The 72,089-nt window shown below is 42.5% G+C and overlaps 1 protein-coding gene across 1 annotated transcript; it reads right to left on the bottom strand.

The window, feature by feature from the left end:
- Positions 1–36,183: 36,183 nt before the first annotated feature.
- SLC38A4 (solute carrier family 38 member 4) lies at positions 36,184–53,624 on the bottom strand. Its single transcript, XM_084264440.1, has 15 exons — positions 53,490–53,624; positions 52,536–52,626; positions 51,170–51,285; positions 48,195–48,268; positions 47,979–48,071; positions 46,266–46,347; positions 46,091–46,173; positions 45,934–45,992; positions 45,276–45,554; positions 45,079–45,158; positions 43,826–43,926; positions 42,706–42,830; positions 39,888–40,032; positions 38,897–38,994; positions 36,184–37,494 (listed from the first exon to the last, which is right to left on the bottom strand). Exons 1-15 carry the CDS (start codon positions 53,606–53,608, stop codon positions 37,393–37,395), a joined length of 1,647 nt encoding a protein of 548 aa, XP_084120566.1. The 5' UTR covers positions 53,609–53,624; the 3' UTR covers positions 36,184–37,392.
- Between the last annotated feature and the right edge of the window lie 18,465 nt (positions 53,625–72,089).

Here is a 72,089-nt window from a genome sequence, read left to right as displayed (position 1 = left end):
AAAGACTCCAGGTTTAGACAATTTCCTTAGTTCAGTGCTTCTGTGACTTTGGTACCCTGGATGCCTACACTGTGCACAGGGGGGACATCTCCTGTAGGGCTGGGGAGCCTGCTGAGCCTTGAGACAGTGCCTGGCCCTGTGTGGGATGTCCCTGAGCTGCTGCTTGGATCTGTGGGAGGGCATCACCTTGTGAGCCACTCAGTCTGCTGAGATACCACTTCAGCTGCTACAAGCACTGGAAGAAGTGATCGACAGTTGCTGGATTTCCCATTTTTTGTTATTTTTCTTTTTTTGTCTTCATGTGAAATACCTACAGTTGGTCACATCCAGGTGCTTACCCACTTGTCAACTTGTAGTGACATATCTCAAGCCATGTTTTACCAGGATGCTAATATTCACCCTGAAGTTTTCCTTATCATGCTTTTCTTTAGTAGGCTGCAGATGGTGGCTTTTGCTCATGTGTGAGGCATGCTGTGCCAGAGCCAGGGAGAACGCTCCCTAGCTCCCCAGACAGAGGTGGCTGCGGTCTATGTCCACCAGCCAGCTGCAGGGCTGGGCAGTGAGGAACCTCCCAGTCCCCAGCATGGTTTCTGGGAAGCAGGCTCTCACTTTGCAGGACCCAGCCTGTGCCTTCAGTTTGTGCAGTGACAGGAAAACCCAACATGGAGATGAGGAAAAGCAACAACAAACTGTGTGACTGAAAACATGCCTGAGTGTTGGAAATATATTTTAATAAACACGATGGTGTTTTTTCAACACATCCCCCCCCTCTCCCCCTGCTACCCCAGGACACTTTTAAAGCCTGTGGTGAGATGTCAAATTATTGCAGTTTATGCATTTCAGGGACCTAACTGAAAACAGATGCTGTGTTCCGGCGAGCCGCCTCCCTGTGCTGGCCACAGCAGCCCTGCTGTCGCAGGGGCTGCCAGCATGTGGGGTATGCTGGGGGGACACGGTCCCCTGTGCAGGGTCCTGCTGAGGATATCACCCTGTCCTTTGTATCCCCAGGGCCCTGATACTATTTTTTTGTTGTTGTTTTAGTCCCCAAAAGGGAAACTGAGATCAGGTGCCAAATTTTTTTTGGTTTTTTTTCTTCCCTCCCCCCTTTGAGTGTTCAGGGAAAACAGAACTCAAACAAACTGTAATATTTGGAGCCAGCTAAAATTAGTGTTCCTCATGAATGATGACATTCCCACCAGAGAGGCAAAATTAATTTTTTTTTTTCTCCTCATGAGGCCTGCTTCTTCCTTGTGGTGCAGAGCCCTTTGCTGTGCAGCTGGAAAAAAGGTGTCCCAATCCCCTGCTTCCACCCACAGCAGAGAGCTAGCTTATGCTTCATTACAGGAATTAAAAAGGGAGTCAGTAGCACAATAAACATCTTAATCAAGAGAGTTTACTTTCTACTCCTCTGGATTTTTTCTGTGAATGCTGTGCTGGCATGAGATCCTGATGAGGCCATGGGAATCTGCATCACGGTCCCTGCAGTACTTAGCTGGAGGGACTGGAGCTGTAGTGGTTCCCCCATGGGCTTGCCAGCAGCAGATCTGTGAGGACAAGCCCATCCCTCTGATGGCAAATAATATCTCAGCTGGAGACGGCTGCTTGTGCAAGCTGTGGTGTTGTTTCAAAGTTTCATGAGCCTAAAGAAAAAGGGTGGTTGAAGGGAGAGGGGTGCCCTTTATGTATCTATTAAATAAATTAAGTTTGAGGGAGTTCTCCTATTGTGTCCTGAAGAAAAGAGGGCTGTTACGGAGCAAAGGAGCTGAAGTGTCTGCCAAAGTGTCTAATGCGATGCAAAGTCTTTAGACTTTACATAAAGGACCTGTGAGGCTCAACTAAGTAGACTGGTAAAAGCCAAGCAGCCTCTTAGACTTTAAACAAAAACTAGATAAAAGCTTCTCCCCGCCACGTGGATGGGAATAATGGTGCTGCCTCTGAACTCCTTGAATCTGACCTGGGATGGACTGAATTGTCTGCCTGCCCTGGGCTGAACAGAAGAACCTTTCCTGACTTCAAAGAGGCTGTAAATATGCACATTGTGAAAAATGCAGCTCTTGATTGTGCTACAGTAGAAAATGAAAACTTGCTTAAAGAATACCTGGCTCTGAGTTGACAAGTTTTGGAAAGTGTCAATGCCAATCAAATCCTACAAATCACTAAAAATGTGCTGTGAAAATAAAACCTCCAGCGTGTAAGATCTCTGTGTGTTTTTAAAGTGGTGACTACTATCCTGTCAGTGGAAGAATCATAGAATTATAGAATGGTGTGGGTTGGAAGGGACCCCAAGGATCGTAGAGCTCCAACCCCCCTGCCACAGGCAGGGCCACCAACCTCCAGGCCTGGACCTACACAAGGTTGCCCAGGGCCCCATCCAACCTGGCCTTGAGCACCTTCATGGATGGGGCATCCACCACCTCTCTGGGCAGCCAAGAAATGGTGATACAGGCTGTATTGCTCCCTTTTAGCACATTTTAACAACAGAATAAATATTTTAAGATCTGGAATTTGGATGTTGAAGTGAGTCTGTGTGGCCAGGGCCTGCTTCCCTGGAAGTGAATCCAGCCAGGGCATGGAGGCCCATTGTGTGGCTTTGTAAAACAGCCTTCAGAAGCTCTTTTTCATGATATTATTAGAAATGAAAAACCCATTCCCTCAAAATAGGCCTCTCATTTCACAGGTGAGAAGTCGCGTGTGGGGAGGCCCAAGCATGTAATTTCCTCCGGTGTGTTGGGGAAAGTTGAGATGTTGAAAACATGCTCCCTACACATGGTGAAGCCCAGCTGAAGCAATGGATGAATGGAGAATGTCTCTTCCTTATACAGTTGCTGGCATTAAAGCTGCCCTTTGCATTTACATCAGATGTTATCCTGGACAGAATTATTGATGGGCTGAAAAAATACTTATGTGCTGCTTTCATGACTCCACTTCTATGTATGTACCCTGCTTATTCTATTTACTTTTCTCTTTTTTCTTTTCTTTCTATTTATTTATTTAATTATTTCCCAGGATGTTTTCCAAGCAATGACTCCTGTTTCTATTGCAAGATGATACATCTACTGAGGATGGGATGATTTCCCATTGAAGTTTGTCAAATTAATGTGAAATTTCACTTGAAGCACACATTTGTTTAGTACAGTTACAGAGTCTTATTTTAAAACATGTCTGGTTTTGTTTTGGTAAGCGTAGCAAGCAGTGGTTAGGAAGTAATGCTCATTACTGCTACTATTATTGTTAGTTAAGCCAGGGCTTTTTGGATATAAGTGGGTGGAAATAGAAAAAAGTCATGGCCTAGCATGTCTTCATCCCACGACAGGGATTTTTCTAAGTAAGTCGTGCTTGGAAAGCATGTGTTTCTTTGTGTGTCCTGCATTGGTGTATATGTAAGAAGCTGGATTTATTGCCCTTGTTATTGGCTTTGTCTCAGACATGAATGTCATGGGTGTGAGCAAAATATGCGTGTGTGTGTGCTCTAGATACAGCCTTTTGGGGTGCAGGCATTTTTGCAACGGTCTGTAGACATTTTTCCATCATTCCAACTACACAAATCCATGAGCCTGAGAGTAGAGGACCTGGTGTGGGAAGTGCAGTGGGGCAGCATCCTGCAGACCTGTCTGCTCGTGTGATAGGGACCTGATCCTGCCTGGGTGAGGGGTTTGGACCTCACAGGCAACATACACCAGGACTGAGACCCCTTTGCTCTGCTTGTCTTGTTTTCCCACTGGGTCTAGACCTTGGTGCCCCCAGTGTGTGGAGATGCATGTGTGTAAAATTAGACAGAGGTTTCCTGTCTCTGCTGAGGACAGGGAAAGAAGGAAGTTCCTGGGTTGAGATCAGTGGGGATTTTGTAACTGGGAGTCTAGGAGTCTGGTTACTGTGAATTTATAAAATGAAGCATATTTTTGGAAAGCTTTTTCCAAAGTAATTACAGGATTTATTAAAAAAATTTACAAGACTATGTGATATGAAGCAAATCTCATATATAGTAGGGGAAAAAACGGGAGAGGTTCGTTGGCAGGAGTCATTAACAAGCTCAAAGGGGAAGAGACTGTCAGAAAAAGGAAATTCTCTGGCACAGCAGAATGGCAGGTAATTAATAATTACTGCAATTATAGTAGGTAATAACTAGCATACATTCTGACTGTTCATCAGTGGCTTGCCAGGCTTCATTATTTGCAGATTCTTTCTGGTAAAAAAACCCCAAACCCAAACCAATCAGCAAATTTCATCATGTTTTTGTGCGAGTTCAGCTCTTCATGAAACCTAGAAGATGATGTTTGGTAGTGAGCCAGATCAACTCTGTTTTCTTAATTAAGGGAGAGGAGTCCTGAAGGCTTCCACACAGCTTCAGAGGGCTGTCATCAGGATTGCCAAAACCAGGGCTCCTATCCTATCACTGAGCATGCAGGCAGCACTTCCAGGGGTGAGGGAGAGTGACTTGCCCTTGGAACCACCAAGCCTGGAAGTGCTGAACGCATTTTCTTTCCTAAAAGACTATGTGGCTGAGTTCTTTGAAGTCCAACAAAACACAATAGCCTCAGAAGATGAAGCCTGAAAGGTATTAGTTTGCAATTCCAAAACATTAGGAGAACAAAGAATGAAGCTGAAGTCTGCTGTTGGAGGAGAGTCCTGTCTTGCAGCAAAAAGTAAATGCCTCATGGTGTAATGAGGCATTGTATCAGTACTGCTGTTGAAAATGACTAGGCTTTCAGGAAGATTTGCATGATGAAATGGTGGAGTTCAAGATCCTCAGGGCAGTGAAGAGGGTGCACAGCAAGCTCAGTACCCTGGACTTCAGGAAAGCAGACTTTGGCCTCTTCAATGATCTGCTTGGTATAGTACCATGAGAAAAAGTTCTGGAGGCAAGAGGCACCCAAGAGAGCTGGTTAGTATTCAAGGATCACCTCCTCCAAGCTCAGGAACAATGCATCCCAACAAAGAAAAAGTCAGGCACAAACACCAGGAGGACTGCATGGATAAACAAGGAGCTCCTGGGAAAACACAAAAAGAAAGCCTACAGAGGGTGGAAGCAAGGACAAGTAGCCTGGGAGGAATACAGAGAAATTGTCCAAGCAGACAGGGATCATGTTAGGAAAGCCAGGTTACCTGGGATACAGAGGGGGCTGAGGTACTCAGTGAATTTTTTTACCTTGGTCTTCACCAGCAAGGGCTCTAACCACATTGCCCAAGTCACAGAAGGCAAAGGAAGGGACTGGCAGAATGAAGAACCATCCACTGTAGTAGAAGACCAAGTTCAACACCACCTAAGGAATATGAAGGTGCACAAGTCCATGGGACCTGAGAAGCTGTATCCATGGGTCCTGAGGGAACTGACAGGTGAAGTTGCTAAGCCACTCTACATCATATGTGAGGAGTTGTGGCAGTTTGGTGAAGTTCCCATTGACTAGAAAAGGGAAAATATAACCCCCATTTTTAAAACGTGGAAAAAGGAAGACCTGGTCAGTCTCACCTCTGTACATGGTAGGATCTGGAGCAGATCCTTCTGGTATATATGCTAAAGCACATGGAAAATAAAGAGGGGACCAGTGATAGCCAACATGGATTTCTTAAGGCTAAATCATGCCTGAAAAATTTGGTGGCACTCTATGATGAGATTACATAATTGGTGGATAGGGAAAAAGTAATTGATGTCATCTACTTGGAGTTGTGTAAAACATTTGACATTGTCCCACATGACATTCTTATCTCAAAGTTTGAGATGTGGATTTTATAGATGGACTACTTGGTGGGTAAGGAATTGGCTGGATGGTCACACTCAGAGTTGTGGTCTGTGCCTCAATGTCTAAATTGAGACCAGTAACAAGTGGTATTCCTCAGGGGTTGGTATTTGGGTTGGTGCTGTTTAACATCTTTGTCAGAGATGTGGACAAAGGGATCAAGGGCATCTTCAACAAGCTTACCTACGATACCAACCTGTGTGGTGCAGTTGACACACTGGAGGGAGGGAGGGAGGGGATGCCCTCCAGAGGTACCTTGGCAGGCTTGAGAGGTGGGCCCATGAGAACTGCATGAAGTTCAACAAAGCCAAGTGCAAGGTCCTGCACATGAATTGGAGCAATCCCAAGAACAACTACAGGCTTGGTGGCGAATGGATTGAGAGTAGCCTTGATGATAAAGAGTGGCTTCTGAATACATGAAGAAATGTGGCATGTCTAGTGGACAATTCAAGGCTGAAAAAGTCCTTTAGACTATCAGACCAGCATAACTACATTTAGTTCATAGTACACACAGTAGTGATGCAAATATTATTCACTAATGAGTATTGGAAAGGAAGAGGAGGATACAGAATTCGCAGGTGAGGAGGATGTGAAGCCTCAAGCAGAACTTGTTGCCTTGCTCAGCATTTGCTCTGGCGATGAGCAGACCTGAGGGAGTACAGTAGTACTCCAGGCTCCTAGGTAAGGAGTTTCAAGAGTGATGCTATTTTGTAAAGGATTATACAGCTGTTGATAAACCCAGGAATGCTGGTCCCATGAGTTTGGCTGGGTGCACAGACCCATTGAAAATCATCTGGTCATTGTTGTTACCAGATACTTTTTCAGAAAAGACAACTCTATAATTATACCAGTGTGAGGTTATGAATATGGCAAAGCAGATGAAGATCCCCAAACTTGCATCAAAGGAAACCTGACTCAGCGAAGATGTCAAATACTCCTTTAGGACTCTTCCACTTGAGCAAGTGAAGGCAGAAGAAGAGAGTGGCTCCCCATTCCAAAGCTGTACATAACCAGCACCCTTGAATGTGTTCCTGGCTTCCCCAAATCCATCATGGTGCTTCTGGATGTGCTCTGGGCATGTGAACATGTGGAAGGTTAGAGCTTCCTTCAGAGAAGGCTGTCTGACAGCTCATCAGTGCTCTGTGTATTCAAAATCACAACCACCCTGTTGTGTGAGCCAACAAGAAGAGGTGTGATGCTGGCATTTGGCCCATGGAAAACTTGTACGTGCCTTTTAAGAAGGGGTCTGTGTTTATCAAAGCTGTGGCATTTGTGTGGCATTCTCAGAAAGCCAGACAAGCCGCCTTCCTTAAATTACCCATTTGGCCCAAGCAAGTGGTGTCAGGGTTGTTGTTGTGCTGGTTTGAAATGGGGAGAGTAAGTGTAGCAGATGAGACATCTGAGAGGTTCAGGTGGACACTGAGCCCTTGCCAGGGCTGGAGAAACAAAACTGAAGGGTGCAATCAAGCTGGCATAGGAACTGAAAAAACACAGTGAGAAGCAAAGATCATCTTTGGATGGTGTACCAGAGAGTTAGACTGTGACAAACATATCTTGTGACAGTGTTTATAAGCTCTGTGGAAAATTTTAAAACATCATCCTACCGGTTTTAACCTGGATAGTCTCCAAAGTTTTCAGTTGTTCTCATGAGATTAGGGGTCACAGGAGAAGGGTCTGCTGATGAGACATGAGCTAGAGGATATTTTGTACATAATGGAGCAGGATGTCTCTTCTCTGACTCCTCTCTTGAATCTTATCAGATTTCCCCACATACTCTTGACTTTTAAAACCCTTGGAAAACATACTGTCTCTCTTAGGTTCCTGGTCCTAACCAGTGACCTGAGGGTTGCTGAAGTCCTTATCAGGAGACTCTAAAATGATACCTAGCTCCAAGAGCAGCTTCTAAAGCCTCTACAGGAACTTACCAGGTGCCCAGTGGCAAGTAGTTGATGTTTGAAGTTGAAAGCACTGCTAAAAACATTGCTTGTGAGGGCACTGAGTACATTTTTCACATTTCATTCTTGGAATATTTTGCTTTGGTGGCTACCATGTGCCCAATGCAGGTTTGTCCCTCCTGCCCATCTTTTAAATAGGTATTGGTGTGGGGAGCTGTCTGTTTGCAGATGTTCTCTTTCAAATACAGCCAAACTTCTCATGAAATCAGCACTCGTGGATGTGCCTCATGTCTCCTGCAGTCCTTCCTCACAGACCAGCCTGTGAACTGTGAGATGCAACCTCCATCAGAGAGAAGCAACAAAGATAGAGTTGAGATACTCTGGGTCCATCTTCTTCCACCTCAACTGCCAGCACAATAAAAACTTGTCATATTTGCCATTACCTTTTTTGACATTAAGTTGGAGGTTTTATTTCTTCTTTTTTTTCCTTCTTTTCCACTTTCTGGTAAATACTCCACAGTAACTCTCTCCCCCATCACCTTTTAAGTTGCATGCATGCCTCTGCATCTTGATGGTGGTTATATCCAGGGGGTTTATACTATTTTAATAAATGGTTTAAAAGCCTGCTTAAAATTCTTTCCTCTGTTTAATCTGTAATTTTTCAAAATAGTTTAAAAGGCCTTAGGGATTTCACTGCCCATCTTGTCTTTTTAGGCTTAAGGCCCGGGGATTTTTTGATAGACTGTCTGTCTCACTGCAGATCTACTTTGAACCACAGTTTTATTTGGAGAGGTGCTGCATACCTTCACCCTGGAATCTCCCAATGTGAATCTGCAGCTGACCCCTCCCATTGTGTCCTATACAACTTAGTTTTGCTGGGAAAATATAAACAGTCTACAGTTAGAAAGCCATGTTTTTACCTGCCTCTGAGTTAAGATTTCTGGCTGCTGCAGAGGGTTTAAGCCCTTTCAAGACCAAAACCTCACTGGGAATACAATAAATCTTGAAGAGATCTTTCAGTGTAGAAGTCTGGCAGTTGCACTGTCACCTACAAAGGTCAAAATGGGGGGACTTGCTCAGACCACAAACATTGACACCCTGATAAAAGCACATTTTTATTAAGCACTTGGTGAAGGATAACATTTCACAACAGTCTCAGAGCAGGAGACACCTGTGCTGTTAGGAAGTCAAAGGTAAAGTCACTTAAAGCCTCACTTACTTAACATGCCCTCTGGAAGAGCTGTGCTGCACACAGGGATAAAAATAGCTGCTAAATGGGGGAAAAAATATATGGATTTGAAACACCTCAATCAAGTTTCACATTCAATGTGAAGAGACTTTTTTTTTTTTTTTAAAAGTGAGCCTGGTGAGCCACAGCATTCTGTTAGGACGTGGCCAGGATCATTTCCCAGCCATCCACATCCACTTCTGGATGCCTTTTTTTCTGAAGAGCCCTTTGGTTCAAACCACATGCTGAGCTGTCCCAGCATGGTCTGCCAGCCTGTCCTTGTTAGCTAACAAGGCACTGCCCTCTACCCTGCCCAGATCCTTGCTGCTGCTGCTCCCTTGCAGCTAAGACCTAGCTCTTCCATCCATGGTGTCCCTGGACAGCTGCCATCTCTCTCACAGCTCAGTGCAGGAGTGTGGGCTTGTGTCCTGATCCAGACCTCTGCAGAAGATCAGCACCAGGAGGCTCTGCTTTCTGCAGCCACCTCTGAACTTACTTCCTGATAGAAAAAGGCTTGTGGCAGAGACCGCAAAGGCAGGATTTTAGAGTACAAGGCCTGTACCATATTACTAGTGCACATGGGTTCACACAAGGTTAGGAGGTGTCTAAGTTACTCAGACATTTGTGGATATCAGATAGCATGCATACTCTGCTACTCCACAGTAAGTTGGGCTCCAGTCTTGTACGCTCAGAACTTCACTGAGCTCAACTGCAAGCCAGTACACATCTGTGGACCCCCGTAATGCTGCTAGGACTGAGCCCATCTCCACGTGGGTGAGGCTGTATCAGAAGGGCTATAACCAAGGAGTTATTGATCCCTGTTAGAAAAATTTGCAAAATGGTTTGAGAAGGGGCAATGAAAGCATCTTCTAAATAGGACATAGTTTAGTTGACATGGTGGTATTGGACAGATGGTTGGACTTGGTGATCTTAGTGGTCTTTTCTAACCTTAAAGTTTCTGTGATTCTATGATTCTGTGAAAAAGTTTTTATGTCTCTCTACAACTATCTGAAAGAAGGTTGCACTGAGATGAGGGTTGGTCTTGGTCTCTTCTTCCAAGTTATAAGTGAGAGGACAAGTAGAAATGGCCTCAAGATGTGTTAGGGGAGGTTTAGATTGGAAAAATTTCTTCATTGAAAGTGCAGTCAGGCATTGTAACAGGCTGCCCAGAGTCACATCCCTGAGGATGTTCAAAGAATGTGTAGACTAAACAGGTGAATTCATGGTGCAGCAAATAGCACAATGGCAAAACCATAGATAGCTTTCATTTCTACATGAGAGTTCTAATTGGAATAATAATTCAAAAATAATGTTTATTTTGTTCATTTAAATCTTTTGGCAAGTTTGAGAAGTTTGAAACACCTAAAGCTCAGTTCTTCCAGGTCACTCTCTGGTTCATTGCTTTTGGAGTATGACAAGCAGCACCAGGCAGAGCCTGTTATGCCCCAGCCCACCAATGTTTCAAATGGTACAACTACTTAGAAAGGTAGCCCATTGCAAGGAGTGTGAAACTAAAAGGTTGGATTATTTATTTGTAACCAGAGCCACTGTTCAACTCTATTCCCCACACCATACTTCCACAAAATACATATAAAGATATTATTTTAGGCTCTTATACTAACTTAACATATTCCCAAATGATATGTCTGATGTTCCTGTTTGAAAGCTTGACTATAAATCAGCTGGGTCAAGGATTTTCACAGCTCTTTTCATTAACATGAATTCTGGAACAAGCAGTGAACGAATAATCCTTGTAATTTCAAGCTGGTGTTTTTGATTACAAAAGCTCATCCTGTAGCTGTATCCTTCTGAATACCTCTTAAAATCTGCTGCTTGTTGCTTCTGAATATGTATGTAACTGAGATCATAATTGTGCTGCAGTGTTCTAAAACTGTTCAATTTGGGAGTCTTTGAAGTCTTGTACATCTCTATCTTCTGCAACAAAAATGAAATCAGAACATAAAATTAACTTTTGTTTCCCCATCAAAATAGCCTATTCCAGTTAGCGTACTTTTAAACAGGAGTTTGAATATGATAGCAAATGCTAGTGCTATTTGAAACTGCCTGTATTTGCTTTTCCATTATGTGCTTGCAACAATTGAAATTAGGTAGAGGGTGAATACCAGCAGGTGTCCTAATTTCAATTCATTTTTTTGGTTTAATAATCCAGAAATGAATACTAAAAAATGTGCACACATGTGCTTCCAGGAAGATATTTGATATATTCGACACAACTGTTACCTTTTGAAGTTGTGAAACTTATTTTTGGCTGTCAATTATCCATATTTCAAGTATGTGAATAGCAGCAGAAAATTAAGAAGTGTTTTGATAGAGCAAGATGTCCTTTATATGTTAATGTGAATTCCAGAAGGTTTGTGCAGGATGAATGTAATGCTTACTGGGCAACTGCTGTTACAGAAAGGGGCTGCAATAACAAGAGCGTGATAGTTAGCTTTGGTACAGGGAGACTTGCAGGAGCCAGGAACTTCCTGAGAGCACAAGTCAAAGGGGCAACTTTTTAGATTTTTCACCTAAATATAGCTCTTTCGGGCAATCCCAGAAGTTAAACAAGCATTAGATGTTGTCATTACAGTTGCTGGAGTGAGACTCAAGGTATGCGAGAGGCTCCACCTTGAGCTCCCCTGGGCGTTTAGGCCAGAGGGCAGAGGTGAGGGGTGGGTGAGGTGGGGGTGCACCCCCATAGAACTGAGTAATGCAGAGTTTGGATAACCTTGCAGGAGCCTGTCTTGATACAATCCTGAGGGATGGTGCTGGAGAGGTGAAAGCATGAGTTACGTCAATATGGGATTTATCTAGACTCCTTCCAGGCTCTTGATTTTGGCTGTGCGTGACAAAGATGTGCAGCCCCTCCTATCTCATGCTGTGATTTAGAGCTGTATTCTTGCCTTTTGCTGGCTGTGATGATTTTGATATGGGCACATTTTCCAGAAACTTACTTATTAAAATTTCCCTCTTTGTCTGTGTTTGAAAAAATAAATCCCTGATGCTTGTTTTAAAACCTATTTTGTTTACTTAATATCTGGATATTAAAATGGTCTGGATTTGTGTGTGTGATCAAATAATTTCTGCTCTGCAAACACAATTTTGGCTTAACAGTGGGTGCATATGGATTGGGAGCAAGCTGGGCAACAATATGGATGAACAAAACAGGGAAGAGCTTCTCAGAATTGTCTGAATGGTTTTGTCTGATGCTTCAGAAATAAACCAAATCCTCTACATAGAAAGATTAAAAAAGGAAGCCAAGGGCTTAGAGGTAACTGCTGGTATCAACCTTTATTTTCCCCCTCTCCTTTCAAATATCCTATGGTCTCCTGGCTGGGATGCTGCCTGAGATTATGGTTTGCAACCCTCATCTGAATTGGACCTGTCCTCCCCTGTGAGCTTGTCTTACCTGCCAAGAAACAGGGAATTTGGAGGAGCTTCTGTAGTGGAAGTGTGTTGTCTAGTGGCATGGAAAATGCAGTAAATGAATAAAAATTAATGTTTGTCAGCAATTAATATTTTCTCCCAATTAATTTCTTCCATTCTCCTGTTCTTAGTGTACCTCGACTCCCAGCTATTGTGAGAGAGGCTTTGGGTAACTGCTGAGAAGAACAGTTCTGTTTCCATGTTTCTGCTGCCCTTCTCTCCCCTACTGCAGGTTTTAGCATCTGGAGATGTTTACTGGTAGCGGTATTTGGTGCAAAGACAGCTGTACTGTGCTTAATGGTGAGGAACAGGAATCAGCTCTGTCCTAATGCAGTTGTTTAAAGAAGCAAAAGGGACAGAAGTGTTTTAAAGGACCTTTTATTTCCAAAATCAGCTCTGAGGCACTGTGGGCCCACCACAGTGTTATGAATCCTCCCACAAACTCAGCAGGGGTTTCCAATTGCTGGGGCATGAATGGAGCCAAGGGAACAACACTCCCTCCCATCAGTAGCACTGCCAGCATAGCTGCACGGTGGTGCTGTGGCTGTCCCCTCCTACACACACGTACTTGTCCCTCTCCCCTGGCACAGTGTCTGTGTTATGTTTTTGATGGAGAAGCTTTTGATTTCCCCCCCTCAGAGGTGATCGTGGTGCCTTGGTGTCCTTCACACAGTGATTTAATTTTAGTGATAAGTCTCAGTGGGCTCCTCTTCAGGTGCTCTGCCAAGCTGCCTTGAAGCTACCCTTGGCAGCACCAATCCCTTGCTGACCAGAGCTAAATTGTGTTGTCACTGGGAAGGGAGGGCTACTGGGAGAGGTGCAACGAGGTGGCAACTTCGTGAAGAGGACCTTGTAAAGCCACAGATCCCCCTTGCAAGGGTTTTTGGGAGAAGTGCAGTGGGGGAAAGCAGGTGTATCTCCTGTGGGAAGGTCATGACTCATCGCCATAGCTAATAACTTACCCAAACTACTTTCAGCTGGCATCGGCAACTGCACTAGCTATCCTGATGCCTCGAAAAGTATTGAATCATTCAGAGAGAGGCTAAATAACAAGTGAGTCTGGTCCATTTTTATTCTCCTCAAGTAGTCTGCTGCCTGTTCTATCAACATCAGGAATCAGCTCAGCTTCTGGTACACCCTAGTGCTGGTGCTGGCATTTGATGTATCCCCTTCCAGCTAGCCATGCCCAAGAAGTTCTCTGGATCCAGCTCCTCACTCATAAAGAAGGGTGATACCCATCCCTTCCCAACATCAGTGTGAGACTGCTAGTCCCTCCTAGGAGTGTGCATGCATAGTTATGAGTTGCTGCCTACCATTAAAGAGCTCCCTCATAATGACTTATGTGTCCCAAGTACTTGGACTTCTGAGACATTCATATAAACCAGCAGAAACATATTGGTACATTGCCATCCTCTACTCATCACTCCCCTCATGCCCGTGAGTAGATGAGACTTTGTACAAGTCGATGAGACTGTTCTCTTGGAGACCAAGTCACAATTTGCCTAGGGCAGACTTCATTCCTCTGTCAGCCTCATGAGCCTAAAAGAGCTTTTGCAGCCCTTTCTCCCCTGCCTCTTCTGCAGGCTTGATCTTTACCCTTTGATCTCTGGATCTACAGCCTTAGAAAAACAACAGTTTCACTGGGGTTGGGGCAGATCCTCACATCTTCCAGGCTGTAAATCTAACTATTGTGTTTGAGCATCGCCTGTGATGCTTTTTATCGAGATCATTGTTCCACCCTTTCCTGTTTGGTTTCTTTCAAAACTCCTTTTGAATGGGCTCCCTAGTAAAAAGCCCACCATAAACAAACACATCGAGCTCTGCACAATGCAGAATAACATTGATTTCCCAGTTTTCCTCCCTCGCGGCATAAAAAATGCACCCCAAATATAAAATGAAAGAATCCCAAAGGGATGGAAAACATCTAAGAAAGTCGTAGCCTCGGGTGATAAACCATTGCTGGTGCAGCTGAGAACCCACCATCCAGTTTCCAGCTTTCCCAGGGTTTCCATAAGTGGGAAAAGGCAGCGATGTGGGCCCACAGACCCCCCTCAGCAGCACCCCCAATGCAGTGCTCCAGGAAGGTCTCATGTTGATTCACTGTCCTCTAGTGGCAAACCAGCGGCACAGGCATGATAGCAGTGGGAAACAGAATCACAGAATGGTTTGGGTTGGAAGGGACATCAAAGACCATCTAGTTCCAATACCCCTGCCATGGGCAGGGACACCCTCAGCTAGACCAGGTAGCTCAAAGCCCCATCCAACCTGGCCTTGAGCACTGACAGGGAGGGGGCATCCACAGCTTCTCAGGGCAACTCGTACCAGTGCCTCACCACCCCCTTTGAGAAGAATATTTTCCTTATATCTAACCTAAATCTGACCTCCTTCAGCACAAAGGCATTATCCCTGGTGCTCCAGCTCTCTGGTCATCTTTGTGGCTCTCCTCTACACTCACTTGAACAACTCCAAGTCTTTCTTGTACTGAGGCCCCCAGAGTTGGATGCAGTGATCCAGGCGGGATCTCCAGAGTGAAGTAGAGGGAGAGAATCATGTCCCTTGATGTTCTTTTGATGCAACCCAGGGTACAGTTGGGTTTATGGGCTGCAAGTGCACATTGCTGTCTCATGTTGAACTTCTTGTCCACCAACACCGCTGAGCCCTTCTCCTCAAGGCTGCTCTCAATCTATTCTCCACAATGCCTGTATTCATGCTTGGGATTGCTCCAACCAACTTGCAGGACTTTGCACTTGGTCTTGTTGCACTTCATATGGTTCTCATGGGCCCACTTCTCAAGCCTGTTAAGGTCTCTCTGGATGGCATGCCTTCCTTCCCTCCAGCATGTTGACCGCACCACACAGCTTGGGAAGTCCTTCTGGCTTCAGAAGACTCAGAAGAATGTGGCCTTGGAGTAAATACCTAGGGGGAAGGGCTATTTCATGTGTCATCCAAGCCATGAGTGTAATGAGTAGCACCTATATGTGTTAGCCAAGTCACAGTGTCACCGCCATCTGCTTTGGCCCTTGGTCTTAGACGTGCCAACAAGACTTCTGGAGAGCGCTGTTATTGTAAGGCTTCAAGATACCCTTACAACTGAGCAAACTGTCAGAATTTTTCAGGGTTGTTCACTGAGAATGACTGAGGTACTTTGTTAAGAGTAAAATTTACAGCTTCACTTGGGTAAAAGATAAAAAAGCTAAGCTGCAATCCTGAGACAGAGCCCTCTCCATCCCTCCAGCTGGCTGTGAGCCAGTTGCATTGCGCAGCAGCAGCAGTGCTCAGAAGGGCTGAAGACCTGGCCCTAAAATCCCTCCCCCATAAGTGCTGGGAATAGCACATTCGTTCTTGATGTTTGCAGCATACTGGCACAATTTCTTCTTGTCACATTCAGTAGCCTTTGATTGCTTAAAGTATCATAACCAAACTGCATTTGAAGTGCTCTCCTTGATCTCCTTTTCTAAGTTTTGTTGCAATTTCTTGCTCTTTTTTTCACCCCTCGCTTCTATTTCCATCCTCCCAAATTCTCCTGAAGGCTGCTGTTGGAGGCTGTTTCCTGACCTATGATTTAGTGATTTCAAATCCCTTCAGACTCTGGGTATGTTTTCTGTCTGGAGATGAACTCTGGCTAAGCTCATTTCTAGCAGTGACATGAAGGCATGACTTGTTATTTTGGCTCGCAGCTCAAAGTCGATAGAGAAATCAGGAGATTAAATGGATCTCTGCATTAGGCTGGCTTCCTGGAAAAGATGATGTGCACTTTTAGTTGTTATCAACACAAGCTCCCAATTAAAAATATGTCATAACACTACTATTGAGGAATAATGATTCAGCTTCTCAGATAATGGAGTGTTTATCCACACCAGATACACATAATTTTTGTGGCTGCAACCACCCCCCACCCCCCTCCCAATATCTTTCTCTGTGACAAGAACACATATCAAACCTTTGGCTGTAATCATTCTCCCACAAACGTGAAGTCATGCACTGTCAAGTGCTTTCCTTAAACAGATGTAGAAAAGCTTTTTTTTTTCCTGCCCTACTTTTGTTTTCCCTGAAGGGGGCAAGGAAACCTCTTCAAAATGTCTGAGGCTTTTCAGATGACACTGGTTGGCTGACTTTATTCACTGTATTGTGAGAAATCAAGACTGCAAAATTACTTTATTTCAACTTCTGTTTGCACAATGTTTTGAACCAGGCAAACTGGTTTTGAACATCTCCATCAGACTTTTTTTCTTCAACAATCCACACTATCTGGATAAAAAGCAGAGCTGATTCTTGGAGGTTGTACAGGAGCCCAGACCTTCCTGCTGCCTTGCTAAGTGTTGAGAAGCTACAAAGTTCACTGAGGACATCCTCCCTTTCTGGCCTCAGTGAGTTTCCTTGCAAAGTGGAACCACTTCAAAAAAATAAGCTTAGGGATGGTATCAAAGTTAAAGGCTGCTCTTGGGATACAGCTAGAAGGGAAGCAGCAGCTGCTGTCTTCTGGGAGAAACCCAGACCTGGCTCTCACCCCAGGTGAGGCAGGAACTGGCTGAGGATGGCAGATCCCTAGGAAGGTAAAACACCCCTGGTCTAATCATCTGCTTGGAACAAGCCACAACCCTGCAAAGCCAGGTTTGCTGCTTTCTGCTGCTTAGGAGTAGATGCTGAGCTCGTGTGGCCATTGCCAGTAGTAGCAATCACCCCATCACCACCCCATCACGGTGGGCTGTAGAACTGTACAGTCTGCCTCTTCTGCCCCACACTACCTTTTCCTCTTCCTCCTGTAGCAGGAACAGCCACATCCTAACCCCTCAAACAGAACATGGCAAACCCCAACTTTGCCCCTTGTGGCTAAAAGCCTGAAGCTAGTTCAGATGGTGTCCACCATATTACTCATGCTCAAGGGACAGGTGGAAAAGGCAGGGCTCATGCTGGAGAAAAGCAGTGAGGTTGGTTTAGGGATCAGATGGAGGTTTTGTCTGATAGGAAGTATTTTGCCTCAGATGCTCCTAGTTCCTGCTGGCCAGAAAAGCCCAGGGGAGCTGGGAGCAGCTGTCTCTGAGCTGGACTTGCTTCTCTATGTCTGCAGAAATAATGTTCCTCATAGCTCTTGGCAATTTCTTCTTTTTCCCACCATGTTCCTTAAAAATATCTATAGCACCCTGCCCTTTCCCCTAACAGCTGGCTGGGCAAGAGGCAAGACATTTTGCGCCTGGCTGGAGCCATGGCCAAAGGGCCAAACAGGCCAGAAGAAGAAGGCTCAATGTGCAATCTTCCATCTGGCAAAAGCCCTGTTTTTTATCTCTTCTCCATCCAGATGCTCATTTTCATGCAACTCTTAGAAACATTAATATCTTGAAGCTTGTGAGGTTCTGTCAGACTGCACCAAAAGGGGCCAAAAATCCATCCAGAAAACAGCAGGAAGAGTTGACAGAAAGAGAGAGAAAGAGAAATTGCATAATCTTCATTTCCATGGGAACCCAGGCTAACATGAAGATCTTTATTCTCTCAGTCCACTCTGAGCAGTGAGAACAGATAAAAGGTAACACGATTTGTAGAACTGCAGTCTGTTACTTCCAGCATGTCTCTATGCCCTCATGCTTCCCCACCATCTGCTGCTTGTTGCCAAACAACCCGACCCTAATCTCCATGCCAGCAAAGCTGTTCCCATGATCTTGCAGGGGACCACCCTATGTAGCAGCAGTTCTTTGGCCAGCTCTTAATCTCACTCACTTTGCGTGTGGCAGGATAGGTGGAAACTCAATAGTGATGTGAAGAAATATGTTGTATGACTGAAGTGTCTAGATTTTATTTTTATGTGCCCAAATCCTTTTGTTGTCAGATCACAGCATCTTGAAATGAGACAAATGCTGCTGAGAAGCTTTCCAATAGATTTCATGTGAAAAATTTATAGACCTATATAGCTTGGACTCAAAGGGACCTTAAAAATCAACCTTCCTGCCATGTGTAGGGACACCTTCCACTAGACCAGGCTGCTCAAAGCCCCATCCAACCTGGCCTTGAACACTGCCAGGGAGGGGACATCCACAACGTCTCTGGGCAACGTATTCCAGTGTCTCACTACTCTTATCAAGAAAAATTTATCTAATCTAAATTTACCATCTTTCATCTTAAAACCATTAACTCTTGTCCTTGGGGAACATGGTCTGTTCTCACTGATATGAGGCACCCTTCCTGGTACCCATAGTAGTGACTGACCATGATTTTCATTTGATATGATTTCTTGCTTCAGACTATCTAAAAAGTTTACATGTTTGTGTTCTATATATTTATGTAAGACAACCTAAATAATCCTCTGCTGTTGTAACGTTCAGATCATCTTTATGTTTCTGCACTGTAGAGGAGGTTAAGAACAATTTGACACACAGGAAGAAATGGGATGTTTCTACACTATTCTACTAGTATGGTGCTACCTTTCTTCCTAGAGTGACAAGGTGATGTAGTGATAATACATATGCCTTCCTCTCAAAAGGGGTTTTGACAAAAGGCCCCAGAATTAGCTATTCAGTAAGCAAGTGGATAAAGGTCAGGTCTGATTGTGTAAAGGGTTAAAAGGCAGTAGGAGATAACTTGGTAACACGTGGATCTGTCCTGACTGATGTTTTAAAAAAAATATACACCTTCTTCTTAAGCTGATGTAAGAGGGATTGAAGAAGATCTGGCATAAATCTTGCAGATGATGGTTCATCTAGGTTAATAAAAGTACTGCGTGACTCATTAGTCAGAGACACCAAACTGAGGCACCCAACACAATGATAAAATAGCATATTAAATACTGCATATGTATGTGGATAGAGTAATTTGAGTTGGAAATGATTTGTAGTCACTCAGGAAATCAGATGTCATTGTGAATAGCTCAGTGAAAACATCTGGTACAGAGGATCAAAGGCAAATGCTATTTTGAGTTGGAGTAGAGTGCTATTCAAAGTAATATGATAACATAATGTTTTAATCAATAGTGTTTGGTAGGTTGCACTCAGTGTCAAATGTAGAGGTACAGCCAAAGCAGCACGGTGGAAAGGGCTACATTTTCAGAGGTGATGGTGTTGAACAGAGAGATGGCTGGGCTGGGGCCTTGAGGTGGCTGGGCTGTCCTCCTGATACTGCTGTTGGATTATGGGATGCTTACGTCAAGGCATCGTTTAATTATCTGCATAAGGCAGGCATTGGAATTGAGTGCTTATGGCAGCGGTAGATACTCCACTAGAAATCTTTACCCTAAGGATTGAATTGTTTTTCCTCACAAGAATTCAGGGAGTCTTCTGGTCTGTACTCTCATGAGGTGAGGGTACATAGCAGTCCCTAACCTTAAAATATATCAGCTAGGATGAAGTAAGAAAGGGAAGAAAACTTAATGCGAAAATAAGAGACACGTCACAGATGACATAAAAATTATAGGAACACATTTGAAATACAGAAAGAAACATGTAGATTGATTTCTTAATGGAGAAGACTAATGAACTGTAACAGGCACAACAGAACACTCATGTTGCTAGTTCATCCACAACAACCTGACCAGATTATTCAGGTTTAAAATCCCCAAATCTAAAATCTTTTGATCATATCTGAAAACTTTTCCTTGCACTAGGATGAAATACTTTCTATGTGCCAAAACAGCACCCAATTTTTTTCCTTGACTAGTTTGCAAAGAGCAAGAAGAGTCTGAAATATTTGTGTTGGTTTTTATCCAGACTTCTGGTTCTGACATGATTTTACCCATGAAGGTCTCAGAGCATGATCTGGGACAGCAAATATTTTAGTAAATTAGTTGTGTTAACAGGGGCTGATGTACTTTATGATGAGGTAGTGGAGAAATGCAAGACCTAAGCCATCTAAGAGGGAGAAAATTACTGTGGAGAACAGGAGAATTAAAAAATCAACCAGTAGGGAAAATGTCATTATTAAACTTAAACTGATTGATTTAATGGCAAGTACAAAGTCCTTGGTCTACAAAGAAAACTTGAATCCAGAATTACTAATCAGGTGGAAGTGTTTATGCAGCAAAGCAAAAAAAGTATCTAGGGGCTACAATGGAGCACAAACCAAATGTCAGTCAGCCATATACAGGGATGGATTAGGAAGCACAGGGAGGCAATGCCTTTCCTCTCTGCATGCTGTAAACTAACTTGAGCATTGAGATAGATGGTTTTCCTGTTCTCCCATTCTGTGGACTTGCTCTATAAACTTATTTTGCTATTTTAATGGCTACACAAGTGATTCTGGAGCATATGAGCAAAATCCAGAATAGAAAATGCAGAGGAATTAGATGAAGACCAGAGGTAAGGAAAAGAGAAATTCCTGAAGGTTTAGAAAGCAGTCCCTATGAAAAAGGCTGTGGAGAGTACATGATTCTTCAGGTATTCTGTTTAAGATAGCAGAGAGAGAAAAAAGTATCATAGAGAGTGGCCATTCTAACGACCTACTCTGAATATTTAGGTTGGGTATCCCTCAGAATTTCCTTTTCCAAAACCTGCTCTGTCTGATGTTACATGGCTGCCTAGGACGTGTTTCAGAAGAGAATGCCACCTTGAAATTAAATCTTGGAAGGACAACAGTTCTGCTGCTGTTGATGATGTGACCTGGGGTTCTAGGTTCCAGACCTTGGATGGCATTGGGCAGGGGAGGTATGTGGGATCTAGTGCTCATGACAAGGAAATAGAGAAGCAGATTTCATAGTGTTGTGCCATATTGTTGCATCAGGAAATGAAGACTCTTTGGCAAGGGGTTCTTCTTGAGGGGGTGTCTTCAAACTTGGGTAACCCGTGGGCTACTATCTTCAAAGGCTCTTCTTTTCTTTGTGCAGTGAAGTCTAATAATTCATAAGGACATATAAAATCTAAAGAGGTTCTCTTGGCCAATCCATGCTGTTTGAAGACTGCTTAGCAGCAGCCTGCTCTGGAGTGGCAAACCTTTCATGGCTTGGCTGCCAGGAAACAGTAAAAATGGATGGCACTAAAAGGCAATGGGTCTTCAAACATTCGATTTATAGTTTCATGGATGTTATGAATATACCACATGCTATTTGTTTGATCTTTGCTTTCTTTGACTCTTTTTTAAAACATGGTTATTGTTTGTATATATCTGCAAAATCCTGTTCTTACAGCAAACTCATCAGTTGAGGTTATCCAGAGGCAGGACAACAAAATGAAGCCATCTAGGATTAGGGTCTCCATAACTGTTCTGTGCTACCTTGCCACACATGTAAGGTACCCCTCACACATACTGTTAAATAACCCCCACATGCTGCAGCTTCTCCTTGAAGTCCTGGGAACCTACCTCTTTGCTTTCAAGTACACAAACAGGAAAATGTTTATTTTAGAAGTTCACAGATGCTGTAATCCATGGTTTCCACTGCTCTCCAGCTTGGAAGAATAACCCCCAGCTGCCTGGCCAGATACAAATGCAGTGGGGAACAGCACATGCTCAGGTGGCTTTCTGTGAGGTGACCACTGCTGAGATGCAGTAGAACTGCAGGGTGAAGAAGAGGCAACAAGAGTTTTGAGGCAGCAGGAACATGCTTTCTCTTAGAACTCTGACAGGGATTTGTGGTTGGAGGGACCAAGTGGCCAAGCAAAATCAGCTCTAAGACTTTATTGCTTCAGATTGTGCCTTTTAGGGGTTAAAACATGGCACCGGGCAGACTAGTCATAGGTGGTACTCTGGAGGGGATGAACAGCTTTCCAGTCACACTAGGGATGTATCAGTCCAGTCATCTGAGGAACATGATTCAACAATTTCAATATGGGACCAAAAGTGACCAAATTTAAAAATGCCCCATGTGATGCAATGGTTGAATTTACAGCCTTGTTACCCACAAAGAGCAAAGGCAGTGTGAGACCAGTGTCACAGATCAGCCTTTTTAAAAGCAGCTGCTGCTGCACTCAGATATATCTCATAAAGCTGGTTGAAATTTCCCCCCCATTCTGCAAATGCCCATGTTTACATGGGGAATGATGGACCCCCTGTACTCAGCAGAAAGGCATGAAGAGTCAGATGTGAAAGTCTGCAGCCACTGAGGTTTTCTATTATTTTTCTCAAATTTGATCCCAATTTCAGAACGGAAGTTGCTGAGCTAGCAGTGACTGTGTTACCTGTAAGGTCAGCACTCACCTGGGAAGGTCTCCTTCTCTGCCCCAGTTTCCTGGCTTAAAGGACCAGCAGATCACCTCTCAGCTGGGTAAAGTATCAGTGATCTAGGGCTTTTGGGCTGCAGGCCGAACTTGAGCCTGAGTTGCAGATAAAGTCATTTGTGTGGCGCTAAGCCTAGTGGAGCCCAAGCTAGCTGGAGCCTTTTAGCACAGCAGCAGCATGAATGTTAATAATAAATCAGTGAATGGCTGAGAGATTTGCCCTAAAAGGAAATCTCTCCAGCTCTATTCTTTCTAGCTATGTTGTTTCTGGGAGGTTGGTGTGCTGTTTCCCTACAAAGAAGGTCCTTTTTTTTCCTGCTAAATGCAAGATCCCTCTGCTCTCAGTAATTAAGAACACAAAGTCCTTTCCTACAGTGTCACCTAGGCCTTGTGATCTGTTATGGTCTTCTCATTTCTGATTCTGACTTCAAATGACCAGATTATGAATTCTATGAGGCTGAATAAGTAGTTACTCATACATGTAACCTGATTTCATTGAATGGGGCTAGCTGAGCATGACTGCTTTTCTGCTGGCGTAAAGAGCTCATGACCTGCCTGAAGTGACGATATGGTCATTTTTAGCAGCAGCACATTTTCCTTCCTTTCCTGACTCGGGGCAAGTATGTTCCTGGATGCAGGGAAAAAACACAGTATCCGGAGTCCCTTGTGAAACAGAGGAACTGACTAACTGAACAAAAAGTGGAGGAAGAGACCTCAGCCAAGCGTGTCAAACCCATGAATCAAGTTGCGTTATTACCTTTTGGTTTTCTTTTCACCAGCCTGCTAACCTGATGATTCAAGTGGACCTTTGAAGTCAGGGGAGGGCAGTCTGACCTCTTTTAGCCCCCAAGGGATACCATGGCACTATTTCCAAAGCAGCAGGTGTTAATTCCAGAGCCCTGGCAAAATGTGAGCCCTGGATTAGAGCCGTTGTCCTTGAACAGCTACTACTGAATTTGTAGAAGTTGTTCTTCAGTATAAGCTGGATGCATACTAAAGATGGTCTTGTGATCCGACCATGGAGATCTCACCTATAACTCTTGTTTTCAGATAAAAAATCTCTTTGGTGGCTGTTTTCCTGCCTATGGTTTTGCTGTTAGGGAGTTCTGTGATTCGGCCCAGAAATGGTAACATTTACTAGCTGCTGAAATACCTCATCTGTTACCTCATCAGTTAAAGAGGTGTTAGCCAATGATACTTTGTCAGTTAAAGAACAATTTGGGACACTCTGGATTTCCTATGAATGTGTACTTATAGATGTTAAGCCTGAATTTGTGGGCCTAATTTGATAATAGAAGTAAGTTATGCATGATTATAAGGTATAGAAGATAATGTAATTATTGTGCAGAACCCCGTGGGAGACCTGGGATACAACCTGACAGAGACAAAACTGGAAACAGAGGTATCTGGGAATTACGCAGTATAAATTTCCCCCATTATCAAATTTCCCTATTGGCCTCAACAACCAGTAGAAATCTCTCTATCTATAGAAAAGCTTATGGACAGCTGCCAGTAGATGATGCCTGGAAACCAGGAACGGGACAGCTGGTGCTTGACCTTGCATTACATGATCCTGATTTATAAAAAAAGCTGGAAATCTCAGGGCTCTCATGGCTCCGGTGGGAATCACCCTTTCCAGCCCTGTGGAACAGCCTTCTTGACAAGATCTATAAGCCACAAGTGAAATTTTCCACATCCCCTGGAGCCTTCCCCTGGCTAGCCATCGATTCACACCCCCAATGGGAGTTTCAAAGATGTTCATTGGTGGTGGTTGATTTTCTTTTTTCCCAAACTTCTCATTGTAGTCTTGGAATAAGCCATGCAATTGCTTCTTGAGGAAAATCTACCTACCAACAGATTCAGAAAATTTCACACACAGTGAGACTTAAAGAACTCAGCATGTAGCCTGAGTGGCATGAGAGTTTTCAGAGGTGCACTGATAATTAAAATAATAAATGTGGCACATTGACTAAAACTCGGAGGAAAAAGAGTGAGTTATAAGGAGTTTACAATGCTTTAATTTAGGGATAACAACAACAAAAACAAATTCTAACTGCCCTCTGTCTTCTTGCTTCTCTGCTATTGTGGTCTGTCTTCTCAATCTAGAAAAGTAGCTCAGAAAAATTTAACACTTCACACTAATTTCCAGAATTCCCGGGTCTTCCAGTAGAGGGAAGTATTGTTTCATTTCCTTTGGCTTTGAAAGGTTTTGCGAGGGAAAAATGGCAAAAATACAAAGACATGATCAATATTATATGGACAAGGAGATGGAAATACTCACTTAGAGCTTAGTCGTGCAGGTGGATGTATGTCGTGCTTTCCTGCAGGATCAGACACTCAGGAGAAGGGAAGCTTCAGGATTAGGCCCTACATCGTTCAACGTGCATGTGAAGGACAAAGAAATTGTACCAAACACAAGTCCTGCCATGGAGACTAAAAGTGCAACTTAAAGTTTTATTTGTGCTTTTCTGGATGACAGACTGTAGCCTAAGCTTTTGGTTATTTCCTTACCCATAGCATGTCAGCTTTGTTAGCCAAGGAAAAGTGGGGCTGGGAGACAGGTACTAAGGCTTCCCACAGTGGCTCCATGTAAAGTCAGCTTGAGTTTCTGCATCACACTGCCAGGTGCACTTGTTCAGGGACAGCTTCCCAGGTCATGTCTGCTGTTGAAGGAAGCCAGCTCAGGTGGGATCAGAAGCACCAGTCCTGAACTCCTAGGGCTGGGAGCGGGAGGGAGCAGAGGTACAGGGCCAGCTCAGGTTTCCCAGTTCCTGATGCTGTACTCCAGGGCTGCAGACGTGCTGCTTTCAGCTGGCTCAGCAGGAGCAGAACCATGCCTGACCCAAATTAACCTAATTCAGGTACCTTGGCTATACTAAAAATATTAGAACCAGAGTATTAACTCAATGACCTCTAATTCTTCACATACTCCTTGGTATGATTTTCCTCTGTGCTAATTAACTCTCTTGCAGACCAAGGTGGACAGGTACAGTTTGGAGAATGTGGGCTGAAGGCAGCATAGACACGGCCACCTTGCTCGGGGCCAGAAGCAAATTTATCCCTGTGGACATGAGCTATACAGTGCTGCTCAGACATTTTTTCTGAGCTAATGTAGCCATAGCCATGCCTCCCTGCGTGGAGCCAGTTTTGGTGTTTCTGTCCTGGGAGGCATTATCTGTGGAGGAGGTAATCTGCCGGCTGGTAATGGAGAAGAGAGAATGTATGGTGTTGCTGAGCATGAACCTGGTCACAGAGTCACTCTGCTCCACAGCATGACTGCAGCTTATTTGGCTTCACCTTTCCAAGTGTTGGCATCAGTGTGAGCCCCATTAGCATGGGCTGCTGCACTGGCCTGATGCCCTGGCTAAGCACTGAAGAGGTGAACTTCTGAGGGATCCCTTCTTCTGTTACCCAATCTACATGGATATTGATATCCCCTCCAAACTTACCCTAGGACACAGCTCGTGGAAGATGTCAGTGGTGCCTGAGCAAATCCTCTCTCCCGTGGGACAAATTGGATGATCCTGCTTTGGTTTCTCCCAGCATTATGATTGCTGAGACAAGCTTAGCCTCAGTTCCTTAGCAATTCAATGCCATTTGCAATGCTTCTTATCCCAGCCAATTCAGCGCTGCCATTTTCCCAGTGAAGGCAAAGACAGGATTTTACTGCAATTGCAAGTGATTGCTTCATGCTCTATCACATTTATTGCTACTTATGGCAGCAGGAATGAAAACTATAATGATAGAAATTTTGAACTTATTGACCATCACATCTATGATTTATTTCTACTTATAAATCCCACCCAAAGGTTTGTTGTTTTTTTTTTTTTGTTTGTTTGTTTGTTTTTGTATCTAGTGTTTTCTGGGTGGGGTATTTTTTGTTTATTTTTTGAAAACAGCCAGACAAAAGCTGTCTTCTACCAGTAGAGTCAAGATAGATGCATCTGCTCCCTCCCAGTTCAATTGTATGTTAACCTAGGGACTGGTCTGGCATTTCCTCAATTATAATTGGGGAAAACTCATTTCTTTCATTCTAACTTCTATTGTGGGAAATTTGTCATTTTAGAGTCAACTTGTTCCTGCTACTCCACCTATTCTGACTGCCTGGTGTCTCAGGAGCTATGTGAAATTATTCAAGATGCAGCAGCTTTTGATGTCTTCCTCAAAACATGAGTCAAAGGGTTGGACAGACAGCACCCACTGCTCTCTGCAAGGTGGCAGGGAGCAGCAGTGACTGTGTGTGATCTGTCACTGTACCAGGCTCTCATTCAGTCTGAAGGTAATGCTTTAAAGGATAGGAGCGGCTGTGGCAGAAATCCCTCCACAGCGTGTCTGTGGTAGTTTTGAGGATTAGTATGTCATGCTGTGCAGGAACTCAAGAACTTGTTACACTCTTTGCATGGCCATGAGTCACCAGGAAACAGGAACGTGGAGATTATTCCAAAATGCTCATTTCTCATCGACACAATGTAGGTTACTCACTGTGGGGCTGTTTGACCTTGCCAGAAACGACAAAGAGAAATTTTCTTTCCTCATACTGTCAGATGCAAGGGGTAGCAGGTCTGACAGTTACAATAGGCAGATTAACTCAGGGAACAGGTATCAGTCAATTTGTTTCAGCCTTGACTTTACTCATCACCTGAAAGTTAAAGGGTATTAGGCAGTGACCCTGTGCATGACGATGGTCAGACACACATTCACTGAAGAAAGGGCTTCAGCATTTAAGTATCACTTGCCCTCTGCAGCATGTTACCGCCCTTTGAAATGCAGTCCCCACAGCAGAGCTGCTACCGGGCACTGCTGGATGCAATGCTGGCATGGATGCTGCCACTGGCCGGCTGTGCCAGCTGTGCCTGCCACGGCGAGGCTCACTTCTCTCCCCTCTTGTGGAAAGATTTAGTGTCTGACTCTTAGCAGTTAGTATATATATATTTATATATATATATATACACGCTATATATATATATTTGCTAATGCTGAAGATCCTTGTTAGAGATATGTGGCTGGATGCTTTCTCCAGGCAGCAGTGCCGGGGGGATCGTCCACAGGCACCGGTTGGGGCAATGTCTGGCTGTTTCTGATTCTTTTGGCTAGACGCTGTTGCTGGGACTTCACATGGAAGCATGCCAGTGAGCAGTGCCAATTAGGAAAGGACACTTATCACAAAAAAAGATGTAATCAGTGACTAATAAACAAAGACATCATGCCTTGTGTCAACAATACACACGGCTACAGCTTCCTCCAACCCTGTGACTTCTATGGTATGTAGCTTTGCCCAACAATGTTTAAAATAACCATCCACATAGGCTTGTCATTTTGAAACATGACATTGTTCTAGGCTGAGGTTCATCAGTACGATAAAAGACACTGAAAAAGAAAATTCAAAATACAATTCCTTATATTGAATAAATCTCAGGACTGGACTAATGAGCTTTCTGCTGCCAGGTTGCATCTCTGCTTTCACAGAATCAGAGAATCACGGAATGTTAGGAGTTGGAAGGGACCTCTGGAGATCATCTGGTCCAACCGTTCTGCCAGAGCAGGATGCCCTAGATTAGGTCACGCAGGAACACATCCAGGCGGGTTTTGAATGTCTCCAGAGAAGGAGACTCCACAGCCTCTCTGGGCAGCCTGTTCCAGTGCTCTGTCACCCTCACAGTGAAAAAAGTTTTTAATTATGTCTGCTTATCTTTTGATAAAGATAAAGCTATGGAGAGATATGACAGAAGGCAGCTGCCAAACAAGACTTCTAAAGATGGGACAACATTTCTACTACTACTACTGCTGCTACTACTACTACTACTACTACTACTACTACTACTACTGCTACTGCTACTGCTAGTACTACTACTTTTTATATGTTTTGTTTCTGATTATGAATTTACCTCACCAAGATTAAAATCTATTTGATCTCTGGATGCAACAGAGCAGAAGGCTTTGTAAAGACAGACGTTACTGGTAGCTTAGTGGAAACTGAATCCAAATGTATCATTTAGTATTCAACTTGTTTCTCTGTGTGCAGTGGCCAGCAGGTCAAAATTCTGCCCCTCTGCTCTTGTGAGACCCCACCTGGAGTACTGTGTCGAGTTCTGGAGTGCCCAACATAAGAAGGACATGGAACTGTTAGAATGGGTCCAGAGGAGGGCCACAAAGATGATTGGAGGGCTGGAGCACCTCTTCTATGAAGACAGGCTGAGACAGCTGGGGTTGTTCAGCCTGGAGAAGAGAAGGCTCTGGGGAGATCTTACAGCAGCCTTCCAGTACCCAAAGGGGGCCTACAGAAAAGCTGGGGAGGGACTTTTTAGAAGGACATGTAGTGATAGCATGACAGAAAATGGTTTTACATTGGAATGGGTTAAATTTAGATTGGATATTAGGAAAAAATTCTTCACTATGGGGGTGGTGAGGCACTGGAACAGGTTGCCCAGGGAGGTGGTGGCTGTTCCCTCCCTGGAGGTGTTCAAGAGTAGGTTGGGTGGGGCCTTGAGCAGCCTGGTCTGGTGACAGGTGTCCCTGTCCATGGCAGGGAGGTTGGAATTTGATGACCATTAAGATCCCTTCCAGCCCTAACCATTCTATGATTCTATAGGATAATTCTAAATATAAGGTGATTGTCATAGTAAAACCAGAATTCTTATGAATACGTTTGTTACTTGGTTAGTTCTGGATGGTTTTAGTCAGACACCGGATGTGTCACAAACTGTTTCCCATCACTTGCTTCAGCCCCAAGTGACCAGCAATTCACGTAATAAATGGTGTCCTGGCCGTCTTCATCTCATGGGATTGTGCCTGCTCTCTCACTGGTGAGCTGAAACTTTTTCTGAAGGCTCAGATGAGTCCCTCAGGGTTTGGACCTTTGTGCAAACATATGAGTGTGAGTGTTGCTATAGTGACATGTGTTTGTGTATTATCCATCACAGACTGCATGTCTCCTCAAAGCTGCAGCAATCATTCTGATGAATTCATTTGCACATTGCCGTCTTCCAGGTCATCTCTGCACGAGAACTGTAATGACCAAAGTATGTTTGTGTTCAGGAATGAGGTGAGCAGAGCACACAGGTGAGATTTAAGCAGATGTTGGAGAAAAGTTAGTATTTTCCTTCTTCCATGCCTTCTGGAACTAAAACTGAAAGAGGGAGGTTTTCATAACTTTAATTTGAAGTGAATGTCTGATGGTGGAACCTGTCATTCTGGTAAACTTCTCTCCCTTCTGTTCACCACCTTCAGCATAGCTCTACAACAACATGATCTGCAGTAAATTTACCAGAGCAAATAAAAAAGTTTTTATTCAAAGAAAATGATGGAGTAGTTTCTAGAGCTCACATGAAATATTAGCACATGGAAACCATGAGCACAAACACAGCAGGTCTTCTTCATGTACTGAATGTTGTGTTGCAGAAGCTAGAAGTTCCTGTATGCTCTGTCCTTCTAAGTCCCTAGCAATAATGTTTAAAAACTCTGGAGTTCTCTCCATTTCATTGTCCTTTGCTCTCTTTCTCCCAGAGCAGGTTTACTAGAAAGCTATTTTTAGCTTTTAGGAGGGGAACCTGGACTACAATGAGTAATTTCTAGTTGTGTTTCCCAGAAAGAGAGCTGTTCCTGGGAGCTGCTGCTGAGGCTGGACCATTTGGCCTTCTGTGACAGGCAGGGTGGGCTTGGACATTTGGGGTGACCTGCTGCTGGTTTCAAATGCTTGCTTGTGCAACTCATTGCTTTTTGTGCTCAGTAGGGAAAGAACTTGCCTGTCTCGTCAGTTGCTGATTAAAGAAGAGAAAATGTGTGTCTGGCTCAGTGCCACTGAAAAAAATCTCCTTTGGCAAGGAAACAATCCAGTTTGAGGCTCATTCTAGTAGGCTGCTTCCTGGTGTTTACCATGATAACTGATCAAAATACTCTATCAGGCTGTACTAAGTATTGTAAAAAACCTTTTCACATGTGCAGACAGCTGTGAGGTCTTTCTCTGATTTGACGCTGAAGCTGGAAGATGCTGGCTAAGAAGTGACTTTGGCACTTAGTTGACTCCAGTGCTCTAGCAGAACTTCTCTATTGAGTAAATAAGCTGACCCTCATGGTTGCTGTTGTGCTTCAAAGGGGCTGCTGCAGAGGCAAGCAGCTATTAACTTCGTGGCTTCTACTTCTGAAGTTAAGGATGTGATGATCCCTTTGCTGCTGGTAGCACAGTGTCTATGGGGAGGGAAACGGTCTTGGTCCCATCCAAAAGATGCCAGCAATATTCTCTTCTTTTAAAGTAATATTGAGCTCATCCTTCTCTCGTCCTGAAGCCAGGTAAGATATTCCCATCTAACTAAAATGTGTATGCATGGCTCTGGTGGTGTGTATGAGTATATGTAAGAAAACAAGTTATCCCTGACTCGGTTGCTTGCTAACCCCACCATGGATGCTGGTAGAATGAATGGAATTTGATGTATTTCACACAGTGGTATGAGATCTTGGGCATTGGAGACAATTTCAGGGAAACTTGCTTTCTGAGTATTCTTGTCTCTGATTTCCCAATAGCTTCTAGGAGCTCAGTTGCTTTAATTGCTTACTGTTGCTTTAGCTGCATGTTGTGCGGATGTTTGCACAGCTTGCTCTGGGTGAAGCTAGTAGCAGGATTTGGAGTCTTGCAGAGTCTTAATGAGCACTATAAGGAACCACATTCTCTGTGACAGCCTGGGGGTTGATTTAATATTTCCTGGAGAAAACAATGGGGAATATAATTTTCTACTGAGCCTGTATCTGCCCAGTTACTTCTAGGTGTAAAAGCGGGGGTAAGTCAAATATTTATCTTCTTTGAGACTGGATTAAAAAACCAAAAGTCTGAACTGCGTTTTGCAGAAGGCTTATAAAAGGAACTGTAGAGTGCAAAAGCATTATTAAGAGCAAAGGGGTGTATTAAGACAGTCCAGGCCCCATCAAAAGATTTATAACAGTTCATTGCAGGTTCCACGTATGTGTAACTTAAATCACTCTATAGCTGAAGGAGGGAAACAGGTGTCTCCTAATGCTTGCAACGTGGGGTCTGTGAGGACATAAGTAAGGTAACTTTTGCTGTCCGCTTGTGATACAGGCTAAAGTGCTGCTGAATGGTGGGGAGGTGGTGTTACAAGCTAAAGGGAGAACACCAAGTGTCCTGTAGGAAACAGTAAATAATGTGAAGTATGTGGAAAGGTGTCTGCCTCAGCAGCTGATTCTTCCTGAGGAAGTTCAGAAATGTTCTGTGATAAGCCCTCTAAGTTTGTTCAGGATTACTGACTGAGTTAAAGTTGGGGATTCAAAGAAGTGTCAATCTTTGTGGGAGCATTTTTATTAACTCATGAGGGTGAAGATGTTTGTTGGGTTAATTTGTCCATAGAAATCTGGAAGCTGGGTCAGTTGCTCTAGCTGCTTGTGTAAAAGTTAAACCCAGTAACCTCGGAAAGAAAGGGTGAGATGAGTTAGGTGCTCTGTGGTGGAAGAGGCAGAAGCTTCACCTTGGTCAGAGTGAAAAGTATGCTGATGTTGATGGCACGCAGCTGTCACTGCCTGCATCAGCAAGCTCAGCCCTAAGAGGAGGTACAAACCCTCCTTTTGGGTATAAACAGATAGGTAATAAATTATGCGTAGACAATCTGTTACTCAGGACAGCATAACTTTCCCAAGCCTGAAGATAAACGTGCCAGGAGAGGCACGTGCTGCATATAAAGATGAATGAATGCTGCAAACACTTTCCATTTTAGCACGTGGAACTTGAAACATGCACTTCAAAGCATCCTGGAGAGCTGTGGCCAAGCAAACGTCCTTTTATATTTAGTTTTGCTTCTGCTGGGAGATAAACACCTTCTGGTTTATTGTTAGCAACAGAACAAGGTCTCCATCTCATTTTACGTAGCAAAATTAGGATAGCACATTGATTTCCAGAGCTATTCATCATTATATGATGCGTTTGGTTTAGAACTTGGCTCACCAAGTGGCCAGGGGCACGTGGGCTCCACACAGCATGACTCCTTTCAGCATCGTGCTCTGCTGATGAAGGCGGCAGCTCTGCACCACCGTGGAGGACACCTGGCTGTCCCAGCTGCAGGAGAGCTTGGGGACACTCCAGCACCTCAGTGACCAGCGGGTACTGGGGTATCGGTGTTGTCCCCCATGCAGCTGGAAGCAGCAGCTCTTCACAGGCATTAGGGGTTGTGCAACCAGTGAGCACAGCAATTTCTTTTTTGTTTTCCATGTAGCTTAATAAATGTCTGAAACGAGCAGCTGGAACCAATGTTGGTGCCTGAAAACACTAACTTAAGACTTTTCTAACCCAGGTGTGGAACGGGATGTTACTTGAGACCCTTTCTAGCTTCCTATCTCCTATGCTCATATGAAAACAGTCTTTACGACCCAGGTTCAGCACAAGCTTTTGTTTGCAGTGAGTGTTGATTTAATTAACTAAAAACATTCTCCAGGTGGTTGGGTTTTTTTGTTTTTTGGGTTTTTTTTGGTCTGTTTGCTTTTTTTGAGCGGGGGGGCGGGGGGGGGAGGGCAGGGGCAGCGTTTGGTTCGGTTTGTTTTGGGGTTTTTGTATTGTTTTGAGGATGCTACTGGACAGCACAATATACCACAGAAACACTGATGGGATTGCCACCACAGCACTGAGAGCAAGGTCCATAGGAAGAAGTTCTGTGACCCTGAGCTCATCCTGGACATCCACCTGGGCTTCCTGGCCTAGGTGTCAGCACGATGGTCCCTGGCCCTGGGGGGAATCAGCTACCAGGTAAGGTGAAGGCCAGGACCTGTAGCCCTCAGGAGCCCCCAGCACCTTGCCAGGCAGCTTGATGGAAAACCCAGCAGGTTTCTACTTGGAGCTGTCTGGGCTCCACCAGAATTTACTCACAAAAGCACATTTTCAGTAAAACTTCCATTGAAATTTAAAGTCAGATGAATGGAAATTTTCCACCTATAGCACCAACTGGACCTCTCAGTGAGTAATTGCTGACTAGCTCTAATTACTGTTATGTCAGCCATTGGGAACTAGCCAAGCATGCCAGGTTTTACTGAAAATTAACACCAGAGCCAGCTGCTTTGTGGCTTATCGAGGACTGCTGCCTTTCTTTCAGATAGATGTTGTTTAACATCATCCTTGATTATTTATGGACTAGAGAGGACTTTGCCCTCTAATGAGTGTCCCTTGTTCTGCCTCTTTCCAAACCTAGGGCCGAAATATCTATTGAATACTGTTGATTTTTTCTATTTAGCTTCTGACATGCATTTAATGACACACCTCTACGACCACTAACATTTCTTTGCTTTCTTTTTTTTCTTCTTTTCCTTCCCTTCAACTCCTTGTTCGCTTGCCACAATTTTAGTTGTTTAGTTAAAACAGCTTCCTGCCACAAGGTGTTTACAGCTGAAGAACCATCAAGACAAAGCAAAGGGCTGCCTAACCTCAAAGGAAGGAGAAAAGCAGGGAGGATGCTCGTGTTGCAGGTGTTGAGCAAGTGCCTCAGTCTGCAGTGCCTCCCTCTTTAGTGGACAGGTTGCAAATGTTGGCAGGCTGAGTCTGCAAGCGTGGTTCTCACATGAGCTCATCGGTGCTGGAGCGGCGCGTAGACCAGTATATTTTGGGCTACGATTATACACCAGACAAATATATAACAGCAGGAAAACCTACAGCTGCAATGATAGGAAGTATTTATACAGAGCAGTACCATCTGGTGTGCGCCCCTAATAGTGACTATACTTAGCAGCTATACTGTGTATCCTGGCTAATCCCATGCCCCAAGAACGAGGCATTCGGTATCTTGCAGATAACCTCACTTTTAATGCCAGCCATTCTCTACCCAGTGATGTCTATGCAGCTCCACAAATAGATACAAAACTGGGTATGTGAAAGGGTTATTATATGTAGAGGCTTCCCTGTTGTCTTGCTCATTTGCACAAACATGGACAGACAAATTTCTCTCTTAAAAAGGAATGTAGTTTTAGTGATGCTCCTGTTTGATTTTAAAAAAAAAAATCTCTTTTCTTGCTGGCCTGAAACAGAAGAAAATTGTTCTGCAGTCTTTGAAAAATTAATTTCTTGTACATCAGTGGATGGTTTTGTAATAAAAATCCTCATGAGGCCTATTGTCAACACTACAAAATGAACAGGTAACTCCAACATCCACCATTCCCACCAGTGCTAAGAAGTTAGCGTGCAGTGCTTCCATCACTCCCAGCACGTGATGCAGCAGCATGTGGCTGTGGCTGACATACTCTAACTTGATAAATGACATTTTTTGGACTCTCTACCTCCATTTTGGACACTGATGGTTTTGTGCCATGAAAAGACAGTGACTTGTGCCATTGTTCTATATTTTTTTGGTTAATTTTCCTGAGGTCATCTATATTTTAGTTGGACTCCACAAGTCTGTAAGTGTCTATGTGTAGCTGCAGTACGAAGCAAAGATGCAGTTACTCTTTAGTTCTTCCCTACATGTAACTCTCGGTTACAACAACAGGAAGAGAGGCGTGTGGGTGTGTTACTATTAACTCCAGTCCATGTTGAAGGACTCTTCAGTAATAATGCAGCATTATTTGTGTTAGGCTGCTTAAAATAGAGCAAAAGATAATTGGCACCTTGCAAAAATGCAAGCCCAGGCTTAACACTCTCAAAGAAGTGTGCCCCAGTGTATTAAGGATGAAGTACTCCGGTGAGCTGAAAATACTGCTCAGGAATATAGAAGTTGGCTTGGGATATATGTTTGATACTCTTTTGCAGTTAACCTGTAAGTAGACACACATTTACATGCACACATTTACACGTGCACATGGAATTCCATCTGGAGCTGACAAGCAAGCTGAGACAATTTTTGTGTGCTTTATGGCTTTCTGAGTTTGCAGGTGGGTACTTAACAGATTTCTAAGCTGGAAAATGAATACTCCAATTGCATGAGCCTGGACTTGTGTAAGTGCATTAGAACCAACAGTCGCACCTTCCCACTCGTTCTCTCTGCTGTGGAGTTGACATGACTTCTCTGACTGGTTTTCCCCAGTATGTACAGAGAGCATATGTAGTGTGTACTCCACAGCACAGACAAAATCACAATCTGGAGGGTACCAAATGCTAATCAAACATCTACATACAGAATCACAGAATCACAGAATTACGAGGTTGGAAAAGACCTTTAAGATCATCAAGTCCAACCATTCCTGTCCTATGCTAAACCATATCCCTAAGTACCTGATCCACACTTTTTTTAAACACATCCAGGGATGGTGACTCAACCACCTCCCTGGGCAGCCTGTTCCAGGCTCTCACAACTCTTTTAGTGAAAATTTTTTTCCTAACATCTAATCTGAACCTGCCCTGGCACAGCTTTGTGCCATTTCCCCTTGTCCTATCACCTGTCACTTGGCTGAAGAGACCATCGGCCACCCCTCTACAACCTCCCTTCAGGTAGTTGTAGGTGGTGGTAAGGTCTCCCCTCAGCCTTCTCTTCTCCAGGCTAAACATCCCCAGCTCCCTCAGCCACTCCTCGTATGTTTTGCCCTCCAGCCCCTTCACCAGCCTCCTTGCCCTTCTCTGGACTCGCTTGAGGAAGGGCATACCACAGAACTTAACCTTTTACTTTTTTCCCCTGCCTTGCCCTGCTGCATAGCATGATATACTTGAGATTGTCAGTAGCATCTTTTCCTTTGCATAGCTTAATTATGTATGTTGTGGAATGCTAGCATATGCATAGTCAAGCTAAGGTACAGCAACAAAGCAAGGCACCCAAATTTGTGGTTTACAATGGTAATACAGAACTTTGAGGCACTTATTAAAAATTCTCAACATCTTGCAATTTATTGTAATGTAAGTAGTAAACATCTGAATGTGTTTTTACACAGGTAACAGGGCTTGCTACAGGTATGTTTCAAACACTGCTGAATAAAAATGAACCTTTTACAAATCCACCAATCCAATGAGTTTTCTTCAAAACAATATTAAATGTGTGGCTATGAAAACAGAGTGACACATAAAAAAAAATAAAAATTCCAAAATCATTTACCACAAGGTAACATTTTTATAACTAGAGAAAAAAATTATGTACATAAATACATACATTTTTTATATATAGCAAATTACAGTTTCCCGCGCTGAACATTTATCAAATACACAAGTACTGAACAATACTGGATAGGGTGCATTGTCACACCTTGTGGTCTCCTTAAATTCCTTTGAGAATGGAAGACAAGTTTCTATGGAGGATACAACTTGTTCAGTGATGCAAGCTCACACGAGAATTAAAGAAGTAAAGAAAAGAAAACAAACCAAACCCCACAGCTGAAATGCCTGAGAATTCCAGCACAGGCACCTTTAAGAACAAAACACAAATGCTGTACTGTTCTTCAACCACACGCCCTGGCACTGAGTCTTCTGGGCCAGAGAGCTTTATTCTATATGACAGTGGATACCTGTCAAAGGTTATGAATTTGGGAAACAGATCTGATGCTCAGCTTTGTCCACTGGTTTGTGAAAGCTGTCGCCTTTCTGATAGACAGATTGGTAAGGAGCAGTAACCTTCCAGATCCCCTACAGAAACTATACCCTTTCTCTTGGGCTGGGCAGCCACTCCCATGAGATTCAGCTAGAAAACAAGGCACTTTTTGGTTTTCTGGCCTTTACCTTTCCAGGGCTCTAGGAACTGTGTTATTAGGATGATGGGAGAGGTTGGGAAGAATGACACCAAGTTATTTTTGAGGAATATGTACAGAGTTATTTTGGTTTTGAAAAGAGAAAGCATCCATACCACACATTTCATTTAACCTGGGCAGAGATGCCAAGCTCAGGTTCCTAACACATAAATAACAATCCTTAGTGAAAAGGATGATGTAGACTCCATTGGGTTCTAGGGACCTTACTAGAAACTGTCTTCAAAATACTGCAGTTACTAGCTAGGAATGACAGTCCCATTTAGGTGTCCTTTGGAGCACACAGCACAAATATTTACGGTATAAAAAGCACTCAGTCATCTCCACAGTAGTTAGTGATGTCTGGAACTCGCAGAATTGTAGATCCAGTCCATTACAATAAGAGTCATACTCACAATCATGAAGATAATGCCAACTATGAGAAAAATTAGAGCCTGCAATTGGAAAATGAAATTTTATTAACAAACCAAATGACCAAGCAGACAAGTTCCCAGACTGTTCCATTGGAACTGTGTTTATATAACACCCAGGCCCTGAGTTTGGGTCATTCTCTGTGGCCCAAATAATGTCATGCAGGACTACATGAATCAAAGTTAGTCTTATTTCTGTCCAAGAGAGCCAGGCTTTACAAGACTAGCCCTGAACCGCTCCCCTCCCTTCTTCCCCCCCTTAGTTAATATGAACAATAATACAAAGTATAGCAGAGGAACATTTTTATTCTTTAAACCTGAGCAATTTTCAATGAATTATCATTGTGTCTGATATCAAGAACACCTTCAGAATGAATCCTCTTCATCCTTATTATACAAACAGATAAGCCCATATCTCTTCTCTGAAGGCACTTCTGTGTATATTCAAGTGGTTCAGATGCTTATATTCCCATTTCACTTTAGTTGGGCTTTAGTTTATCATAATCTGTCCACACTTAACAATATTCTGCCTCACAACACAAAGATGAATATTGTATGTGATCTCAGTGCAGGGTGTGAAATTCTAGATGTGCCTGACACACAGCAACATGAAGAATGAACAAAGAGACATGAACAAATATTCACAGTCTCTCTCTAATAACAGCTCCAAAAGTAATCCTCAGAAATCATTTCATGATAAAACCCCTGTTTTTATATACTTGCAATATGTATTGGTTGAACTTCCATGTTTTTTGTGAATGTGTATATAAATTTATATGTGTACATCTGTTTACATTATGAACAGGCAGATCTATTTCATCAATACTTTTCTGATTAAAGCACATCTCCTTGGTGGTATTGATGAACATACAAATAGATAGCTGTTGATGTTCAGGAGGAAAGGTACTGCTGTGGCAGTCCAGCACAACTTGTAAATACATGCTGTGTATAAATGATAGACCTTATATAAGTCTCCTGTAGTGGTATGAATCTGTCTCAGTGAGGAAGTCACTGTTACTTAATTGTCTCTGCAGTCCAACTTCCTTCTTAACCTTGACCTCAAATCTTCCTGCTAATCCACAGCTGTCCTTCTAATATGAACCAACAGTTCCTTACACACTGTCTTGGTGTTAACTAGAGCTTAGATTGGATTAAATAAATGCCTTTTTCTCATGATTTAAGGCACACTTTAACCTAGACACTTACTGCTGTGTATGAGTAGCAGTAGGGCCCTAAAGGCTTTGGCTTGTGAAGCCTGGTTCTTCACATTAAGGTGAATCACACTGTCAGACCTGTATTTTGAGTGAGACTCTACCATTTGTGATCATCTACCAGGTGTTGCAAGCCAAAGGGCCAAGTGTTTGCGACCAGCGGAAAGCACCCACCCTCCCATCCTTCCTTTTGCAATTGCTGCCAGCTCCCTTACCCCAATCTTCTGGGGAGACCTCAGGGGCTCCTTCTCAACAAGGCGCAGGTAGAAGGCAGAAGGGAGGATGAAAATCAGCATCGTTGCCGAAGAGGCACCTGGAAGACAAAACAGAGCTGAGTACTGGCTTGTCTGACATAAACAACATGGTCCTCCCACCAAGGAGAGCATCCGAGGAGGCAGCTTTCTCTGTGGACATCCATGCTGTAGAGCTGTAGATGTCCAAATACTTATTTGAGTGCTCAGGGCCTCATTGCTGAGAGGAGTTTTTCAAAGCAATGTGTGGTTGCCTGTGGTATGGATGGCTGCATGCGAACTGATCAAGCGGGAACAACAGGCACTCCCTAGGATGTGGTGACCCTGGAAACCGGGTGTAGAAAACAGGGCAGGTGAGCTGTGCCCTGGGAGTACTTACTCCTCTCCTCTCAGCATGGTAGCCCAGGTATAAAAGCCAAAGGAGGTGCAAAACGATTGCTTGCATGGTGTATAAAATGTGAAAAGGGCAGAAGCTCCATGGAGGAATCTCTCTCAAGGGCATCTGTACCCAATTTGATCAGAAACCAAAATGGAACAGAATAAAGAGGTAGGGAGATAGGAAAGAATGTCAAAGTAAATGTATCACTTATCTTGTTTTTAACATCGCAGTTGGGAAGTCAATACATTTTATCCAGGCTGTAGATGCCTGAAAACCAAAGGTGATTTCCCTTTCCCCTATAAACACTGAAAGTCCTTTTGTCAAAATGAGAGCTCCTCACCAGCTATAATACTGGGATTATTGGGTTCCTTGTGCCTCATTCAAGGTAATGATGGAGTTGGGTAATGTTTAGCTTTGTCTGTCAGCTGTTTGGGATTTTTCATTTGCCTTTTAGCTTTAATCTGTGTTTATATTGCTCTACTGTAAGACCCAAACTGAGACTGTCATTCAATCCATGAAAGTAAATATGTTGTGAAAAGGAATATAAAGTAGCCAAAAAGTATTTATAAAACCTACCAATAAATCCAAAGATGTCTTTAATAGTTGGGACAAAAATTACAAGCAGGTTATTAAAAGCAAGAATTACTGCTGCAATCAGGAAATGTCTTATCCAGCTGAAAGGCCTTTTGGGAAACAGCAACGCGCTGATAGATGAACGGATCTGTAAGACAAAAAACAGCAGGGAAAGTAAAACAGCATTTAATTTGTCTTTGCTTTTCACTTTTGTGAATGATCTATGCTAGTTACTTTTGCTGTGGGAAATTGTGACTGAAGAAATGTGTTTTCAGTCTTTGATTCCCCTAATGTAATCTCACTCTGATGTAGGTTTTTGAGAACTGGATTCACAGTTTGATGCAGAAACTCAAATATTTGCAGTGTAGAAGAAAGTCAAGTAAATAGGGTGTAAAATCAGAGGTATGAAATCTGTTCACCTGAAAGATGCTAATATCAGCAAAAAACCCCCAAAAACAACTAAGAAACCCCCCACTATGAATACTAATCAGCAGGCAAAAAAAAAATACAAGGGTGAAATATGAGTAGCTGTATTTCTGAACCTGATCCTTCTGAAAATCCCAGAGGAGTTCTGTCATTTACTTTTATGAGAGAAGGAGCAAGCTGTTGTTTTGCTTCCACTAAATATATATATGTATTGCTCTCAAAATAAAACCGTATTTTTCAGCACCATGTAGAAATTATAAGCCCAAGAGTTATTGCAGAAGGTGTCTTTTTCTCTGCTGACTTTCTCACAACACGGTGTTTTTTTGCTTTTTCATCAGGAAAGATGTTAAGTAGGAAAAAGGTCAACAGCAAATCCCTTTGGTGGCAGGAGATAATGTTACTCTCAAGTACCATGATTAACTTCAAAGGTTCAAAATGCAGAAGTTGAGTACAAATGTTTTTACATTGAAAAAAAAGCTCAACATCCAACCTCTAGTTGGTTGTTTTAAAATAATGGACAACTGTTTCTGGAGTTTGGCAATTCAATATACACATGAAGTGTTGTCAGAATGGGAGCTTATTGTTTGAAAATGCAGCCTGAATTTTGGATTTTGTTTTTTTCAGGCTGATGCAAGCCAATATTAGGAAAGGAGAGACAGATTGCAAAAATTTTGTCCATTCCCTGAGTTGATGTAAAACAGCTTTATTCCACCAAAGAGCTGCTGCCTACATTCCTGTTCGCTTACTGTCAGCATCTTGGGCTTTATTCCTGCTGTGGCATTCTCCTTAAAATGAAGCTAACAAAATGAAGTTTTACTGTGATATCTACATGTAGTTTTATTTTTTAGCAATACAATGATTTCTTTCTTTTGTTATTTTTTTAAAGAATATACTCTGACTACCTTAAGAAAATACAAATGTAGTAGAGAATAAAAAATGTAGTTGATGCGCCTATGTTGCTTATTGGGAGTAATTAGATCTGCTGAGCTGGCTGTCCTGATTCGCCATATAAAATTGTTTGATATGCTGGCTTATGAACAAATGCTATTTTCTTGGGAGTTCTTTCAACAGAGCAGTTAGTGCTGGGGTATGTAACTGCTAAGCCTTTGCACACTATTCATGTATAAAAATGGATATACAGAAAGCTAAAAATGCAAAATGCTACCTCTGACAAATAGAGGATTTTTTGCAATGCCCTTAGCTTGTTTTCCCATCCAGAATGATCAGTTAATTAAAAGTAATTTAAGCATTTAGTCTCTGATTTAAACATGGCATTTAAGGCAGAGCACCAGAGCTCTCTGGGCCAGACGAACTGTTCGCTGGGTGCTTTATACCAGCGTTATTTTTTCTTTTTTTTGTGTGTGTGTGTGTATTGTTGTAGACAACCTTGAATGCTGATCACCACTCTTAGGCATTTGTCAGCAAGCCTGGAAACAGTACCTACGCAGAGCTCGTGTTTGCATCCAGGACAACGGAGCAACAGGACCCCGGGGTTACCACTCTCATCAGATGAGAACACCACGGTGTGACGCAGATTGCTGGGAGCCTGCCGGCAGTGTGATGCTGGGTTTGTATGTGCCATGCAAATAGCATGCCAGCTTCCCAAAACTCCATGACAGGGATCAACTATTTTCTGTCCTGCTGCATAAGCAGCTCAGGGAAGGCATGAGGGACAGCCCCGTACGTTCAGGAGCTTGGAGGTCTGCTCTTCATGTGGGGATTGATCCCCAGAGAAGGTCAGTTCCTCTGCAGAGCAAGTTTATTCAGCTGAGCCTTTCTGTCTCTGCTACTGTGGACATCGTGTTTTACCCTGTGAACATCATGTTAAAGCTCCAAACTCTGCTCGGGCATCTGTCTGTGTCTGAGTCTTGACTGCCTCAGTTTTCTGGCACTTAGCTTCCTCCCCTGCCCACAGACCTGAGTGTGTAAGGTGTGCAGAGGGGCTCTGTGTCATTACGGTGGCAGCCAGGTCTGGCAGTCCTGCACAGTGTGTAGCCTCAGCAGCACGTGCCTGACTTGAGTTTGGGTGCTACAGTCAGTGCCTCTGTCTGTGCTAGGAAATCTTGTAAGTGGTTTCGGTATATCCCCAAGTCTGCAGTACTGCTGCTCTGATAAATATAGTACAGAGAAAGCCAGAGAGAGACAGGGCAGTTGTTCCTAATTTAGTCCTGATTTATTTATAAAGACTCATTTACTTCAGTCTTTGAAAGTTTGCAGCACTAACTACCTTGGGTCCTTGTTCTAGTCAAACTGTGTATGAGAAAACAGACTCTCCCAAATAAAAAAACCCTCAGGCTTATTTTTCTTCAGTGTTTAAGGCAGCCTGTGCTGAGTACATACAGTCAGTGTATACAGGATTTCAGCTGATTTCACCTTCGGCAGCTGTGTTACTTACAGGGAAAAGGACAAGGGGCACGGTCAGGGTTACAGCCACCAGCACTGCCAGGCGAACTGACAGCAAGAGGGTATCAAAGGTGTACACTTTAGTGTATGTATGAAGTAGTTCATCTTCAACTTCCCCTGTGGAGAGGAAACAGAAAGGAGTTAAATCACTTAAGCAATATCTGCACATGCAAAAGGATCTTTATACTGCAGGCAGATAAGATTAGCTTTGGCCCATCTGCTGTCACCAGATACGTGTCATGGGCTAGGCACGAAGGAGGAATTTTCCTAGCATGACCGATACAAGTGCATCATTCAGAGACGATGAGAGTAATACGGCTCTGAGGTGATGCTTTGTACTCCAGTATCTCAAATGACTTTCTCAAAGTCATTAAGTGGATGTGGAACCTGAGGTAAAAATAATTTCTCTGATATGAAATAGGAAACAACTCAGTGAACTGGGAACAGCTCCCATCGACCTCTACCCGGGTGTCCCAGCTCCCAGGCAGAGCCTTCTTGCCCGGGTGATAGAGAGCAGATTGTGCTGTGTCATTCACTTCTCTGCTGTAACAGAGGAACTAACGAGGTAAACAGAGGTGCCGTTTGCATAAAATGGTGTGCTAATACAGGGGCTACTCTGTTTACCTACCGGTTAGCAAAGCTTATCCATATTTTTTTTACACTAGAATGAGTTGCACCTGTTTTTCAGCATAGGTGAAGCTGAATTAGTGGCGTCAGAGCCTGGGTTCATAGCACTTAATAGTGTCATGTAAAACTGTTGAGCACTAGTGTATTTTTAGTACAGTCACTCTTGGCCTTTGACAAGAGCCAAGTTTACAGCAGGTTGTAGTCTGAGTTCACAAAACCAAGAGATACACAACTGGTTTCCCGAGAAGGTGCCTCTGAGTCTCTCACAGGTGAGGGACTTGTGGCCCAACAGCTTAAGCAGTCCCTTAGTCATTTTCAGCTTATTAAGTTCCGCTGCTTATCCATGTATTATATTTGAATAATGCTTATACCTGAATTCAAGTCCACAGAAAAGACAAGAACATTTGGGCCTCAGTGTGATGGATCCATCTCACCTGCTTTAAAATGAGTGGGAAAGTTCTGCAGAGAGCAGGGCTTTGACCTACCATAGAAGGTAAGGTATCCAAAGAGGGCAGCCAGGAGGTACATAATAAGCATGCCAGTGATGGAGATATTTGAGACATTTTGCATCCTCTTTCGGGAACGACTGAAGTAGGGGAGAGAGAGAGAGAGAAACAGTGCTATTCTTATGAAGCCTCCATTTGTACAAGAAGTACCCTGAAGAATCTTAGCTCTACTGACATTTCCTCACCAGCTAGTAAATTCACAGCAACTGTACTAGTTTTATGGAGCTCTTTAGTTGAAGCTTTGCAACTCTGTGCAGAACAGCACACACATATAAAGGTGTATTGAAACTCCATTTCTACTGCTTATTTAGTGAAAACATACAAAAGTGCTGCTTTATTTTACCTATCTTTATTTCTAGACTATGAATCTTAAATAGTATATTTTAAATTAAAAAAAAAGGAGTGTATAAAATTACAGGGCTGATAATAATAATTGTCAAGAGCTTTCAGTCAACTATATGTACCCTTATACAGAGTGATATACATTTATACCCTTGAACACACCCTTATAACTACACAGGGCTGTTCTGCACACTCAAGAACCCCCTTCAGGTCAAATCCTTTCTTTAGAAATCCTCTGGTTAAAGATTTGGTGTAAGAAAATCTTCAGCATATAGGACCTGTCAGCAGGTTCCCCCATCATCTGAGAATTTGTATTTCTTCTGAGGTTAAACCTTCTGAAATAGGAGGTACCGGGTCTGGGCCTCCATGAGTTTTGCAGCATAACCTCCTGCAATGTAATTCTTCCTGTTGAACAAGTGCAACTGTCAACTCTGTGCTGATTTAAGCAGGTGTATTTGAGTTTTGATACTTGGTAAGCAAAATAGTCTGGGTTAAGGGCCTGTGTAAGTCACCCAAACCAATGGCATCCCAAGAAACTTTAAGGGTAAGCAGCAGCTGACCCAGACACAGAACTCATTAAGATTATTTTTAGAAACCAGAATTATCTGTTTCAGTACAACAAGTTCCCCAGTATATTTCAAATCATTTGAAGGACTGTCCAGACTCCTCCTTTCTAAGTAAGTATCGATCAATGCAGCTGCCTCAACAGTGGTTCTTTGTCACTAGTATCTGACTATTAGTCCAAAGCAAAGCCAGTATCTGCTTACTATGGAAAGCAATATATCATTAGCTGATGGGTATCTACACACCAGCAATCAAGGCAGAACACGTAGAAAGTGATCTCTAACTATGGTTAACTGGAAGTATGGGACAAAATTTAAGAACCTTACTCTTTCAGTTCACTGTATATTGGTAGCACCTCAGGGTGGCATACGAATGCAAATGCCAGGATGGGAATTGCATAGGCAGTCTGTAAAATAAAGCTCCCATTAGTAAGAACGGTCACTGTATACCTCTGACTTTTGGCAGGCAGCAGTTTAGCTGTGGTACAAATGGCTAAAGACAATTTCTACAGAATCGCCCTTACCCGTGAGTTGAATACAAAGTATTTTGGCTGACACAAGTCACTACTGTCGCTGTGTGCTTCATACTCTACACCACTTTTGGGGGAGGTATCTTTTGGCTCCTCAAGGCCCGGCAAGTGCCCAGCTGTGTTGTCCATCATGAAATTCACACCAGAACTGAGAGACTCATTTGGTAACATAACCAGGTGCATTGGCACTGTGTTGTTGGCAGCGGTCCAGTTTGCAACCCCATGGTCCATGATGGGGAGAGGACATGGTATTTGGGATTTCTTGAAGATTACCTACAAAAAGTAGACAATGTCATCAATAGAGTACCACCATAGGAGATATACACACCCGTGATGCGCCAACAGAAATTTAAACAGGCACACAGACAAGAGAGAGGCCAGACTTGGAGCACGAAACCAATTTATATATGTTTCTCCAGCAATTATGTGTTGTTACTCTGCCTCTGCTGTTCTGCTTTTTTTTTTTTTTTTTAATTCTCAAGTGTTCTTTAAGCTGATCACTTTCATTCTGGCTTTGTTCAGAAACAGGCTTGTTGAGTTGATTCACTAGCAGATGAATTCACGTTAAATTGTTATGTTAAGAAATATAACAGCATTGCACAGTTTACAGGCTCTGTGTTTGCTTAGAGACAATACCCAAATAGTCACCTACCACACTGACAAAGAAAACCATACAGGTCAGTGAAAACCCACTCGTATAACCAAGATAACCTGTGAGGCAAGGAAAAAAAAAAGAGCAGTTCAGCTTCATATAAATTCACAGTTGCAATAGAAATAAGAAATGAGGTGAACTGGGGCATTAATCTTACCTAAACTCTTTAGAAGGGAGAGGGGAAGAATAATCCCAACTGTTACAAGTATGACGAGGTAGTTCCCATTTAGGTACCATTCTCTAAAGAGGATGAATAAAAAATAAAAATTGTTATCATTGATATCAAAGTGGAAAAATTTCATCTGAGGTTCAGGTTGAACAAAGGTACCTACCCAGAACTCTCTTCAAGTTTCATAAATGCTCTGATCACTTCCGGGAGTTCATATTTAATAATAAAGAGGTAGCTTGACATTGCTGAAACAAACAAACAAACACCTTCAGAGAAAACAATTTAGTCCCAACAAAAATATATTTTAACCCCTCCCACACACCTTGATGCTGCATGAAAACCATACTATTTGGGAAAATCAGTTTTTGCTAAAATAAGAACATGAGTTTTGTTCAAATAACAATGTCACTGAATAGATTGTATATTCCCTAGACGGTGTTATGAGCATGCCCTGAATGACATCTAGCATTCAGTATTAGAATACAATACAGTTAATACTGAATAAACAATATGCTCAAATAATTTTCTTTTTTTCTTTTATTTTGTTTTTCTGTTGCAAATGTTGGTTTTCTGATGGACACTGCCCATCCACATTCCCTCGTAACTTTTGTTACTGCCTCTAAATCTCTTAATCTACCTTATCCCTTCTATATTCAGTTTCTTTCTTCTAATACTCTACCCCATAAAAAAACAAACAAAAACCCCTCAGGATATCAAATTATCAGGATTCATGATGGAAGGGTGGACTTCTATACTTCTCATTTAAATGTATTGCCAGAAGACCTGTTTTTTTCAGTTATTTTATATTGGCCATGGAAAGGTCTCTAGAAACCTGTGGATCAATCTAGACAAGTAGTTGAAAACCACCGGACTGGAGAAACAACTAATCCTTTCTAACAGGGAAACATACTTTCTGAATTCAACCACATTTGATATCCAGGCTTGAGGAAGGAAAAGATGATGATGGAATAGTATCTTTTATGAACAAAATAAAAAGTCTCTTGCAGTAGAGAGATGTGAACCACTTCTGGGTAGCAAAGTTGTCAACGGTGATTTGCAAGTCATACCAAGTTCCAAGCAAGAGAGAACAAAAAAATCTACATACGTTTAATTTACCAACGATGCATTTAATTTGTATTTCAATTACCTCTCTCTAAGAATTACAGACAAAATTACAAACTCCCTGAGCTTTCATATATGGTGTTCTCCAGTCCCCTAAATGGCTTCTTCCAGGTTAGTAAAGGGAAATAAACTTTGTTGCATGAGGGTGCACAGCTACCCCTACTTCTTATATCAGTAAGTAAACAGTCTCCTGAGATGATGGAGGTTTCTTGATAGATGTTTTACAGGAAGTATCTGTGTGGATCAATACTTCAAATAATAACTCAAACACTCAACATCTTAGAGAGATCACAACCTTGTCATTTGATCACTCTCCTTGGCATTTCAAGGAGAGAATTCAGCTGGAAAATGAAGTACTGAAGAGCATTTATTTTGTGTAGAATTCAGAACCATGTGCTTTTCCTTTCAGGTGGTATTTATCTTTCCTAAGTCGAAGCAGATGGTATCTAGTCTAAGCTGTACTCAATTAACGTCCAACTCCTTGAGGACAGTCAGCCAAGCCATTTTAGCCATCATTGAAGGCTCTTCACTGGTCATGGAGAGATCCCAGGCAAGAAGCTCTCACTGGACACCGAAGTGTCAGATAGCTGAAGCAAGGCAAGATAAATTCTTCCTGTCCTTATTACAACACAATGTATACTGTGCCTGCTTACCTCTCATGTCTTTTAGTCCAACAAAGAAGAGAAAGCACTTACAGTCTGCAGAAAAGCATCAGAAGTTATAAAATGTTTTTCTGAAAACTCTTGCCCCTTACCTCCAATGTTCTGCATTGTAACTGAAATGAAAACACCACACTTCCCAGGCCATCCAAATGCCTTTTCTCCCAGCTTTTCATATATTAGTGATCCTGAAAGTAAACCAAAAGAGAGACATGGGCGACTGTGTTGGACACACTTGATGAGTTGCTTTTCAAGGTAAAACACACACATGCAGTAGGGACTCTAAGTCAGTCACAGCATGATCCTCATACCTCCTTCTTTTGATATCTTCAGTAAGAGGTGGACCGAGTAGAGTGACAGTATTGCTACGCTGAGCAGCAGAACTCTGCAAGACAAAGCAGAAATCAGAATCTCAAGCAGAACATCAGAGACACTCTGTTAATTTGAAAGTACAGTTGATCATTTTAATGAAATACAATGTGTAGATACTTCTCAGCAAGTTTGTGCTTTGGACTGTCAGTGCAAAATGCAGAGAGATCTGTGGTCTCTTACCTATTCACTAGTGTCTCATTTTAGTATGTCTCCTTACACAGAGATGCCAAAAAACCCCCTCAACCCAAACCATGGTTGTGACCACTTCATTGGCAGCTCCTGGCTAGTCACTGCTTTTGACTTCTGCTATGTCATTGTGAAGTCGTGAAATTTAAGCTTGAGATGCCCCCTTTGCAAAGTACATTAGGAATCTCACATAATGCTAAAGTGTGGCATGACAGTAGAAAACCTTGGGGTACTTGCAGCGTACTCTTCTAGCCTAGTCTGCTTGAAGGTACTGGTGCCTGAATTTGTTAATGCTGATTACTGCCATGTTCTTTCCACACAACATTTGCATCCTATGATTTCAGCTATTTGCCTCTTGCAAAATGCTGGTGAAAAATGTAGCTTTGTATGACATTTTCAGGGCACAACACTGTGGGCAGCATGTCTTATTATCATAACTGTTGTGCCATCAGCCTGCACAGTGCTGGTGCAGAAGGGGATGCGATGATGACATGACAGAGGTAAGAAATACAGATGTGCCTCACTCCATGCCTGAACAGGGAGTTGTGCCCACACCTTTTACTCCACTGAACACTTGGTTTGTTATAGATATGGGAGACACTGAGAGTCAAATTTGTAAATGTATTACAGTCTAAGAGGAGCCATAGGCCCTGGGGCCAGGTGATGGGCACCAGACCACCACAGTTTTTCTCAAGTTTATTTCTCCAAGAGAGATAGACAGCTGCAAACTTCATGTAAACAGGGTCGTCTTTCATGCTTTGGGCTCATGCAATATGGTAAAAGGAGATCCTGTCTGAGGTTGCATTGCATCCAGCCAAGATGGCATCTATCTTGATCAGGGGCACCCATGCAATTGCTGTTCAGAGATGTAGTCTCTGTGTCCTGATACATGTGGCAAAAGCCATCCTGTTTGCACTTGCTAAATCATGCCAGACAGCAGAAATGGTGCTCCAGTACGTGTTCTATGCCATTGCAAACCTTCCCCTTGGGAGAGGAGGATGTAATGGGCACTTCTGGAGAGCTTCTGAGCTTTAGGATCCTTTTTTTTGCCTTCACCCTGTAGAAAAGGGCAACTGGGCAACACAAGAACAGTAAAATACAAAAATTTAAACAATGCAAACAGCATTGTCTAAATCAGAATGATTGTCCAGGAGTTTCCATTTAGTAGGTGGGGATTTTTTCTGTCCCAATAACGTGAATGTCATGATTTGTGAAAACAGAAGAACCTCTGGCAAATGGATACATGCCATGGGGGTAACAATATCCCTGCACAATTCTGTGCTTTTAAATAGAAGTCCTTCTTGTATCAGAAGGGAGAATGTTCTCATGCAGAAAGTATGGAAATAGAACAGAAAAGAAAATGAGCTGTGGAGTGGAGACGTCTTTTGATTTTGCTGGTTAGGACTCCACAGGGTTGCTTTAGCATCGCTTCCTGCTTTAGCACTGCCAACAAACAGAGCTAATGTCATTAGGCTCAGATTTTTTAGCCACCTGTGTGAATGAACAGAGCCTGAAAAATAAACATATTACAAAGATCATGCTGTTTTCCCCTAGTGAGGCTTAATGTATGAGTTTTCTTTCCAGTGATTATTTATAGCTCAACTAGTTAGAACAAGTGCTCAGAGAAAGTTGGGGAAAAAAAAAAAAACCTACATTTTTCAGACCCTAACACAGTCAATTTTAGAAATGGGTTTCATTTTTGTATCTGCAAATTCTAGATCTAAGGCATTCGAGGAGTGCAAATGCTGGGACGTGCTTATCCAGGACAACATTTACATACCCAATTAATTTTCAGTTAAAAATTCTACTGGCAAAGAAGCAGGTGTTTCTTAGCAACTGGAAGCTACACGTAGCATTTCAAATGCTGTTTCTGTCATAGTGTCACAACCTCCAGAAGAAAGAAGCCATGTAGAGATAGCCATACAACCTGATTTAAAGCCTTGTTAGATTTCAGCACTGTAAAACAATGGCCTATTGTCATACGGTCATGCTTTATTCCAGTCTAATGGGGCAATTGAAATTAAGGCTTCAGTTAACAGTAGAACTAGCTATTAAAAAAAGAAACCCAACATATATATATATTTTTTTGGGGGGCGGAGGGGGGTACAGTCTCTCTACTTTTACAGAGTTAGGCATAGATTAAAAACCTTCACATGACTCTCTGTTACTGTCCATCAAATCCCACTTTGTATAGGTACCGTATGGCAACCGCTGCTGGCATATGTGCCCAGAGTAGAAATAGATCTGAGGGAACAACATTAAATCTGAATAAATCCGCAAATGCCTTTGCATACAAGGCATACTGCTATTTCAGACATATAGAATATTCTTCTTCCATGTCTACATAGTAATTAGAGAGTTGGGATGATGTAAATATATACTTTATGGGTGATTTATTGCACTTGTTGAATTCCCATACTGAACCAGCAAGATTGCTGTTGTTATTTTAGGACCAGTATACTGTTCTCCCTCTCTGTTTTTTGACTGCACAGTATCAATTCACAGTTGTGTTCCTAATACAAAACAGAGCTAAAATTAAAAAAAAAAAAAGAAAATGGTTTGTCAGCAGTGAACGGTTCCTTGTGGTGCAGCTGAAATGTTTTCATTACAGATGATCTTAGAAAACTTTTCAGCTAACAAAACAAGCTTAATGTACCTCTCTGACCTCAAAAGCTTTAGCTCCAGCTCACTCCTTACATTCTATTTGCTTTCCTTTCTATGTACTTACACGAAAAGGATAATTCCTGTGTTAGCCATAGCATAGGAGAGCCCTAAGATGCCACTGCCCATAATGGCATTGCTGAGGTTGAACGAGGACATTCCAAAGGAAGCTCTGCCCCGATGCTGTTGGGAGCAAGAACAGAAAACAGCAATTAATTTGCATTTTACTGACCGCACCTCACTAATTATCCTCATTACTGGTATTGATTCCTTGACCCTTAGAGGTGGAGTCTTTTCAAGGTTCCTGAGCTCACAGCTGCTGGCCATTCTAAAATTGTCTTTAATCCCCAAAGCCAGCTCTGAGGTGGGTGTTTGCTTTTTCTCATCCTCCCCTGGTCTCTCTGGGGAGGAAGGGTACATCCCCAACAAGTGACTGAGGTGACAGCCGCAGCTAGCTGTGTTGGCTGGCCTGAAGACCAATGCACGCTGATTTTTAATAGATTTCCCAATTATCAAATTAATAAATTTGGTTGTTTTTTAATATAAATCCAACAGATTTTTGTGTTTGGTCGGTTGGGTTTTTTTTGTTCTCCAAGTAGGATATGATTCTTTCCTTAGGGAGTTAAAAGGGTGTCTGGGGGAGTAAAGAAAGAAGTGCTGTGTGGCTCAGATTAGAGGTGGGAGAGTGGGAGAGGACAAAAAACTATGAAAGGGTGGTGGTGGTGTGTGAGAGAGTCACATCTGCCACAAAATGGATGGGAAGAGGGGCTATATGACTGAGTTTAACTTGTAATCACAGTTTTGTGGGGTTTTTGTTGTTTTGTTTTGTTTTGTTTGAACAATCCTAACAAAATCTGTAACACAGCCAATAAGCACAATGCCTTTTTTGCATCAAATTCAGGAAAAAAATTAAATCATAAGCAGACAGACACCCACAGCCACACCCCAGGAACCAGTGCCATGCTCCCAGTTGCAAATGGAGTTGCCTAAAAGTCATGCTAAGCATATAATATTCAGCACTGTAAAGCCAAAAAAGGAATATCCCTTCCCTAAAGGGTTGTGGATTCATTTACACAAGCACGCACACACACACTAAAGCCCAGCTCTACCTTGATGTAGGAGCAAGAAACTTTCTCTGAACCAAATCTACTGTCAGAAATATGGGTGCTGACATAGCCCTGGCTGAACATGTTGATAACAAAGGTGTTACCTGAGGAAGTTTTCCATTTACTTCTGAAGGAAAGACCTTGTATTACTTGCAAAACAACAGGAAGGGTTTGCTACACTAACTATTAAAACATGTGTTTACTCTTCCAAAGCCAAGATTATACTGATCAAGCTCCAGAGTAAATTTGTTTAATGAAACTTTTGGAAAAAGATTCAGGTCAGTAAGATTTACTTTCTTATTACCCTTAAAAAGGAATAAAACTTACATATTCTTCATTATATTCTTCCAATTTCTTTTTACCCAGGTATGTATTTGTAAGGAACTTCTGACTTTCTGCATCATCACTAGCAAATGGACTGAACACAAAGAAAAATGACAAGATTAGATAAGGCTTATGACACACATTATGTTCAAGCAGCACCTTTTGCCATTAGTGGAAATTCTACTTTTACATTGCAATGTATAGTTAAAAATCCTTCAGAAATGCCCTTCTTTTCTCCAGTAAGATGCTCATGTCCAATGGCATATTTAACAGACCTCTGCTGTGCCTTGGAATTTGGTTTCAAAACCAGCAATCTTTAAAATATACGTGATTGCAGATGTTGGAAAATAACAATTCCTTACTGCCAGCAATGTCCTAAAGCTGAGCACGTACTTCACATCTAAGGAACAAAGCGCCTTGCAACTTCCTTATTGGAGATCAGTTCTTGGGGGGGTGAGGGGGGGTGGTCAGCAATGCTGAAGTCTGTTTTTGAGATGTTTTTCCTCAGGCTGCCCCGATGCTGGTGCTATGGTGGGTCCTGCTGGAGATGCCTGAGTGTGGGCTGTCACCCGTGGGAGCACTCAGTGGCTATTCTCCACACCTTGCGCTGGAAAGTGTCCCCCCCTCACTGTGCTCAGGTTGCATTGCCCTGAGAGGGTGTTAATTTACATGTGTACTATCTGAGTGGAGGGGTTGGAGACTGCCAAGTGAGTGATCCGGGCTGGGAGCCTGCGAGGTCACTCCAGGCAGTGGTTGGCAAGGTGGGACCCGAGCTGCCCTGGCTGTTCTGGGCACACTGTCCACCAGGGAGCAGGGGGAAACGCTAGCTGAACAATCACACTAATTTCAATGTAATAACTAGGAAACGCTTTGAGTCCCAGAGGCTGTTAGTGAAACTTGCTTTTTGATTACGGCTTTCTAGTCTCAACAGATCAGCCTTCCCAGTCAACTGCTTACCTCGTAATTGCAGCCTTTTCCAAGTCAACCAGCTCTGGGTAGTTGTCTTCGAAGCTTTCCCCGCTATTGCTCTGATCATCGAGTTCGATGTTGACTTTTTGCAGCTCCATGCGATCCATTAGAGCGGTCAGCGCTTTCCAGCTCTCTCTCTCTCTCACACACACACACACACACACACACACACACAAACACACACTGGCTTCTTCAGGGTAAACAGCACCGCGCCGTCTGCCTGCGGGTCCTCTCTACCATGCGGGGACAGCCAGAACACTCTGTTCTGCAAACAAAACACAACAAAACTCATTAGATTTTTCCTCAAATTAGATAAACCAGTGTGAATCATTGGGGTTGTGTTTGTTCTTTGTAATAGCATTAAGAAGGGAAACCATTGCAGACTGGGAAAATTCTGGGCAACATAATGTCCCTTTATATGCCCAGCACTTGCCCCTCCTGCCTCCCTTGGAATGGTAAGGAGTGCAGGGACCATGGGATGCACAGTGGATGTCTGGCAAAATTACAAAGCCAGGCGAAGATTATTTCTTGACCTGCAGCTTTTGTACTTCCAAGGCATGGTGATGTAGATGTGCTTGTTGTTAGAAATGGAGCTTATCAGGGCTTTCCTATCACTGCTTCAGAACATACATACTCCCAGGAGAATGGTCAGTGTTTTGAATAATTTGCTATAAGGTTAATGTTGCCACAGATTCAAATGTTTTGAAGATTTGGCCCTTTCACCGGGACCTGACAGAGGTGAGCATCTCTGTATGGTCACTTCTTGGGTAATTACGATGTGCAATTCTGATATAGCAGTTTCTGGTGTTCAGTATATCTGTGTTTAATTCTTGTTTGTCCCGTGAATAGAAGCTCTGTCTCACACAGAGTTATCACATGGCTAGAAGAATGACTATCTTCACCCTTGCTAGAGAAATTCCTGCCTTTTAAACATCATACGAATAAACACGCAACCCTCTATTTCTGTATGGACCATATTTCTAGGCAACTGTACAAAGCAAACTGTTTCAAAGGAAACTGTACAAACCAAAGTTACAAAGAGGACTTCGCCTCTGGGAATTCAGCAGCTTTATGTTACAGTTTCACAGGCAGATATGCATTTACCTTTATTTGTTTTATTTATTTGTTTCCAGATTCAAGAGGAAAACACTGTTGCAGTTTCACAATATTTTCCCCTTCCCAAACGTATTCCTTGATACGTTTTATGATTTCATTTCCCAGCTGGGAAGACAAAGGGGCACACGGGAGAAGGGGGTGAGCAGACCAGACAGCACATTGCTGGCACACCTGGGGCCAGCATCGCAGACTCCTGGCACGTTACCTGTTACCCTGTGATTGGGCGCACTGGTCACTGGTCAGGCATCCTACCTCTGTCATAAACACCCCATGCTAAATGCAGCCCAGCCCTGCATAATAACAACATCAGAAAACAAGGCAACAAATAATTTCTATGTCTATCTCTCTGTGACACCAAATGTGCAATTTTTAATTGGTTTTTTTGCATTAACAGATGTATAGGTCCTTGCTTGATGACCAGACCTTTGTTACCCTCTGCTACTGATTGCATGCTGCTCTTAAGAGCATCTACAAACGTGTTTGTAGTGGCAAAACCTGAGAGTGCACATGCTCAAAATGCAAATGTAAACTTTAAATACCAATTCTGGAGGCTAAAACCGACCCTGGGCCTGAAATTAAAGTCAGCTTCCTTGCTTCATATTAAAAGCATTCACCCAGACCAGACACCTGAAAAGGAAAAGCAATATCATAGCACATTAGGAGATTTCCTACCAGAGAGAGCGGCTGTGTTTACTCCTTTCAGCTGCTGTGCAGGGAGTGTTCCTGAGGGGACAGTGACTCGGGCATCAGGGCAGAGCTGCCGGCACTCACACATTCCAGTGACCGGGGGGGTTCTGCCCATTCGGGATATGAATAACTCCAGGAGATTAAAGAAAAAAAACCAAACACAAAAAGCCAAAACCCTAACAGAGCCCTCCCAGCTGTGGCTTCATTCACAGAACCGTCTTCATAAGTGGATTTGTCTGAGGAGCTCCGTCCTTCCAATTCCTGATGCTTATTTTTACTCAGTGGTGTAAAAGTTAGGCAGACAAATCTCACTGCTCCTAGCCCTGTTCTGGTAAAAGGCAAAATCTCTACTGTTCGTACTGCCCAACGCTTGTCAGAGAAACATCTTTTCCAGAAGTGGGAGTCCAAAAAATACAAATCTTCAAAGAGTTGGGAAGTGGAGGAAAACTAAGCAAAAAAAATCACCAGGAGTTGAATTACACTGAGATTAGGCTGAGGAGGAAAGTCTGCGCAGCACAGCAGACACAATTTGGAAAGGGGAGAAAAAGCTGACTGAAAATACATGTTACAGAATAAGAATCATCTGGATATTTTCCTGTCAAACTTTTATGTTAATAATCTGATTTATGGGTGTCATCTCAAGAGGATATGGAATTACTGCATAAAGTATTTATCTTATTTTACTTTAAATTTTTGGATTCCTAGATATGTTGAAGGTGCAAAGCCTCAAGTGGCAAAATTAAATCTGCTGAGAACTCGGTTTCTTGCAGTTGTCACTTTTTAGTAACCAGCTAGTAGAGCTCAAAGGGTCTGCAGACCGTAAGTGGAAAGCCAATGGCATAAGTGTGGGCAGGATGAGACCCATGAAATAGGGTCAGTATTAGATTTGAATCCTGCAATCACTAATACCTGCAATTACAACTAATGGTGCCTTTGAACTTCAGCAGAAATTGTCAGAGTTGACCCTTAGTTGGTGGAAATCCCTTTCTTTGAGTTCCTAATGCTGCAGGTACTGAAGGGCTTGGGAGGATGCTGAGGTACTGGAAAGCATGTGGTCCCCATGAGTAATGTAGAAGGGGAAGATCTGACTCCCCTTCACCTGAGGAAGAAATGGGGTAGCTCCGTTCCTCTTGGGTTGATGCCCAACATGCAAGACATTATTTAGAAAAAAGGGGCTGCACTAGCTGGCTCTGTTTAAAATAAAATGCTGGCTGCAGCTGCATGCTGTGCCATGTCCAAGCCTGCTGCCAGCCCTGGCAGGTGGGTACTCGGGTACATCCTTGCTGGACCTCTGCTCCTGGGCGATGGCCAGGCACCAGGGCAGTGATGGCGTGCCAGGGCATGGTCATCAAGGTCAGGCACACCTGGGCCCTGCCAGAAGCTTAGCACATGATACTGGAGGAGGAGCACCAAAGTTCATCTGCTTTAGCTTTCTGGGGGCTTAGTGCTTTCTGCTTCTGAGTTCTGAATTTGGTACCTAAATCCCGTTTCAAGCCTCCAAGCTCATTGTGACCTGGCCAGCTTCCTTTCCCTACAGAGGAAGTTTATAAGTTTGGAAGCAAAGAAAAACTCTTCACTTCCTTTTCCCTCTCTTTAGTTAAAATCAATAAGTTTACATACAAGAAAAATCTCTTAGCGCTTCAGAATTCCTTAAGCTTGGCTTCAATAGGGTGATGGTTTTGCTGCCTCCTGTGGCCCTTGGCTGAACAGAAAGGATTTCTCTTTAAAGTAAAGTATGGTATTAACATGCAAACACTGGTTGCAAAAGAGCTTCACCTATTATTAGATGGAAATTATTCATCCCTATAAAAATAAGTTTCTTTTCAAGTATATGATACTGTTCTGCATCATTTATGAAGTAACAGTTTTCAGAAAGGCCTCAGGAAATGATGAAATTTTTGGCACCTGATTTCACAATGTTATTGATTTCTGTCCCATCTAGAGCTTGGACATTAAGATAATGGACAACCATATGGCAAATAATGCCAGGTCACAGATGTGACTAACATTTTCATGGATTTTGCAGTATCAAGGTTTGTAAGCTGCGTCATGGAACTGATTTAGCAGTTTCTGCCAGATTCCTCATCTTCATGACAGTACGTTTATAATATTATTGTCTGTGCAGCTATTTAAAAATCAAGTAAGTGGTGTCACTGTGCAATTAAACCAATTAAAATTCAAAGCCTGCTTTCACAAATCCATTTATTTACAGGAATTTTAGCCAAGTAAATCAAGAGCCTTAGAAAAAATTCTCAGAAGTTAGACAAGTGCTGTATAAGAAAGGAAGTATTGATTTCTTAATTGCCTGATCAATTCTAAACACCTTTTGCTGCTTCTCTGGTTGCTTATATTTTGACTTGCTGTACAAAAAAGCAACCAACCAACCCCCCCCCCCCATTTCATTCCTGAAGAAATACCAAAGATACTTGGCAACATAAAATACCATATCAGTAAATCTTAAGGAACCCATCATTCATACTGCACTTATATTTACAGAGTAATTAATTTTCTAATTCTCAGTTTTCAAAGCTGTGGCCAGTCTCTAGAATATAATGATTAAGCATTGTAAAGAAAAAAATGTTTGAGGTTTACCTCTGAGCCAAGCAGGTTTTCTTGCACCCTTGCTAAGCAGGCTATATCTTTTAGGAATCGCACCTGTAATGAAAAGTTTGCTCCTGTGCAACCTAGAGCAGTCAGACAGTGATTTAAAGACAAATGGGAGTGTATCAGATGAACCAATCAACAACTGCTACACCCCAACAACTCCCTTTGACAAACCTGCGTCAGCTCTTAAAAAAAAAAAAAAAGAGGGAGAGAGAAAAAAAAGAAGAAAGGTAAATCAGTTTATTGGAGCACACTCAGGGCAAACATCTCAGTTACCCGAGCTATTTGCTCTCTAAGCTTAGCACTGTTACAAAATGCATGTCCACAGAATGCTTCACCCAGGCTTCATCGTGCTTTCATTCGCTAGCCTGGGTTTTTGAATGATGCGGGTGCATTAAACTTGCAGTAGCACAATAGTAATAAGGCTGGAAAATAGGACATGGGAGAAGCAACTAAGGGTTCCCACACTGCTCTTTAGCGCTGCCGCTACAGAGCTGCATGTTGCAATTGCAGTGAGGTGGGCAAGGCAGGACTTGGTCAGAAGTGTGTGCTCTCAAAAAGGCTGGTTGACCTGTGCCTTAGTTTCCCAGTTGAAATGTTTACTGTAATTGCGATTGTGGAGGTATATGTCTAGTGACAAACGTTACTCATTTAACGGCAGTGTAGACCCGGGGAGAAGTATTTCATTACCTCTGATGTGCCCGTAATACTGTAGAATTTGCAACCTTTTATCCAATTACAAAATGACCATAATTAAAAAAAAACCCAACCCAACCAGAAAACCTCAATCCTCCAACCCTCCCCCCCTGCCAGGCTTTGTGGTTAAAGCCCTCAGACCATCCTGACTGTGAAGGCAGTAAGGCAAGTGGGGAGGGGATGTAAGTTTTAACTCTGAGAGTTTCCTGTGGAGAAGTTCAAATTGCTTTAGCTCAGGCTGGGTGACAACCTGTGGGAACCCAACGCCTCTCTGTCAGAGTTTCAGCCCGCTTGCTGCTAGCATCGGTTGTGGTGTGCCATCTCAGGGTTCCCCCCCCACTCAAAAAAAAAGTCCTCGTTCCAAAAAAGACTCAGAAAAAGAGTTTACAAAAAATAAGATCTGTCTCCTGCAGTTCTGCATTCCCATGAAAATATCACTTATCAAAAGGCCTGTCCTGCCATACAATTACAAAAGTAATACAGTCCAAAGATAAGGAGGTGGTAGGTTTGGAACTAGAGGTCCTGTCTTGCTTTAAGCCTATCACATAGTTGGAAAAATGAACAAATTTTTTGACCTAAAATGATGGAAGAGACTTTGAGTCAAAAAGCTGCCCATGTTTTCCATTTTATCAGCTGGCATAATGAGGGAAACAGTGTCTCATTCTAAAGCACATACCAAAGAGTAGTGAATTAAAGTCCTTAGTGAATTTGGCGCTGACCTGCTCTGTGCCATTGCTAGGGTGAGAGGAGCAGAGCTGCAGGAGGCGCTGGGAAGGCAGTCCTGCTCTGTTTGTGCCTGTTTGCTTTGCACACTTGACAGGGCTGTGGGTATAGGCAATTTCCTCATTGAGCTGTTGTTCATGTGGATGTCTCGTGTAACGACAGGGGAGATAAAAACATTTCTTTAAACAAATGAAAATAAGATTGTAAACCATAAAGCAAACAGCAGGGAGATTTGGGGACAGATGTACTAACAAATCAGCAACAGCTGTGAAAATTACTTCTGATACATTTTTTGAACCTGATTAAAAAAATAAGCAAGATTAGAGTTCATTTCCTTTTCAAATACTGCAGATATCAATGTCTACATCTGACACCCATTGAGCCTGATCAGCATGGTACAGGGCCATGCAGCCACATCAGGGCTCTTGGGTGGGTCTGTGCTCAGCGCATGGAGGGATGGAGTCATCAGGACCAATGGTCCTCAGCAGTGCCCCAGTACCAGCACCTGATGCCCCAAAGATGCCAGGCAGCATGAAGTACGGGTGCAGGTGGGGCTGGCAGAAACCACCACATGCTTGTAGGCACTTTTGCTTGCAGAGGAGGAGCCAGCTGTATTAGCATGGGGTTTCCTGACATCACCAGCCCTTTTTGCCTACTCTTAACTAGAAAAGCACTGTTCAATTTTCACCTGGAAAGATTTCCCTCAGCAGAGCAAATGTTGGTGGTCAATCTTCAGACTGAAGGGTCATCGTAACCCAATTGCAGAGCCCTTTCTATTTTGTCTTCAGCATGGCTATATTTGATTTCACCATTTTCTTTGTATTTGCTAGGATTACTCGAAATCACACAAGAGTTTAAAGAAAATATATGTTCTCATTTTCTGGAAAGGAATAACATTAAATTCTTGATTTTAATTTTAGAAAAAGTGAGCATCATTACACCCATGCCTGTTTGTAGCTGGCACAACATTCTGTGAGACATGTCTCTGCCATGGGTACTTTGCAGCCAGAATAGCTTCTCTTACATTCAGAGAAGGTTCAGGTATACTCCTTTTGATCATCATCCATGCCCTATCCCTGCCCCCACACCCCACAAAAAAAAAAAGAAAAAAAAGCTGATAAGTAAATTTCTTCTTTCTCTGTGAATTTGTGGGATCATACTACAAGCTCTAATAGTCATTTCAGTACCAATAGAGCACACTGCAGCTCACCAGGGAGTGTTTTCCCCACAGTGCCCAGACCCTTGTTTACCCTTTCTCTGAGGAAGCCGGGTCAACTGCAAGCAGAACCGCAATATTTGGTAGATGTTGGATTATACTTTCCTCTGCTGGTGTCTTTGGCTAGCTACCACCTCATAAAGGTAACACATGATCCAGTAACACCTGACATGGTTTACAGGAGAAATTTCCAGACATGGCAGGTCCAAGAACTGAGAGCACGTTTCCGGCACAGAGATCGCCTCCCTAAACAAGATTGGTGCCGAAAACACAGGAGAGGCACGTACCAGAATACTAACTGCATTTTCTGTATGTTTTAGCCTTGGTTTGTTTTTCTTTTTTTCTTTTAGAGTGTGAGATTGTGGTAAATATGTCAGCATTTTCCTGTTTTCTACGAACAGGAAATCCTGCTAGCACCTATAAAGATAAAAAAAGGTAATATGCATGTTTTGGAGTTACCACTGCTCTCTGACTCATACTAACTTCCTCTTGGCACAAGGGCCTTATGTCTGTCTGTGTGTTTTCTAGTCAAATACTATTTCTGAAGCTGCAGAAGATTTTGTTGGAGCTTTGAGTTTTGTTTTCACTCTGTACTCATCATCATTGTCATTGAGGCAGCCAGTCTGTAGAGGAAAGCAAAGTGTATTGTGCTATTTTTTTGTGGCTGGCTGCTCTTCACTAGTACACTAGAAATCAAAGCAATCCTGGTGATGATAAAGCAGCTGCGTTCAAAGCACCTGACCCTATGCACACATCTACACACAGGTCCAAACCCACACTTTAAAAGGCTTAGAAGGCTTTCTGCAGGGTTCATTTCAGTGTTAGCTGACTCTTGCTATGATTTATCCTTAGAAATGCACACTCAAAATATGAACTCTTATTTCACTGTTTTTAAAAGTTTAGGTCCAAAAGCGGTGATTTCACCTCCTGCATCTCAAACACCCTAAATCCTGCAAATCTGATTTCAGTTGGATTAAAACATTTGGATTTTTCAGAATTGAAAATGTTGGGAAAGTAGGGCTTGTTTAAGCTGTCAGAGGGAAAGCTAAGAGGGCACAAGTAATGAGATCAAGATGTAGCTATTCAAAGTGTAGCTAGTTACAAAGACAACAAAGGCATTCTCTAGTGCTAGGCAGCCCAGACATGGGGCAGAAGACACACACCAGAGTGTGGGAGGTTCAGGTTGGACATTAGAAGGATGGTAGTGCAACTCTGGAATATGTCTCTTAAGGAGGCCTCAGGGTCATTGTCCTTGAAGGGCTCGGTGTTGGGTCCAGTCCTGTTTAATATCTTCATTGATGATCTTGATGAGGGTATAGCATCCACCCTCAGCAAGTACGCCGATGATACAAAGCTGGGAGGATTGGCTGACATGCAGGAACACTGCGCTGCCATCCAGCGAGACCTTGACAGGCTGGAGAGCTGGGCTGGGAGAAACCAGATGAGGTTCAACAAGAGCAAGTGTAAAGTCTTGCACCTGGGGAGGAACAACCGACTGTATCAGTACAGGCTGGGGGATGACCTGCTGGAAAGGAGCTCTGTGGAGAAGGACCTGGGGGTCCTGGTTGATGACAGGTTGGCTATGAGCCAGCAGTGCGCACTGGTGGCGAAGAGAGCCAATGGGATCCTGGGATGCATCAGGAAGAGTATGTCCAGCAGGTCGAAGGAAGTGATCCTCCCCCTCTACTCTGCGTTGGTCAGGCCCCACCTGGAGTACTGTGTCCAGTTCTGGGCTCCATGGTATAAAAAAGACAGGGATCTCCTGGAGAGAGTCCAGAGAAGGGCCACGAAGATGATTAGGGGCCTGGAACATCTCCCTTATGAGGAAAGGCTGAGTAAGCTGGGTCTGTTCAGCCTGGAGAAAAGAAGGCTTAGGGGAGACCTAATTAGTGTTTATAAATATCTTAGACTTGGGACGCAGGGGGATTTGGCCAGCCCCTTTTCAGTGGTCTGTGGGGACAGGACTAGGGGCAATGGCTGTAAGCTGGAGCATAGGAAGTTCCGCACCAACATGCGGAAGAACTTTTTCACAGTGAGGGTGACAGAGCAGTGGAATAGGCTGCCCAGGGAGGTGGTTGAGTCTCCTTCTCTGGAGATATTCAAGTCTCGTCTGGATGCCTATCTGTGTAATATGAGATAGGGAGCCTGCTTTGGCAGGGGGGTTGGACCCGATGATCTCTTGAGGTCCCTTCCAACCCCTAAGATTCTGTGATTCTGTGATTCTGTGATTCTGTGATTCTGTTTTCAAGACTTTGTGAGGCAAAGCCGTATCTGAGCTGAGCTGGTGTTTATGACAGCCTTGCTTTGTGTTGGTGGCTGGACCGACTGTCCATCACAGGTCCCATCCATCAGTGTTCTGATGAGTTTGTGAGACTGCTTAGTGCCACAAGCAGGAACACGAAGATATTGAAGATGCCTTCAAAACTACTGATGGCAGGAATTCAATTAGGTAAAACATGGACAGGTATTATGTGAACAACACTCTGTGTGTCAGAAGCAAGTTAAAAAATAGACAACGAGGAATTCAGTAGTACATTGATTTCTTGAGATTTGTTGGAGAAAGTGTAGCTAGTTTTGGCTTGAGAAATCTTTTTGTCTTCGCACATGCACTGTAAATATATAACCACCCACAAATGAGCTGCAAAGTGCTCTCTTTTAAGATAAATATTCACAAATTTTGCGAAACAAAACTGAGGATAGTTGGTAAATTCTCTGTACAGAATAACTGGTATGTTCTGAATTAAGGCTGCAACATCCTGTTTTTCATTTCTGAAAACATGATTTCTTCTTATCCCCAAGTTCACTCCAGTCTCTCTGGCAATAACGAGCTTCACAGGGTGAGTATGTGAAGCTGCATTTGCAATTGGCTACACTGAACTGAAGAAGAGCTAAAATAGAATATTAAACCAAACTCAAGTGATTAATTTTTAAAAATAGGATTTCTTGCAAACCCCATACATTTCAGAATCATGGATATAATTGACAAGATATTAATTGCTTGACTACTGTGCTTTTTGACTTAGTGTGCTTATAACATTAAGTGTGACTGCAAGTTGCACAGGATATTTTCTTTGTGACATTACCACATCTCTTTGTTGTAATGCCAGTGCAGACTGTAAGTGCTTATTGATGCCCAATATTTTGAAGAAGTGAAAGACAAAGAGTTTAGGTTCATGCACGAGACCTAACAAAATGCACTGCATTGCAATGAATGAAGAAGGAGACAGTTTGTCTTAGGGTCTGTATAATCTCAATGCAGGGAGACAAGAATGTCTCAGAAAATTATTTAGCCCACCTAGGAGTTTGTGGTCACCAGTTACCTTTTTTAATACACTTCAGTCAGGTACTTAAAGGTTGATGGTATGAATCTGGGCTTTGGGAAGGTTATATGTGTTATTTATGCTATTTAGAAGAAGGACTTACCATGCAAAAATTGTTTTGTCAGGAATGGACAAAAACAGTCTCTCGAGATTTTTACCCGAGGTCTTCTGTTGTTCCACACCCTCATATAAAAAGATTACTTCAGTGGTGCCAATCTCCTCTCCATTATTTTCAGAACACATTTGGGAACATCTCACACTGTCAGAACAATTATTATTGGCTTCAAGCCATGCCTGAGTAAATGCAGGGTCTACCTGGAGATTTTCGCTGCAAGCCTGTGTCTATTGTTTGCTCTCAAAGTGTCCTCATGTGCTAGAAAGAACATACTGTCCATGCTCTACATGGAACAAGACTGAGCAAACAAAGCTGCAGGGCAGAGGAATGATGAATTTGCTAGGTAGTAAATGGCTGCTGCTGGATGACATGCAATACAATATCATGTTTTTATGTGTTTTTAAATATAATAGCTCATTGAGGAATATTGAAGTGTTAGGTCACTGTAGTGTAGTCCATTTCTATGCTGACACATATAAGAATTCCTGATTGCTTGGAGCTATATATTGATAGTTATCCAATCTGTTTAGGCTGTGCCATTTGCTAAGTTTAGAGAACTTCCCTGCATGGAGAACTGTAGGAAAACCTCTCATGAAACCATCTTGATTATTAACTACAGTGCAGTCAGCAGGCAAAGGACAGGGAGGTGACTACTGCCCTCAATCAGGCACTTTTGAATTCAGCCTCTCAGCCCTCCACTCTAACACATAGTGCAGCTAGGTGGTTATGCAGAGTGCAAGGCATACAAGGAAAAGTTTAGGGAGCTGGGCTTGGTCAGCATGCAGTAAAGAAGGTTAAGGAGACATATTATTTCTGACTTCAAAGCCAGATTGGATGGGGCTTTGAGTGACCTGGTCTAGAGGAGGGTGTCCCTGCCTATTGGACTAGGTGGTCTTTGAGGTCCCTTGAAACTCAAACACTTCTGTGATTCTGTGATTCACATGGGGATATGGAGAAGAGAGACACAGGCTCTGCTTGGAGGCAGAGAGACACAGAAAACAGTTGACCCATGGTAGGCTTACAAACACCTTGAGTCCTTCGTGACTGAGACCACAAGAACAGTTGTAGCTCCTCCGGTGAGCTAAGAAAAAGAGGTGAGCAAGGAGATAGGGAACCAGTTTGATTGGATCACTGACCTAGCTGGAAAAAGTGGCCAAGAACTTCCTAACAAGCATTTTTCTAGTCTGTCCTTGACCATATTTGTGTTAATCAGAATTTGGCCATTTGTATTTCAGTTGTTACGTTAAAAGACAACAAGTTTTTATAAGACATGCAAAAAAACCCACTGATAACTTAGCTTCACCAGTAATCTTTAGGGTGCTGTGACTACACTTCTGTTTATAAAAATAACAATGTGTTCATATAAACTAGATGCGATTAAAATCAGCCCATGAAAACAATCAGATTTCCCTTTCATTATCAGACTCCGTGGGAGAGCAATACTGTTATTTGTGCTGTCTGAGCAGCACTTAACAACATTACTTGGACTCACAGCAGTCAGTTCTTCAGAAGGAATCAGGATGAGGTATCACTCTTAAAAAGGTTGATGTTTACATGAAGGGAAAAACATGTATTTGGACACCTATGAGTGTTGGTTTACGAAGATTTCCCAGTGATTAAAAGGAATGAAAAAGAAATGAAATAAATGCATTCCTGGTCTGGTAGAGTGTGAGGTAGCAGTGAGAGGGGAATGCCATACATCCATGTGTCCTGCAGTTAGTCCAGGTCATAAAACTGAATTTGTGGTTCTGCTGTGGACTTTCTCTGCCATCTTCAACACACCTCTAAGGCAACATACATGAGGAGCTCAGGCACTAGCATGGCAATCAAAGCTCACATCAATGTGTTAGGGGCTGACACTTTTCCTGGGGAGGTCCCCAAGCTGCACAGGCCTGGTGCAGCCACCACTTGAGAAGGGCTGAGCAGCTCAGGACCTGGGCAACTCAGGCTCTTGAAAGTCAGTTTCTTCAGTGTTCAATATGCTGGATCTGTTTGAAATACACCGAACACATACCTACTGCTATGAGATATAGCAGCCTAACAAAGCTTCATCTCTTTGCTGAGCCCCTAAGGGTTGCATGGGTTGGACTGACTTTCAGGAGGGGTAGTGTCCATTGTAGGTAAAATCACAGCAGCTCAGAATATCATGTCTCACTGTCTTTATGGATCTAACTCATTCTCTGCTTCCCAGTCCTCCATCTGCAAAACTGGAAATGTATGACAACCCTGTTTCACTTGGACATTACAGAGGTAGGTGTACTCATGGCTAGGCAGCAAAGGAGCCCTCAAGGAAAATTATCTGCTATTTATCAGCTGGTTAATAAATTAATCGTTAGCAAAGCCACATAAAGAGGAAGAAAAAAATGCAAAAAGGGTTAAAAAGAGATCAAAACATATTTTATGTGAAACATTCTTGTTCTTATTTTTTTTTTTGTTGAAACTTCATATCTAGAAAAGCTGTGTCTCTGTCAGTTCCAAATACTTCTCTTGATAGTGTTCCTCGTCCCATGGTAGTGACTTTTTGTAATGCTTTATTATTTTCTAAAAAAGTTTTAAAAATAACCAGAAGACTTACAACCATGATTCATGTTATTGTTATTGCTCATTATTATCATTTGTCATACGAAACAATGCCTGGCTGTGCATTTTTCCTCTTTTAAAAGAGAAATCTGGCTCAACTCCGAAGGCTCCAAATTCTGTTTATTATACTAGTTGAAACATGTTTATTACACTGTCCTGTTTTTATATCCCTCTTGTTACCTTGTGCAAAGCATACTTTTGCTCTGACCAAACTGTGAAAATTCTGCAAGGTTTTGCCCTCTCTGATCAAGCCATTGATCTGGCGAGTTCAACAACCTCACGTGATGGTAGCTGGTATCTGACCTAGCAGATTGCCCTCCACCTCTCAGTACCACACCTAATCATGGGAAGCACTCAGTGGGGAAGATGCCTTCATGAATTGTAGTCCTTATTCTCCAGAGTTCCTGAGTTTTAAGCTCTATACTTCCCTAAAAATTGTTGAGTTAGAAATGGTCATATGCTGCCTGTCTCTATGGTTGTTAGTATAACGGCATTTGATTGAGAGGAGAAGACACAGGGGACATATGTAATAGCCAAAAATAACAGTGATAAAGTAAACGGTAACGAAAACCCTATTTTCATATTGCAGCTGCAAAGAATTTGTGCAGAACCTTGACTGAGAGGCTTTCCAGGCACTTAACAGCCTTTTGGACCCCGGAGCCACATCCATGGCTTGATGGAAAGAAGCCTGCCAACAACTTCCTGGACACAAATAGCAATCAAAGAAAATCACCTTATGGGAACTCAGTCACTACTGATACGTCCTTGATTGTGGGCATTGTGTGTGATTCAATAACCAATCAGATGTTGCTAGAAATGAACTAAAGGTTCATTGTGGCATGAAAACCTCCAAAGAGATTGCTTGGCTTTCCAGTGATGTCAATATTTATTGTCACTGTCACAGACCCAGAAAGATTACACAGACATGGACAGGCTGCTGTACTTGCAGTTCATATAGGGTTGCATACAGTGCTCTCCCTCTGCTTTTGAACTGAGGTGCAATTGCATCAGAACTGGTGCCAATGAGACAGGATTTTCAATCAGCCCAAACACTATTGGGAAAGGAACGAGTGACTGACGTATTTGGGCTCCTGCTTCTTGCTAGTACATGGACCCCGGCTGGGTTTGAACCCGGGAGGAGTGATGCTAACAGTATAGTCCCACAACTCCCTTAAGTCAACATAAGTGAATGCCGATGTTAAAAGAGGCAGTGCCAACTTCCCACTGACCCAATCACTGTTTTCTCTCTCCTTGCTTCCCCAGTGACTGCAAATAGTCATAAATACGTATGGGAGGGAAAAAAAAGAGGCTAGTTTTAACCCAGAGCGTTGTCTTGTTCCCTCTCACCATGTGGCTGCATGAACATCTGGCAGAAGGGAGAGAGAGAGACGCAAATGCCAATAAGCAGGCAGAGGACTGGAAGGTAAGCCAGGACTGCTTATTCCAGTTTAAACTGATTGTGGAGCTAGCGAGTAACCTAGAGCACTTGTACAGTGTTCCCTCAGGGCTAGTGAAGAGCAGAGGTTGGGTGCGCAAAGGTGGGAGGCAGACTTCCTCAGTCCATTATACCCAGCTTGGGCAGATGAAATGAAACCAATTTTCTAACTTTGAGAAAATGCCACCAGAAATGATTAATCTAGTCTAAACATAGCTTAAGTACCGCTCACTTACAAAGTGCTTCACATTATCCATGATAATATCCAATACAAAGTACTGATAATTTCTTGTGAAACATAACCTAGTTAAGTTGCTTTTTAAAATCAAAACCATTGTCTTGTCCCCATAAAAAGTTTTTATATTTCAGAAAATTAAACCGAGAATAATGTTTCTTAATAATGACTCTTGTAACAGCATTAGTTAAAACAATTAAATCAATTAGTTCAATAAAATTCTTCAGCTGAACTGCAATGTTTTGGCACTGTGACTGATTGAGTTTACTGCCTTTCCAATTAATGAAAGATTGGCTCCTTTAGCAATTACACTCTGATTAGTCCTCAGCAAGAACATTTTCCATTACTCATCCCCCACTGCTATCAAAGGGCCTTTATTGTTGGCTTTTCATTCTCTCTTTAATCCTAAATTAACAGAATTTATCACAATCCTGGCTCAGTAGAACTCTTGAAGAAAAATTGATTTCCAGTTCTATCAGTACTAAAACTTCCTCAATGTAGGCAAATCCAAGAAGTAACATTACCAGACAGTGAAGCTTCATGTTAGTCACAACCACCTAACAGTTTTGGATGCATTTTAAAAATAGTAGCAGTGGCTGTTCATGGACAAGCAAAGGTTAATGCCAAAAAGGGCAATAAAAAAGTAACTGTTTATCACAAATCTTTTCATAGCCCAAGTAATCAAGCTTCTGTCAAGGTTAGGTAATTGTCAATCAAGCTCTCAATTCAAACACAGCTGCTAAAAATCAGAGACAAATGAAGACAGGCACTTCACTGCAGTTTGAGCACCTAACTCAGAAGTGAGTACAGAGTCTTGGCAGTAACTGAGACCTTGCTGTAACTCCATCTTGTTGTAAGGAATGCTCAGAAAAGAAGTCCAAATTGGTGAGTTTTGTCTTTCTGAAGCTGAAAATGGATGTATTTACTGCGCTGGTTAGAATGGTACGTAGTGAGAAAAATTTGTCTTGTATTAGCTTTTAATTTTTTTTTCTTTTTATATTAAAGGAAAAGGTGGTTCTTTACTTCCAACAGGGAATTAGTATTTCTTTTAATCAAATTCTATTGGTGAAAGCTTTTTCCTGACTCAGTAGACTGAACTAGCATACCAGTGTGTGAGCACACTGCAATGAGCAGTCACCATTCCTGCAAATACTCATGCTTCTTTACTTCGTTCATGCCCATTCAAAGTAAATGAAAATTACACACACAAATACTGCTAAAACAGAGCTGTGTTTATAGTTATATTTTATCACTGTTAGTTTTAACGTCTCTTTTTCTTCTCTAAAATGTGAAAAATTATTTAAGTTTTATTGCTTACTTTACTTGACTATTAAATACAGCTTGAAGTCATCAATTCTCACAGGGAGTTTACTTTTTATTTTTAAGTGCTGCACATTCATATACCACTATAGTTTATTATGCTGTTGTGTAAGTTTGCACAAATATCGACAAGCAATTTCGTAAATCTGAAAACCACAATTCCCAGGTGATGGCCTTGACCCTAGAAAAAGTCTAGAGAAAACAACCTTATTACGAGACATACTTTGCAATAGATGTTTGTTTAACTGGTAATCCACAAGAGCGGCTGCCCAGTGCAATGGTACATATTTGCTTCCGAATCCTTTCCCAAAGACTCTATTTAAACATGTGGATAAACTCATCTGGATTTCTCCTTACCTCCACTCCAGAAAAACAAGGAGACTCAAAACATAAAATTTGTTTTGTTATTGCAAGTAGTGGCATGTGGTGAGAAAATGACTTTCTATAGTCCTGTTCAAATATGAAGTTGGGAACCTTCCATACTCCTGTACAGATGCAACGTCTGTGTGTACTGCTTGGTGACATTTCTATTTGAAAATGAATATACTGCTATTTCTAGAAGTGTTTGTGTATAGAACTCCTTCTTATCCATATTTGGTTTGATATTAAACATCTGACTACCCTAACTTCACCACTTTGGCAAGAGGGAAACAAGAATTACTCTATAGAGAATATCAGTCTAAGTCAAGATATATGACCTGGTTCAGATCAGGTTCTTATTTACATTAAAAAGTAAACAGTTGACAATGATAACAAGGGTTTTATGATGTCTGCAGCTGGGTTAACACAGCATCCTCAAAAGCAACAGTGGTAACGGATTTCTTTCGGTCGCCCCGGTCCTGGTCTAAGTTCAGTGCTATGACCTAGAAGGGAAAGTTTGTGTTTCCTGAGCCAGTCAGTCTTTACACTTTCTTTCTGGGCTCTACTTTAGCCTTTTCTATGCCAATGTCTGGATGGGAATCCCTTCAGCCTATCAACACCTAACTTTAATTAGCTGAAGAAATTATCTAAAGTGTTCTTTCTTTCTTGGTGTTGCTTTGTGAAACCATTCTAGCCCACCAAAAAAAGGGAATCAAGAGAGACAAAAGGCAAGTCATCATGGACCATGGCTGAGGTAGCGTCCCTTCTCCTCTCCACTGTTGGTCAACAACATAAATTGTCAGAAAGGATTTGATACTATGTCCCTTCTATGCCTGTTGTCAGCATTTATGCGCGTGACCAACTTCACTCTCGCATGAAGGAATATCTGAGCTCATTTAATGGTACGCTAAGTACCACAAAAGCAAACTTTCTCAGAGCAGGAATGATGCTTTCTATAGTAAAATAGAAATAAAAAGTACAGGGTGAGTCACACTTTTAACTTGTGTGACGCTTCTGTGTTACCTATTTCCAACAGAAAATAGTCCATCAGCCTCTTGTTCTTTTGTTTCCTTTATGTCTTCATCTGCTTTGGGGTCTGTAGGTAATACTGTAAAGAAGAAACATGGACTGTGTCTTGAAATACCCATTCAGGCTAAACTCTCATTACTGGAAAAGGAAGATCTTAGTAACCAGCATACAGTGGTTTTTCTCCTCTCAGCTCCAATAATTGAAATATTAATTACTAACCTGCTTTAAAAACCAAGAAGGGTTAAATTAAATTAAATTTTGGTTTCATAGTGGAATTTTCTGATTCTTGTGAGCTTACCTTGTTTCTTCTACAATGTCTTTAACATTAATTTCTGAAACACAACACTTACATTTTCAGATTTGATTGCTGGATAAATTGAGGAAAAAATAAAAGAAAAGGAGAAAAGTACCTGTATTAGGAATCAAAAGTGTTCTGTAAATTAAGCTCACAAACCACTAGAAAACCAGAAAGATGTATTTATTGTTGCAAAGTTATGTAATTTTCTTTTTGCTTGAAACCCACTTGATTTTACCTTGGACTAAAATGGCGAGTTCTACTGTTATTACGAAATCCAAATCCTCAAACAAATCATCAAGACCGGGTGGTAATCTTGACTACTGTTACTTGCAAAACTCATCAGTGGTGGTGACATATGACACATTTTTCAAGTCCCAATATTCAGTGCTGATGAGAGGAGAGGTGTGATAATAACTTTGTCCCTATTTTGCAATGATTCTGTGAAAACCAGTTAGTGTTTATAGAATATCTTGATTCACTAAAAATGCTGCATGAAGCTCATCTTTTAATTGGATGTCTGACCTTAATGCAATATTCTTAAATATTTCAAATGTATTTCTTAATAACACAATTCTTTATTTTTTTGTTACTTTCTTCGAACTGTGAGTTTTTTAGCTATGATACAGCCTAGGAGCTCAGATCTTACATGAGGCTGTGCCTTGTATGGTTTGAAAGTGAAATTCAAAATACTGACAAGGTGATGAAACTTTCCCTTGTCTGAACTTCACACGCTCGGATAATACTATTGGTTTTTTTGGTGATGAGAACTATCATACTGTGGTTTTTTTTTATTATTTTTTTTTGCTTTCTGGTGATAATAGTTCACAGCAAAAGGCTAAAATCACATCAAATTA

The sequence above is a fragment of the Gallinula chloropus genome, assembly GCF_964237585.1.
Source record: "Gallinula chloropus genome assembly, chromosome: 1".
Lineage (NCBI taxonomy): Eukaryota > Metazoa > Chordata > Aves > Gruiformes > Rallidae > Gallinula > Gallinula chloropus.
The sequence above is the reverse complement of the archived record's forward strand: the minus strand, read 5'-3'. Positions and strand labels throughout refer to the sequence as shown.

What these genes read in the sequence shown, in the direction of transcription:
- SLC38A4 (XM_084264440.1), bottom strand. Translation starts at nt 53,608, where the DNA reads ATGGATCGCATGGAGCTGCAAAAAGTCAACATCGAACTCGATGATCAG. An exon ending in TGGTTTTCTTTGTCAGTGTG is followed by an intron (nt 45,555 to 45,933) that starts GTAGGTGACTAT and finishes TACTTTTTGTAG; the next exon opens with GTAATCTTCAAGAAATCCCA. An exon ending in AGACATCTTTGGATTTATTG is followed by an intron (nt 38,995 to 39,887) that starts GTAGGTTTTATA and finishes TTTGTCTTCCAG; the next exon opens with GTGCCTCTTCGGCAACGATG.